General features: G+C 42.5%; 1 protein-coding gene across 1 annotated transcript; it reads left to right on the top strand.

Moving 5' to 3' along the window:
* Positions 1 to 7,289: 7,289 nt before the first annotated feature.
* foxo6b (forkhead box O6 b) lies at positions 7,290 to 54,499 on the top strand. Its single transcript, XM_020638002.3, has 2 exons — positions 7,290 to 10,157; positions 50,309 to 54,499. The coding sequence occupies exons 1-2, from the start codon at positions 9,660 to 9,662 to the stop codon at positions 52,022 to 52,024; spliced, it is 2,214 nt and encodes a 737-aa protein (XP_020493658.2). The 5' UTR covers positions 7,290 to 9,659; the 3' UTR covers positions 52,025 to 54,499.
* Positions 54,500 to 72,089: the final 17,590 nt, after the last annotated feature.

Consider the following 72,089-nt stretch of genomic DNA (forward strand, 5'->3'; position numbering starts at 1 on the left):
TTTTGACAGCCTGAAGTGGCCATTTAAAGAACTGCAGCTTTTGGCACTTTCATAATGGCTTAATTTTTAAATTATGGAGGGAAAATTTGGTCAAAATGAAATATTGAACCTGGGCAAAATGACTTTAGTTGCATGACTTTTGGAAACTTCCTATTTTTCTCCTTGCTGCTCCTCTGTGTGAACCCTCAGCTGTGGCAAGCAGAGACCAAATTGTGCTGAAAACGTCCACCCAGCATCCAGACCCCTGCTGGAGGTCTGGGATCAGTTCTGGGTTAGCAGACCGCAAGGCCTGGAAGAGTTCATGTCATTAACTTTCTTTAAACCGCCATCAGGAAGCTTTATAGGACTGGGTCAAATCAAGCTTTGGCAAAAAAAAAAAAGATCTCAGCGTAGTTACCATCAATGTCTGCCACATGTCTGGCACTGCCTGTTGACACAGTGTGATACCATTCCCCCCTTTTTTTGTTTCCCCAATAACCAAATTTCACAAAAAAAACCCCTCCACCTTTCCCTGTACTTCGCTCACTCAGAAGACCTACCCGTGCTTTAATTGTACCTGCTTGCTTTTGTTGCTTTAAAGCCAGTGGGGAAAAGTGGCAGGGGAAAGATTATCTTTGTAACACCTCTGCACTGCATCACTGTATTTTCTCCTCTTGTGAGTGGATTTCATGGTTGAGAGTGCAATTTGAAATAGGATTAACAGTAGGTGTCGGGTAGTGTTAGCTAAACCTCTTTATGTCAGGTACGGCAGAGAGAAGTCTGTCACTGCGTCTGCCTGAACCCTTTCACCATTCAACATTGCTGGAGGGGGATTCTTTAAATATTACTAAAACTCTATTTGTATTCATCAAAGGGCTGCGAGGCAGGCGGGCGCTGCACAATGTTGCGGTTTCTTCTCATAAAAAGCAGAAGAAAGAATACACGTGCACAGTATTAGACAGCCTCGGCATGTACTGCCAATAAGGGAGCAAAATGCAGCCTTTTGTTTTCTGGTTTTAAAAAAAATAAAAGTGCTGCGTCTCTTTTTGTGTCGTTCCTTGGTGACATTGGGAGGCCACATGGTTGGCTGCGGCCCAGACCCACAGAGAGGATGCATTCCTGGGATGGCCATTGGCAGAGTACGGGGCTGAGATGCCCAACCCTTCACTCCCACAGTTTCCGCACACAGCAGTGAGTCCCGCTGGAAAACAACAGTTTCGGCAGTCTTATGTAACTGGGGTTGGTTGTAAAGAGAAGGGAGGGCTGGAGGGAGGGATTATAGATGGATGGAGAGAAAAAGAAAAAGAAAACAAGGGAGGTTGTTTAAGGCTGAACATTGAATCAAAGTTGAGTACTGTAACTAACTTGCCAAAAGCTAATTTATGGCCTAACACAAATTCCCAATCAGGTGCCACAGAGGCCCCAAACTATGAAGGTTTTCACTTTAAAAAGCAGCACAAAAGAAAACACTTTTCTTTGGTTGAACATTTGTTAATCAATGACTCTAGCTGCTGTCTTTAAAAGGAATTGAAAGCTGTGTCTTAGGCCAGACATACACTCTGACGGTAAAAATGTAGTAGTGGAACGTAATCTCACACAGCATGCACGAGTTAATTGTACAACCAAAGCTCACAAATGATGTGGCCAACATGAACAGTCTGATTGACAAGCACAACCGGAGCTCACGCTGTACGTATTAAATTAGGATGGGGCCTTAACATTTATCAATACAGTTTCAATTGAAAACTCCCACAGACAGAAGTGGATTTCGGATCTATGAGTATTTCAGTTGTCTCATAAGCATGGTTTAAATACAAACACAGTCAAAAACTATTTTGCTCTCTCACACACACATCATCACAAACACAATTAAACAAGCAAGCTAAATCATAACAAGTATTCTCTGGCAGCTGGATTCTCTTCAGTCTTGATTTCTCTTGTCCATAGTGTTAGGAAAGGGAAGACACATCAGACAGGTAAGACTTAGCGGAAATACGGCCGGACTTCAAAATAAATCATGGGGCTCAGAGTCGGAATCTGCTTTACAGTGTAATTCACAGTGTAAGCCCGGCGTTATGAGTATAGCCTTTGTCAGGGCTAATTAGTGCTTGTGACTAAAATGCATCCTGTAGACTTGGAATCTTAAGGATATGGAAGGTACATAAATTAAATCACTATCTTTGCTAAATGATTTAACACAATGACGATTTAGCCTATATAATCCACTACTTTTAGCCATTGTTTTTTTGCAAAGTCTTTAGTATTACAAACTTGGTGTGAAGTCAACGTTCCCTGTAAAACAATCACAACCAGTATCTATCAGCCAGTATCTTTTTTACCCTATCAGTTGACAGGGTAAAAAAGGGAACTGGATAGTATATAGCTACATGTGATTGATAAGTCACTACAACAGCAACCTACCTGCCTTCTTGTCCAAATATGGTCAACTTCCACAGCAATAATGCATGCAATGCTTAGCAGGGCAACGACAGTGAGCGCTGTCAGATGGGGCCCCCTTGGGTAGGTTTGCTACTGTCATTGCAAAATTTGCACATTTTGAGCCATGCACTGCTGTACTGTAGTTTAAAGTTTGTAAGCCCTCAGGGGCCCCCTATTGGTCTGGGGCCCCAATATGTTACCTACCTTGCCTGTTGACCAGCAGCACCTCTGGCTTAAACCACACAAGTAGGACCGAAGTCCAACACAGTTGTGGAAGATGGCTGTGGAACATGAGTCTGGTTCTATTCAAGGTTTCTGCCTATTACAAGGTAGTTCTTCAATACCACTGTTACTTTTCTATAGTTGCCAAGGCTCATGATGGATTAATGTTGGTCTCTGTAAACAATACAACAAAGAGTACGGTCTAGGCCTGCTCTTTTTCTGAAGTGTCTTGAGAAAACATTTGTTATGAATTGGTGCTATACGAACAAAAATTTAAATGAAAATATCCCCATTTTTCTTACGGCAATCTGGTTCAGACGCTTTGACAGATTTATTTAGCATTTTTTGGTTGGCATGCAGAAATGGGCTGCAGTTGAGACACAACTTTATGATTAAATGTAGTGAAACAGGTGAGTCAAAAACTCATGGAGCAACCATCTCCTTCCCTCTGTTTCACCTCATTATGGGCACATCCTAACTTTCCTGATTGGAGGCGTAAGTGTCAGCAGTCGGAGTTACTCAACAGTTGAAAGCCTCAGGGTTTCCCAAGGCAGGGAGTGGCATCCCCCTCCGTCAGTAAACACATCAATAATCCTGCAGGTTGACTGACTGGCTCACTGGAGAAGGCATGAAAATGAGGGAGGAAGACCCGCGGAGAAGAGGCAATTAGTGTTCACTCTAAGGAGTGTGTGGTCTTGGAATAGTTAGTGATGGAGGGTTTACAAGGAGAGTAAGACCTGAGTCCCAGTTGGTGATCAGCTTAATGCCAAGAGCGGCAAAGAAAAATACTAAAATCTATTAGTTTCTCCCTCTTTTGAAACTCCTTTCATGTACTGCAACTTTCATAAACTGGGTATTTAAATTTAAAGGAACAGTCAGCCTTTTCAGAAAACACAGATCTTTGTCATCCTATAGACCAGAATATATTCCATCCCAATGTGCGTCCATTGCCGATTGGGTTTTTTAGCCTAGCGTTAGCATAAAAACAAAAAGAAGAGAGACAAGGCAAGCCTAACTCAGTCAGACCTAAATATAAGCCTCCAAACAACTCCAAAGCTTCTCTTCTCATGAAATGTAAAAATAGTAATGTAATAACAAGACATTGTGGTCCATGCTTTCACAACAAGCGTCAATGTGCGAATTACAAAGTAGGTCGGCATGCCTTACAAAACACCCGCCTGACCCTGCCACCTCACACGGTTGGAGCTGTATTAATTGTTCTTTCCCCACTTTTCTTTAGCCTGTATCAAAACTTCAACCTTTTAATTCTTCAAATCCTAGAACACGTGAGTTGCTTATTTATTACTGTCCAGTTCTGTTTTTCTTTTGTTGAAATTGTTTGTCACAAAGATATTTAAAACACCAAAGTCTCACAACAACCAAAACAAACTTACTGATTAAGTAGACCAATCGTGCTTTGGCATGGTATGGCGCAACTGGGCCTAATGTAAGTGCACCCTTAGGCCAGGTATCTACCCGTTTCGTTTTTTTCGGAACGCCAGCGCCTTTTTCAATTGTTTTCAATGAGTAGAGAGCAATCACAGGAGAAAGCGGCCGCCTGGAGAAAAAGCACGGTGCCAAGCGTCTTTTCCTCTGATCGTTCTGCCTTTTTTGTGCATCCGCTCCAAGCGCTCAAGTTGAAAATCTTGTACCCAAGTCCTCTTTGCTCAGTGTCTGATAGGGTAAAAAAAATGATCTCTAATATAAAAAAATACAGTAAAAAGTAACGGAGCCCTATTGGTCATACAGCGACCGTTGTCAACAGACTGCACGGACGTACAGCGCTTTGTTTCTTAGCGCACTAATGCTTCATGCAAACACTCCTGAGTGCACAGCCCTAGGTGGACACGGGGCCTAATGTGTTACACTACTCAATGCAACAAAAAAGTAATCTGAGTACTTTACCTCATTTTATATTCACTGCAGGCTGTAAAGCAAATTGCCCCTCGGGGATAATAAAAGTTTACCCTGAACCTTGATTACTTTGTAACCCCTACACTGGGTATTTAAACAGCAAAAATGTTTAAACATTGGATCCATTTGAAACTCCCTCCATATGAATGAATATTAAAAAGTCCTGCTCAAAGTTTGATGTAATTCAAACTACAGTACAACACAGACAAATCAAATAGACTGAAGTCAAGCTGTTGCATTCTTCAGATCATCTACCCAGACTGGCACCCGTTGAGATTTTATGAACATCATGCTTTGTGAGACCACAAGAATTTGCCCCTCCAGAGAACTGGTTGTTCACAGCTTTTGAAGAAACATTTAAGGCCGTTGTTTTTACAGTGAAGATAGATATGAGATAGCTTTGAGGCTGCTCAAATCATTTATTTTACCTTTTACATGGACAAATGCTAACAGTACCCCCGGCTTGCTGTATGTCCTCAATAGAATCAGAGGGATAAAAACACATTTTTAACCCCTAACCTTAACCCTTCTGATGCTAATGCAAAGAATATTTCAGGAACTTTTAGGCTTTTTCTTCACAGACATATGACATCTCTCACCTTTTGCAAACACTATTTTTCATACAGTGTACCTTGAAAGACTGCCCTTGATTTTGTCATTAGTGGACTTAGTAATCAATAAGAAGAGGCCACTTATGGGAGGTTGCAGTGACAGTCAATATTCATATCATCAATATTTAAAGCTGAGAAAGTACAGGGACAATGGATGAACATGAGCCTCACACAAATCCATTTGGCAGATCCTCTTAATCTGACAAATTCTTTCTGGAAATGAAACACTGATGTGAATATGTGTTTCTTGGACGACTTGGATTCTTGAAGTCACTTCACATTTTGCACAAAACGGCTCCAATATCTTGGACAAATCCACTCCCCCTGTGTGAAAGCCTGCAAATTCTCCGTCTGCCTTGTGTCGTGTCCGGCCGTATGACTCATGTTTCTCATGTTTACGCTGCGGCCGTGCATCACCTACTCATGATGACGAGCTCTCTGCCGTGAGCCACAGCTGAACACCCTATATCCACCCTGCTGGCACGGCCTCTCTGTTTTCATTCCATATGTTGGGAGTCACACAACATTCCTGTTACAACTTCTCTGCGGCGCATAAAAAAATCTCCTCTCCAAACCGCAGAACCATGTGTTTTGAATTTTCCCTCTGTTTGTTCCCATTTACAGCATCTCTCTCCAGTTCTCTCTCTCTCTCTCTCTCTCTCTCTCTCTCACACACACACACACATTCACACACAAACACCAATCACCCGCTCTCTTCACGTTGATAGGCCTATTTAGTCCCCATGAAAGCATTCCATTAAGGTGCATTTGAGGTTATGGTTGTCACTGACAACCGGCTGTCAGAGAGTGGCAGCCTCTCTGTCAGTGTTGGGGGTTTCCAGACGAGCTTACAACACACAGAGCAGCTATTGATGGAGCGCGCTTTATGGACTCAGAGCCTCTAAAGGCAACAATGTGTGACAAAGACAGCGAGGGGAGATGGTAGTTTAATGCTCTGACCCCCACCAACAGGGAGAATAAACCCATATAATAATATTGTGATTTTATTCAAATGTTCACAGTTTATTTCATCATGTTAGGAGATATTAGATGGTTTGTAAGAAAAGTTATAGACCAATAATAATGGTCTATAGAAATGCAGTATAGAAATGGTCTCCCAAGAAAGAAAAACTGGCATTTGTCTTAATCAGATTCCATGTAGGGAGTGTTTTTGAATCTTTATAAGCTCAATAGTAAAATTAATAATGTAATTTAAACCAAAATAGATGTAAACATATTTAAATATATATATACCATGAATGCAACAAATGTGAAAATCATGAAGGTTTTTCATCATTTCTTTGTAAAATTTGCTCTTCATCTGCTCAACAAGCTCTATACAGTTTTGCAGTTCCTTTTGAACCACTTTAAACAAGTCCCAGCACTCCCCAAAACATGTGTGTAAAGTTTCTTGTTCTAAATCCACTCTGATCCTGTATTTGATCATGCCTCTAAACCCCTCTATTTCAGCCCTGCTCAGAGCAGGCTGTTTCTGTGTCTGTACCTTTAAATGTAAATGAGCTGTGTCTGACCACGCCCCCTCTCTGGAAGGACTTGGGTGGCTTGGACTTTCTCGCTCCATGTCCTATTGTTTACGGTGAGAAGGCAGACACAGAAGGCAGAACAAACATCTAGCTGTGGGCTAGGGGAGGGGTTAATGCCCTTTGTGATGTCATGAAGAGAAAATCTCCAAAAGGCCTGTTTGGGCACACATTTCCTGAAAAGTGGAGCAGGCAGAAGATGTAGGGGATAGACTTTTCCATAATTATTTTTTGTAGACAGCCCAGGGACACATATTAGTGTTATTGAAGCATGGTGAAGTGTGCTTGCATAATATGTGACCTTCATTGGATTCATATTTTGAGCGCTGTCCTGTATGGTTGTTGATGTCTTCTGTCACAGAAATCTGGTCTATAATCCAAAAAACTTTAATCCAATCAAACTGCTTTGGAACATCTGCAGCTGGTTTGAAGCTTCATGTGGGGAATTCGAGGGAAATGCAAACAAAGAAAGACATGAAAATATTCGAAGATAATACATGAATAAATAAAAGCAGCACCATTGGGAACCTTTTTTTTTTTTTTTTTTTAATTAAACCTTTATTGAAGCAGGTTATTAACCCATTGGGATCAACATCTCTTTCACAAGGGTGACCTGGTCGGGAGGGCAATGTGCATGTTTCTTCTGCAGAAACATTTTCAGGCATCCCAGGAACTAAATCTGGAACTGAGGAACCTTCTCTGTGTTTTAACCAGAACAATCAAAGTCTTCATAAAGTTCCTTATAGTTCCCAGTACAAAAACAGTTCATGCAAAGGGGCCAACATTTCAGCAAATGTTTGTAGTTAAACTATTTAGCCAGTTCCTTTTATTCGTATACAGGTTACTTCTTCAGGTTTGGAGAAAGACTATCTGGAGAAATTGTTTATGGTTCTCTTCTCTCTTCTTCAGTTATATAAGTCAAACATTTGACAGGCTTTGGCGTTCTTGACAAATTGCAGTGTGAAAGCAAACTGAACCAAATGGAAAATGCAGCAATGTTGCAGCTTCACCCCTTTATCACACCAAGTCCACCTATATGTGTAAGCAACCTTAGTAGCCATGGTTGATTTAAGCACGTTACTTCTTGGTAAGAGGAGGCATGTTTCTAAGCTGTTATATTCATGTAACAGTATTGCTTGTTATTTCAGTAACTTCTTTAAATGTCCTGATTAAGCCTGCATGTCTGTAATTATATTACTGTCTTACATCGAAGTTCAACTACACCTGATGATTTAGTCATCTCTGATAGGAGCTCTGTAGCAGCCATCGTACATTACCTAGCTATAGTTAAAGGCAGCAGTGTGCGCTGAGAGGGCTCATGACCGCAGTATCAATACATACCAGCTAAGAAAAGGATAGAATGTGACAAATTAGAAATATACCTGGATTCACTACAGGTTATAAGCAGCTGTAAATAGTCTCTTACAAATACATAGATGTTGACCAAGGTTACTCAAGTCATACATAGTCTAAATCAAAGCTGCCTCATTCATTTAAGATTCATGGGAACAGCATATGTAACCTTCATAAGGATTTTAAACCAGAAATGATGACTTCTTGCCTTTTTCACAACACTCAGGAAGGAAGCATTTCAAACAACAGAACGCATTCAAAGTGACACGTCTGTCTAGCCTGCATTATTTGATTTGACACGCAATCTTTTGCTAATGAGGCTATTAATAATCAAAAACAAAGCAGGGGAAAAAAAATAAACATTTATCTTTAATCAGCATTAATTGAATTACAAGTCATGATGATTGGCAATTGTGAGAAAAAAAAAATAGAATATAAACATGATGATAAGTAGCAAGAGGGTGATTGAATTTGTCTTTTTTTTTATAAATAAATGGCTGCCTTTGAAGATTGTATTGTTGGGAATATAACCGCTGCCACACGCACACGCACGCACGCACACACACACACACACACACACACACACACACACACACACTTGCGCACAAACACGCACGCACACACGCCCTCCTCCTCCTCCTCCTCCTCCTCTGGAAACCTGTTCTGGAGGGAGTGACTTGATGCAGGCGGCGTCCAATTATATGGAAGCGGCACTTATTCCACTTTATTCCAGGCTACAGTTAAGTGGCTTGAAGCCGTCAGAGACACACGGGCTTGTAGTATAAAGGCACAGAGTCGGTACCCATGTGACATGTGAACGGAAAGCTCGAGACAAAGGTAGAAACATCTACTACAGCGCGTGAGGCGTCTGGCGGCGTGCAGAGGAGACACAGAGGATGCTCCAAATCAAATCCATGAGGGCTTCTTCTTTTTTTTTCTCCCCTCTTCTCGAAATTCACGACTTCATATAAATGATTCATGAGAGCCTGTTTCTTTTTCTAAGGGAGTAATTGCGCTCGCAGTGAGTTTCAGCTGAAGCCGATCACTGACAGACACACAGAGAGAGAGAGAGAGAGCGAGAGAGAGAGAGCCTGTAGTAAAGCTGCGAACTGAGAGAGCGTGGAGAAAATTATAAAGTCAATTAATTTGGGAGTTTGATCAGCGTCCCTGTAAACCTGCTCCGGAGCTCATCAGTCAGAGGGATCAACTGTTGCTGCAGCCGGAGCCACACAGAGACATTCACCAAGTGTGTCCGCCGATCAGAATGGATGTTTGGCCGTCACTTGGTCCTGCATGCGGCCACACATTAACATGGAAGAGAGACTGATACTGTTGTTGATGGCTCGGATACACCTTCATCTGTCCTGATGTGATGCCACATTGTTGCACTGAGGAGAATGATAATATCCCACTCTGCTGCCGGCGTTTTTCTTACTGGCTGATTATCTTTGTGTGTGAAACAAAACACATTAATTCTGTTTTCTGTGAGCAAAGGAGCAGCTTTATTACAACTCTCTGGCATACGTCAACATTGTCAGGCTTTTTTTTTGTGTGACAGTGACCTTGCCCGGTTTTGACTTCTATTCAACGGGAGATCATCATGCTGATGATGATGAAGAACAGCGGCATGGATGCGCATCAGGTTGATATCGATTCGGAATTTGAGCCTCACAGTCGGTCGCGGTCGTGCACCTGGCCGCTGCCGTTACCGGAGGATTTCCCGGGGGTAGAAGAAGTGAGCAGAGGTTTAGCCCTGGCATCGGTGAAGCTGGAGCAGTTCAACGTGCCCGCATGCCGGGCCGAGAGAAAAGGCGGCGCACCGGCGGAGATCAAGCACCCAGCCGGCGCCCCGGCCCCGGTCGTGGCCGCTCCTGCCTGCATGTCCGGGGCTGCGCTCGACGTGGCTGGCCAGCTGCGCAAAGCCAAGTCCTCCCGGAGGAACGCGTGGGGAAACCTGTCTTATGCAGACCTCATTACCCGGGCCATCGAGAGCACTCCGGAGAAGAGACTTACCCTCTCCCAGATTTATGACTGGATGGTTCGCTTTGTTCCGTATTTCAAGGATAAAGGCGACAGCAACAGTTCAGCTGGATGGAAGGTAGGCCACATGAAAGAATATTTTGACACCACATGGTGAAGGTTTAAGTGGAGAAGCTTCACTATATTTAGTCTCAGTCTGTGTCAGCAGCATAACTCTTCTGTGCATATTTCTAAACCACATAATTGACCCCTGGTCCAAGCAATTTATGTCAGTGGCGTGTCCCCGTATCACTCCTCTCTACAGTGAGGAAAGGGGCGGTGAGCTGGTCGGATAAGGTTGGAGCAAGGTTCACTGAGTTCATCTTATTTAAGGATTGCAGCCTGTGCATATAGAAGAAGCCACACGGAAAGAACTGCCTCTGTGTTTTGGATAGGCAACTATTACGCACTTTGACGCATCGGTGCCCGAACCTATACTTCTCGGTGCACTCAGGTCACACTGGGGACAAAGTGTGCCCCCTTTCTGATTTGAAGCTCCCTGACTAGAGCGTCACCCATGCCGCCGGTTGGGTGCTCGGGGGTAAACCGTTTGGAGCTCCCTCCCCGCCCCCCTGCTTACCAGTGCGCGCACGTTGAATTACGCACAGGCTGTGCGAAAGCATGGCACAAGGCGAGGGGTTTAAAAAGGACAATAACAAGAGATGATGACATGGGGTGTCACAGCAAACAGATGTAACTACAGATTATCCCTTAAATTCAAATTAATAGGGAGGTTAATCTAATAGATTGGTTTCTGTAATCTATTCAAATATACCACCCACCCTGCGTGAGGATTAGAGGTCTTTTGTTTCCAAGCCCAGTACTGTAGCTTTCCCTCATATTGTTCTTTGTGTGGGACAAAGTTTGATTCAGCATGCCACTTCCTTTAAATTTACATTGGTAAAGATGGAATACTTGCATTACATTTTTATAGACATTAACTCAATCAAGGCTGTATTAACCTATACATGTTTTAACAGCAGTGAATCCCGATTGAGTAGTAAGAAAAAAAGAAAAAGAAGAAGTTGTTTTTTTCCTCCACCTGTGTTTGATGGTCTGTGTGGGAGTTTCATTGAAGGGCTGCTGGGGTCAAACACTGCAGTCAATGTGAATTGCCACAATCCTTGACACACTGTTGACTGTAACAGAGCAGAGAAGTAGCCACGATAACTTCCTTCTTGTTAAACCTGACAGCAGTCTTTGACATCTCCCGGAATTACTTCTTTCAGGATGCTTTATAAAGAAACACATCAATCAACATAATAACAATCCTTAAGGTGGAAACAGATTCAAACACTTGCTCGATTTTCCCACCCATATAAAGTTGTTAGTCGCACAATGGACAGATTATTGAAGAAAATTAAGAAGAAGGAGACGAGAGGTCTTCATTGTCACTCTTTAGTAATTTAATATAGTAACAATGTTTTAAAGACTTTTTCTGCCCACCTCTGCCAATCCCCAAACCCTTCTGTTTTAACTCAGGCTTCCTGAAAAAATAGCCTCTAGCATAAGACACTGAGCTAAAATCTTATTAAACTTTATACTGTCTTCCACAGTACGTTGTCTCCCAACTCATTAAATACAGCAAAATACATCGAACTGTGTCCCAACACTTCAAACCACGAACCTTTAGGTACCAGTTTAGTGTTGTTGTCTGGATGCTGTTCTCTAGGTTATTGTTTGGATGAACTGTTGAAGTGAGGTGATGTAGAATGAAGAGCATAAAAGGCCTACTTAGGAGGATGATGTATGGCTGAAACAAACTGGGAAATATCATCCAGGAGACTGCGTAAAAACAATCACTCAATATTAACTATGAAAAACCTTCTTTTTTTGGTACGCATAGCACACTTTAAAAAAGTAGTGCCTCTAAAGGCTGTAAAGGTGGTGCAACAGCATTGTGGTGTTGTTATCTTTTCCTCTTATTTATCTTGTGGTTTTTTATGCAGATCTTGAACAATAGGGGTGATGTGGAATATATGATGTTTGTGGTTTACATTTGTGTTGTCTTTGTTTACATGTGGACTGATTGTTTCGATTGCTTTTGTTAACTACTATAGTCAGCTCAATGTGTTCAGCACTGGAGTCCAAGACAAATGGAGGACTTTAAGTTGTATTGTACGGTATTATATGGTATGGTACACTACGGTATCATATCATATGGTATGGAATAGTATCCCACTGTATCGTATGGTATCCTATGGTATGGAATGGTAAAGAGAAGCAAACAAGATCCACACAACAAGAAGCTCCCGTGTGAAGGATTTATTGATATTATATATATCAAACGGGAGCTTCTTGGTGTGCTGATCTTGTTTTTTTATCTATCTGTGTTTTTTTTTTTTGATCCAGTGCCCACTGAGGGATGTCTGTGTCTTTTTGATTTTTTCTTGGTATGGAATGGCCTCCTATTGTGTCAAATCATATCGTATGGTATCCTATGGTATGGTATGGTATGGTGTTGTGTGGTGTTGTATCGTATTGAGTCAAATCGTATCATATCATGGGTGAAGACTAAGGAAACCAGTGATATCATTTTTTTTGTTTTAATATAGTGCGTACTTCTTTAAAACCAAAAGTGATCTTCTCACTGCGTATTCTAACTTTATAATTTCAGTGTCCAAACAGAACCAAATTGCAAACGTTTCACAACGTTAAACCACACATTTTTGATTGCTGGACATCAAAAATTCCTTAAATTAACTTGGCCACTTTGTTAACTTGATCGCACGGCTCTGCTCGGGCAAAACTGGCACGATGAAAGGAGCTGTAACATGTAGGAGAACAGGACCGCTGACCAAGATGTCATATCTGATAGGTTAGGAGCTCGAAAACCACAGGAGAATTGTACAATTATTCCCCCAGATGAGTAGCACTGCTTATGACAAGTAAGCTGAACATCATGTGTAAAATCAATGAAGCTCGCTTTAAAGATGCTTCAAATGCTTTTGAAGTCGCAGTTTGCTTTTCGGCGTGTGTTTTGCTTTCCTGACACAGCCCGACGATTGAAGGAACACATGAAAAAAAGGGAAACACAAGTTGCAGTGGGATTAACAGGCATTTCACACCATCTGCGTGTTTGACATTGAGTTGATCCAAAATCCTCTATTTGCTTCCCTCTGTCATGTTATCATATCCTTACAGCATTTTTCCGATAAGTGCCATTGTCTCCCTTTCTTTTTGTCCCTCTCTCTCACACACACAAACACGGTTTCTCCCCCTGCTCCGACATCTCATTTGACTCAATACCAGCTTCCAATTGAGGACTATTAAAACATAGATTAATCTAAATATAATCAACGTTTGATTTAGGTCTGAGCTGAGCAGCAGCAACTACCACAGTCCAATCTTTATGTTATGGGTGAGTGGGGGAGAGGAGGGTGTGTGTGTGTGTGTGTGTGTGTGTGGGGGGGGGTGTTAAATTGGATTTATAGTGGGGGCTTAAGTCCCAGGGCCTTGTTTGTGTTGTCCAGCTTTGATACCTGCTCCTGTACTCAGCGTTGCATGAAGGTTTTGATTGGCTGGTCAGGCAAGAGAGCTGATTGGTGGAGAGAGAGGCTCCAAGATGAGGCTGAAAACTACTTCATTCAATCATAAAAACACTCCTAAATAACAACAAAAAAAAGTGGGGAAAGGAGAGAGGACACACACACACATACACACACAATCACATGTTGGACTGTAACAGTTGGCAGTGGTTTTAATGAGATTTGAAACACAGAGGTACGGGATCGCTCACAAACACAAGCACACACACACACACATTCCTGTATGCTTCAGCTTAGATCGAACAGTACTTGAGGACAAGGGGGGGGGGGGAGGTTGTTGTGGGTGATGGGGGGATGTATGTGGATGGATGGGTTGAGTGGGAGGGAAATAAGATCCAGTCAAAGTCTTGCTATTAAAAGCAGTCTTTAAGAGCTGTTGTGTAATCCTGTCTGAGAGCTGCTGCTCAATTCAGCCGCTGGGCTCTTTGTCTTCATCTGGGCCGGCAGCTTCCCCTGCCTCTTAATACCACACACGCATACATACACACACACATTCTCACATGATGTACTCGCAACACGTTTAGGTGTCATCCAATTGTTTAAGTATCAGGCGCTAAGGCTACACCGGTGTTTTGGATTCCTTTCACATGTTCACACCCTTTATATGAATAGATCTGTCAGATTGTGGCCACTGACATAAACACACACACTTTTCTATATTAGCAACAGTGGACTTCAAGTCTGCACAAACCAGGTGGACCTTTTTACTATTATGCATCAACAAACAAATTGCCCTCCTAATATGCATGATGTAATTTTCCACAGTTGAGCGCGTTACGTTGGAAACCCTGACAAACATTGCAATCAACCAATCAACAGTGCTCCTCTTCTTGAACTCGCATGGGCTTCTCAAATGAAGAGCAACAAAATAAAATCCTCAGTAAGAGTAAATTAAAAAAAACTGGACCACATGGACACAAACCACCCAAACAAAGCTGCATAAGAAGCTTAAAATTGATCACAAACATTAAAGGGTAAAGATGAAACATTACCCTTCTTTTTCCAATGTTAGTGTACTTCTTCTTAAAAATGGCCAGTAGCTTTGTAGTTTGTAGGGGGAACCACATTACCTGATGCAATTATGATGGCTGCCATTCAAACATAAGGGATATGCTAAACATTACCTCTGAAAGATTGAATAATTATACCCGTAAGTTATGACTTTAAATTTGGTACTATCTTTAAATTTAAGATAATTGCAGGAAAAGCATGCCGATGATTTCATAGTGATTTGTTCATTCCAGTGTTGATCCCTGGTGGTGACGAAGGGTGTTAATGTAAACGGTTAAAGCTGTCAGCATTAACTAGTTACTCACGATTTAATTAATTCATGCATTCATTTTTTTTAATCGCAATAAATCGCATGCTTTTTGGTCCGTTTTGGCGCACAGTGGAAAGGCCTCCGCAGCGTCTCCCTGTAGTCACAATGATGGAAAAGAACAACACTGCTGCACATTTGAATGTCTCATTTTACTATCTCAGTCATCATTACAAAAGTAAAATCCACCTCAAGACGTCAAACTTTTTTACTGTTCCTTTTACTGTTTTCATTTCGTTTTTTGATCCATAACGAGTTCCTTTTCTCGTGGTTAAGTAAATGTCGTCAGCAATTAAGGTCCTTCTTCTTCTTTCTTGATTTTCTAATCTAATTTTGCTCTTAAACAAATTTTAGATACTGTTACATGAAAAAAAAAAAAAAAACACCAGTGGGTTTCAGACTTGGTGGACCCTCTTTGGTGAGTGTGTTACGAGACAGAGGTCCCCAGTTTGATATGTAAACAAGTGCACAACATAAACACACACTGTGTTGCCTTAGCATCTTGCAGTAGAGTGAACATGATGACTGTGGTCGTATTTCTCTGCCTGTTGTTCTGTAATTGCGGTCAAGTGTTTGGGCCATGTTTGTTATTGCATCTGAGGTGGGAGGCTGTGATTGGTCATATGAAGTGAGTTCAGTTCTGTAGGTGGTCACGGTGGTGGTGGAGGTAGTGATGCGGGGGTCTGCGCTCGCTCACACACACACACACACACACACACACACACACACACACACACACACTCTGTTATGTTCATTTCACAAGTGTCTCTGCGTGGGAATGGATGTGCTGAGCTGTGGCCTGTCTGCAGGCTGTACTGTACACACATTCAGAAGCAGGCAGGCAAGCATGCAGGTGGGAGCTCACTGACCCTACCTGAAGGCTTTACAAACGTTACAGGCACATCGTGGGTGTTTGGCTGTTCTAATCAAGACTCTGATATAATGAGCACACAGCAAAATGCTGCAGTACAGATAAGGATCAATTGTATTTTTCAGAAAAGGATTAATTCCTGTTGTTTGTCTTTGAAGAGCAACTAAACACCATGTTTTAGCCTAAACATGTGTAAGAATGAGAATGTAGATGTCATTTTGTAAAAAAGTGGATAAAATGTTATCTCAGACTAATTTGATCTGTTTTACACTATTTTTGGAAGAGTTTTTTTTTCCATTTAGTCGAGAATCCAACACCTGATGGCAGAAGTGTTTTCATGAGTACATGTTCAGTAGACTGTATAAAACATGGACCTAGTCCCAATGAAGTTACCCATGGTTTCTGGAGATGCCAAACGATGGCTCTTGCCATGTTGGGAATGGTGTTCCCACCTAGCTTTTGGTCAAACTGGCAAGGAGCTGGTGTTAAGGCGGACCTTAAATATCTTGACAAATAGCTACAGGGTGCTCACCTGTCAGTCAACTCATTCACGCCCCAATCACGCAAATTAATAACTCTTAGCCTTCATATGTAAGAAATAACCCTGTACAGTTTATACACATAAATAAATTAGCTAATGAGACCAAACATGTTTATTTTTGTGCCAGGCTATAAATTTATCATTGTAGAAAGAGACATTTTTACATGGGACCCAGTGGGGAGTCCTTGGCTTTTGCAGACAGCGTCAAGTGGAAAATCAAGGAACTGCAGTTTTCTAAACATCCTTATCGGCTTCATTTTTCACTCTGGAGATTACTGCTTGGTTCATTATTTATAGTTGTTTCAGTGAAATAACATTTACGAGGTTTATAAATACACCAAGTCAAAATGATACATAATCTCTCCACACTTATATCCAGCTGCCTGACCGGAGATTTAACATGGAGTTTGTGGATTTCAGGTTTAACTGTAATGTAATTTTACTAAAACACTTCTTTCCTTCTCCCTCTGACTGTTGCATTAATCCTCCTTAATGTGTGGTGTCATGTATTGCATTTAGATTCAGATTGCAAAGTTGGTGAATATATATAGAGACCGATTTGTTTATATTATATTCACTCATATAAAGGACACTCAAAAGTTAACTACAGTGAGCAGCTCATTGAGATTTTTTAGCATCTCATTTTTTTTTTCCATTATAGACAGCTGTAGAGAACCAATACTATATTTTCTTGTAAAAATGTGAAAACAAAACAGATGCTACACAATATAAAGATGGCAAAATGTAGTATTGGAGAACAGTAAAGACAGTTGCAAAAAAATCAAACATAATCAAAGCTCCTCCCCCATTATAACTTCGAGCCCACCCCTAGGGCTTCCGCGCCCCACTTTGAGAGTCGCTGGATTAAACAAGCTAGCGAAGACGTGAAAACAAAGAGACTAGAGAGAAAAAGGAAGAAACAAAACATGTGCTTCTTTTGATGGCCGTTGAGAACGTTGAGAGTGAAATGAGATACTTTAACATTTGCATTAATAAAATGAAACCTATTGCATCGTTTTATATTAAAGAGGGAGTCAGATGATGTAAGATGATACATACTGTACATATAACTTGAAATCAAGAGTTCAATAACAGCAAGTCAACCTTTTTTTAGATTTTATTTTTGGGCTTTTGGGCCTTAATTGTAAAAATAGGACAGTGGACAAAGTCTGAAATCAGGGAAAGACAGATTGGGGAACAGCATGCGGGAAAGGAGCCACAAGTCAGAATTGAACCCAGGTCACCCGCTTGAAGGACTACAGCCTTCACACATGGGGCGTTCGCACTAGCCACTACGCTACCAGCGCCCCAGCAGGTAACTTTTAATAACACAGAATACAAGTTTTGAGATGATTGTCCTTAGGAAAAGTAACCTGTGTCATCTGTTTCCAGGAGTATCTTTTTAAAAAACATTTTACCCACGAGTGTGAAAGTAATTCCAAATAAATACAAAAACAAACCTTTAGAAAATGTATAGTACTGTATGTATAGGAAAGTGTTAGAACAAATGTTAGAACATTTTAAAAGATTTCAGTCAGCCCTAAAAATAGACTGACTTTACTCTAAGTTTGCGTACCTCGTTTAATATCCATGATTACTGAGAGTTAAAGTGGATCTTTACCTCTAATGCCTTTCTAATCTGCTTGTAATGCATCACAATGCACTTCACGTTAAGTATTACCACCCACGCCGGCCTTCACCTTGTTCTGTTGAGATTCCACTTCCAGGAGATAGAGAAGGAGAAAAAGGTTGAGCGGCACAGAGAGAGACAGAAAAAAAAAAAAAGAGGAGGCAAGGAGACATTTTGAAGAACAAGGTATTATTTGTCCTGCCAATAAAACCCTTTTTTGAATTGGATTCAGAATTGAGTGGGAGCAGGAGAGAGGCGGAAAGAGAAAAGATAGAGCGAGTGCGAGAGTGGTGGCGGTGGCCCCTGCTGCTGAGCACATTGATAGCAGCCTTAATGCCTGTGATGCTCCAGCGCCAGCCGAGACAGAGGGGAATTGGTTGGAGATGGTGGAACAGGCTTAGAGGTTTCCCTGCGCCAGCCGGCCTGGCGCTCGCTCAACAGAAAGCCCTCTGCACCGCTACACAGTTATTGTTATTATCACAAAGGCCCAGCAGAAGGAGAGGCAGCTCTCGAGTTGGCGGGTTTGGCGCTGGGTTAACCGGGGGCGGGGAATGGGAAGAGGAATTTGGAAAGCGAAGGGGGTTGGTTGTTGAATCTGAGACGATGCTAAAACTCATCTGATCAGCCTGTGAATGGAGAGAAAAACAGTTGGGAAGTGTCGTTGAGGGCTTGAATGGAAGGAGGCCATGCAGAGATGGACAGATTTTGATCTGTGAGGATCAGCGTCCTTGTCAGTGGATGCCGAGCTACAAAAAGCATTTGAATAGAACGCGGGCAGATATCACTTTAATCTGGAGAAGGGCTGAGATGTAAACAAGGGATGCACCGGCAGTGGAGGCGGGGTGTTCACTGCTTAAATGAGTCATCGTGGTTGGAATAGAACATAATATTCTCGCCCTCAGCCCTCACACTTCAATCAGTTGGAATAAATCAGCTGGAATAAAATGTTGAGAAACACTCTACAGACGGAAATTCCAGAGAGAAAACTGAGTCCAGACGCACAAAAGTCAGTCAGGCAGGCAGGCGGATCTTGGGAACTGTGCCTGGTGGTATGTCGTAAAATGTCGGCACAGTTCGCATTCTCTCTCTCCATGTTGACCAGACCTCAGGGCTTCAAAATGTTCTGGCTCGGACGATGAGCAGAGTACAAGTCAACTAACATTCAGTCCTCGGTCCTCACTGTCAGACTGTGACTCAGGAACAGGTCAGCACGTAATGTAGTTACACTGTTAACAAGGCCTTTAATGACCACACCAGGGGCTCTCTGTCATCTCTGCTCATTTTCTACACTTTTTTTTTTCTCCTTCGTATGTTTGCTGTCTTTCTACAAGTCATCACAGCTAAGTTTTACTTAATTATGAGAACCCTGCTTTTGTATTTTACAGAAGTGGTTTTAACCTGCTGCTGCTCGGGGCAGCCATTTATTCCCATTCTCTAGACAACAAGAACATTTGTTCACACATGCACGCTTTTTATTTAGAAGATGAATTAACATATCGGCTTAACATTTTTAATTGCATGACACACAATCAGGTTGTCTTTTCTTTCTTTCTGCAGGAAGTCATTGATTTACATCCATTCAAACACACACAAATGATCCTAAACATGCATGTTTTTATGCAAGATGTAGACACCCGACCAACCAGTTTTGCATGATTAACAAAACTGCCTAACAAAGTAAATTGCATGATATTCCTTTTTTTGCTTCCCCTCAAAGAGCAATCAGTCTACATTTATATACTTAATCTTAACATTTAAAAAAAAATGTTTTCCAAGGGGCATTGATGGCCTAGTGGTTAGATTCCTCCCCATGTTCAAAGGCTATAGTCCTTGAGGCGAGCGGCCCGGGTTGAAGTCTGCCCCCCCCCCCAACTACTAAAAAAAAGCAAATTGTTCACACCCATTGTATCTGATCCAGGAAGCCGTTGCTCTCCATTAACATTCACTTGTTATAGAAATCGATTTAAAAATCCTTGCACACTGGTTTTTTATTGTGCCGTGATGTATATGAGTTTTCACATCTGTTGAAAACAGTGCACTGTGCTTAAATTACATTTGTAATAACAAAAGTTTGACAAAAAGTAACTTGAGTAAAATGTGATACTGAAAAAAAGATGAATACCGTGCAGTCAACTAATGAATCAATGAAAGCTATTGCTTTAACTTGCAGGTGATTATAAATGTGTTTCTGATTGGGAATACGTTTCTGATTCATTAGCTGTCATAGGAAATTTAATTTTAATTATTTAAGCAATTCCAGCCTTGAAGAAACTTCAAGAAGCTGTTTGAAATGCAACTCAAATGTTTCCAAGATGACTAGGTAATTGAAAATCCTCCTTGAATTACTGTAATTATTAACGTGATAGACTGTGAGCAACAATGTAAAGCAGACCAATAAAACATTTGACTCCACATTTTGAAAGTACGTTACAAATCACTACATGGATATGAATAAAACAAGGAGTTACTTTTGAAATACAGCCATCCTAACAATCCACATCCATCCATCAGAGCAGCACCAAAGTGATTATCCTCCCGCTGGAATCAGAGGGAAAATGTTATAATGTAATCATGCATCTGAAATTGCACTAAATTTTAATGTGATTAATGACACAGTTACTTCATAAAGTATTCAAACCTCTAACTTTCTGCATATTGTACTCATTAAGCTATGCACCAAATTTTAATAAATCATCATGCACTCACAGTGTGTTTATAATGGGCTTTCCATGCCTTATAATGCCTTATGAGCACCACTTCAAGTAATGTGTTGCCCTGATTTTTACTGCAAATGGGATTAGTTTTTGAGTTCCTGCATGCGCTAAAATGGGTTTGATAGAGGTTTGTATGGATCTGAAGAATCTCTGTGTGTATATGTTTGTGAGTGTGTGCATCTGCTCTTGTTGTTGTGGAGCTAGGCCTGATGGGAGTCCAGGTCCGGGGGGTACAGCTCTAGTTAATAATTCAGATGAGGCTCATTATCAAGGCAGCGCAGATCTCTCTCTGATTCCACCTTAATTGCAGGCAGGATGTGCCTCTCAGACACTCTCAAAGTCACTCCCCCTCCTGTCTGCAGCTGCAAACGACTACTGCACACACACATATGTACACACGCACAAATCTCCACTACTTCTCCTCCAGACCTCACCTCTTCACAGCCATTCCCCTCACTGAGATCAGGTCAGCGTGAGCAGGTGAAAACGGACATTTGGAGATGAGTAGATAAATCCCACTCAGAGTTTATGACTATCGCAGACTAAGTATCGACTCCAAGGCCAAGCACGCGCTCTTATAATGAGTCGCTTACATTTTTAATCAGATCTTCATGAGGTTTTTCTCCTGTTGGAGGGCTAAGCAAACTAAGATTGATGGGAGGTAATCAGTCAGAGGACAGCGGCGCTGTGATTAATGCTGCAGGAGAGTGAACCTCTCAGTGCCGGGCTGGACGACCCCGATTACGGCTTTTCAACCCCAACTTTTTCTGTCGAGCTGAAGTGTGGAGGGGCATGTGAAAACAAGAAGGCTGCCGCTGCTTGTGTTGCATTTAAATAATGGCATGGTATTTCACAGAGAAGTAAGAGTTCCTACAGGTCAATCAAGATCCCATTCAGTCACACACAGTCCCTGCATAAAAACCTTTTCTACTGATATTTAAACTTATCTGTCATGATTTACCAATCTTTCAAGTTTCTTCTTGGGGATTTGTTGGTCATTCTTAGATGTGAGACGGTAATAAAAAGTAAACCAGCATTTAAAATTGTATTCTTGATTGTATTCTCAATTGATCCAGTAATGATTAATGCTTTAATTAATGATTAATGATTAATTAATGATTTTCATTGCGGAGCATCAAAGTAGAGCTGATTTTCCATTTTTTCTCTGCACAATAGAAAACAAAACAATACAGAAACTTGTCTCCCTGGACTTCTGGACTTTCTGTTCTTAAAGTTTGACTTGTTTATTTGTTTGTTTGCATCCTTTCAGGGTGGAAAATGTACAGTATGCAGAGGGATGCATGCACTATCCCAAACTCCTTCACACACAAGGATTTATTTCTATATTGTGCATTAAAAGCATTTTAGAGAACCTGTGACATTTGAAAACTTTCTGATCATAAGAATTTCTAAAAACAAATTGTGTGGGGTCAGAAGCATTATTGAGGAGTCATACAAGTCATGTACTAACAGGTTTATTTAGTCTTTGGTTCAAACTCTAAAGACTTGCTTGAATTAAGAAATGAACAGTCTATCACTGCAGTAGTCAAGTCATTTGAAGTAGTTTGTCCTTTTATCCTGCAGGTAGCCCTTTTAAAAAACTCCCTATCAGGTGAACCTGACAGGAAACTGGAGGATTAAGAAGCTTACTAATGCTAACTGTGCAGTCCTGACATTAAGTCCATTTAATTTCATAAATGGCATGTCATTCTAAACTCATATCGGCAGCAGCCGCCATGCTGGAAATCCTGTCTCAGCCTAACTTTCAGTCAACTTCACGACAGGTTGAGAGCTGGAGCTGAGGCGGGTTTTAAGCCTTATGACAAAACGCTACATTGCACCCATGTATCGATCTTGTCAGCTACGTGCCTAGCTATAGATGACATATCGTTCATAAAATCAAAACAGAGCCGTTTTAAAAAATGAACCCCCGCTGCTGTAAAAACATGCAGGCTTTTTTGTCTGTGATGCATGTGACTTTCGAGGTTCCTGGAGCCAGCCTCAAGTGGACACTCGAAGAACTGCAGGATTCTGCACTTCCGCATTGGCTTCATTTTTCAAAACCAGAGGTTTCCACTTGTTTACAATTCAATCTCTATCAGTCATATCATGAAAACTCTACCCATAAAAGGTTGTGGTTTAGCATGAAGAAATAAAAAGATGTGAGACAAGTTTTTACAGTTACCAAATGACTGACTTGAAATGAGCGAACCTCGTAGTAAAAACATGAGTGGTCTGGTTAGGAATACACAAGTCTAAAAGCTGACGTGTGTAATACAAGATTGAGGGTAGAGTATTTTTAGATTCATATATAAAAAGATGCTGAAAAAGTTTCATTATTTGAGGGAAATGTAACCTTGTGGTTGCAGGGCATTTTGGTTTAGAAGCTACACTTCATCATTTTACAGAGTTACTATCAATCACCATTAAAACAGTTGTTCTCGGTGTGGTTCAGTCGTGAACAGGTGATGTTCAGCATCAATCAAGTCACATTCATTTGCAGGCAATTGAATCCATTTTCACTGAAGATGTCTGTAATTGCTCTTTGATCATAGTTGATGAAAGCCGGTTTAAAAATGAAAGCCATTAGTGCCTTAAGAGCAGGATCATTTTCCGTGTTTAAACCAGAGTTATTTGCTCATTCTCTTTGTAAAAAAAAAAAGTCTGTTAGAGCAGTCGCTACACTCGGGAAGGTGTCTGCTAACGATGTCAAGTTCAGCGCCGACACAGAAAAAGAACATGTCTACTGTCTATTGTCAGCACAAAGAAGGGTCAGGGAAGAGTATTTTCACTTCATGAATATTCATCAGTCCAACGGCATATTTGGACAAATTACAATAAAGACCCCTCGAGCTGAGTGGAAATCATTCACAATCGAGTCCTTTTGGAGATTATTAATAAAAGATAATTTACTCGCTGCAGGTCAGGGGTAAGAAGATTTATAATATGGTATGGACGGAGGGATCAGAAAATGTGTGTGTGTGTGTGTGTGTGTGTGGTGGCTTTCAGAGGGCAGTCCAGGAGGCAGTCAGAGGTTAGCAGTGTAAGACGGCCTCTCCGTGGATTTCTGTGTCAGTTTGATGAAAATAGGTCAGGATTCTGAGCTCGGCGTTTATCATTCTGCCCATGTGACGACTGACGCCGGGCTTGACGACAGCTAGCCTCGAATGAACTCCAGACTCTCTCTGTCTCTGTTCCCCCCTCCTCCTCCTCCTCCTCCTCCTTCTCCTCACCCTCCAAACAACACCGCCCCTCTGCCTCCCTCCATTCCTCTGTAATCTAAACTCTGTCCTGTCACTCTCTGTCTCGCTGTGGCTTCCATCGCTTCGAGCTAACGTAAAGAAATTCAAATCTGTGGCCGTAGATTGAGCTTGCTCCTGCACAGAAATTGCTCTCAAATCCACAATTGTCTGCGTCTGGTAGAATTTATTAGATTTAGATGTGCTTTTGAGTATTGTCGTCCCGCTTCCCAGAGAGAAAATGGATGTGCTGCAACGTTTTATGAGGATAATATTTCAAAGGTGGCCAGCAGTGACCTAGCTTAGCATAAGGTCCACAGTAGGTTCGGTCACCACTAGAAAAGCTTGATTTATTTTTCTCCCACAGAGCATGCCCTCATCTCTCATGACTGCCACACTTTAAAAATGACTCTCTTAAAGGTGAATTCACTTACAGAGGAGCCACTTTAGCTACATCTGAGTCACAGTAACCACCTCTAGCGTGAGGAGAATTGGCTGCGGACAAATAATGGGTAACTTTAACGCTAACAGCAAGAAGAGATAAGTGAAAAGACTGCTGTGAGGTCAATTCTGTTAAGTGAATTTTCTGATAAGGTTGATCTGTGTCCAATCAGATTACTGAAACTGACAAAAGGTTGTTTCATAGCCTTCAAATCACCATGGCGGTGGTTAGCCTGGAGGAGGTTGGCTGTCTAACTGGGCTGTTAGCCAGCAGCTAATTTAGTAACACAACAAATGTCATTACAAATGTTTGACTCGTCGCCATTTAGCTAACATGAGTTCTGCTCTGTAAGAAGCATAGCTTACCAGACGTTATCCCAAAATCAGGAAATCCACAAATTCAAATTATTGATTACAATGTTTACCCTACCATTTAAATAAATGTCTTAATGAATATTATTATTGCATGCCACAAAGTTTGTGTTCTTCTTCAATGCCAATCTTCTCAGTTGACTTTCATTTCTAATTTAAGTTCAATTGCTGTTAACACAGAATTACAACAGACAGCATTGAATGCATTAAATGAATAGGCAAAAATAATACAAATATATTCACTGTTCTTTTCCCTGTTCAGAAAAAAAGACACTGAATGTCGTGAATGAAGTTATATGTCTAATTTTCAATATTTGCCATTGCAATGTACAAGGTATTTATTTATTTTTTGTTAAATAGGTGGGTCCCTGCCAGAGCTCCTTGGTTTGGGAACCCCTGGTTTAGACCACGATTACTATTTATTCCACCACTACTGGACAGGTTGCATTAACAATTACTGGGTGTATAAACAATTCCTAGACCCCACATCCTTTTCTTTATGAGCCTTCTTTGAGAGTCATCTCATTTGAACTCTTTGAATGTAAACTATCTACTTGCTTGTTTTTCAAAGGGCTCAGAAAGTTTAAGTGGGAGAAGTGATAAAGTTTGTTAGATGCATGTGATGCAGATGTTAAAATAAATGAATAATTGTGTTTAATAATTGTGATCTGAACATCGATTAAAAAAAACGTGATTATGATTTTTGACATAATCGAGCAGCCCTACCTCCAGGGCTTTAAACATTGCAGGTAGGTTTACTTAATCTCAATTCTGTTGATGATTTCATTATTCAAGATATTTAGAGTAACACAAAGTTGTGTCACTAACTAAAGTGTGATGTGTTGTTTGAGTCTTTTGTACGGCCTTGTCTTGTAAAGGAGCTCTGTGTTGCACCCTTTGCTCTATGACTCCTGACTTCATCAGCCAATAAAAACAATGAACTGCAGGACATCTTCTAGAAATGACACTAGAGGGTTAGATAGATCCTCAAACTTTAGGCTAAAGGCCACTGGAAAACTGTCATCTCTGGTGAGTTGGGTTGAAGACAAAACTGGAACTCTGGGATAAAGTGGTGGGTGGAGGGTCAAAAGGGGCCAAAGATGAAAGTTTTGCCCCATGGCCTCTAAAAAGGTTAATAACAAACTGCAGTGATAGTAATAATGTCTGTTTTCTCCTGAAGAGAGGACCTATGCTGTTATTGAAGTTAAATGTTTGCACAGTTGTACAGTACACTTGTTTTTGGGGGTCCATGTTGTGCAAAGCCTTATTTTTCTTTAGTTTGTGCCTCCTCCTTTGCCTGCCTCCACCTTGTGAAGTGTTCGACTGCACCTCGCTCGCTGATTTATCGTCCCACCGAAAGTCTGACTTCATCAAATCCTTGATACCGCTAGTCATATATACCGTCTTTGATGAGTGCCACCGAAGTCGATGTGTGGATTTAATAGCAGCATTAATCTGCTCGCGTAATGGTGTTGTTGAGTAGAAGGTGGTCACCACAAGATGCAGCACTAAAAGATGAGTTATGAGCCCAGCCGGCGAACGATGAAAGGGCAAAATGCAAAGCAGCTTGAGATGTGGAGGAGAGCGGCGGATTATACAAGGTCTTCCTATACTCTGTTCACAAGAGAGGGTGGGGGGAGGCTTATCGACTGGAGCTCAATACTGAACAGGATGTGAAATGAAATCAGCAGCAGGTTGTTATCAGTCGCTAGGTGTTGCTAAACACGTGCAACGAGGTGACATTTTATTTCTGCTAATTTATTGAAATCACACAATAATTGATTCTCTTGTGACATTCGATCGGAACAAACAAGGATACTTCTTTTCTCATCTTTTCATAACCCTGTTTACCTAATGAGCCAGAAAAATGTATCCTGATTAAATACCATACACCTTTTTTCAGCTATTTTCCAAGACAATTAACATGTTGGCAGGTTTTTTTTTTGTAATGAGGCCCAGAAAACTATTTGCCATGTTTAATTGGATGTGGTTAAGAATTTAGTTGCACCAATATACTGAAATCATGATCAGCTTTTATAATGCGTTCTATCAAAGTGTTGCATGTTGAAGTTTAGTGGTGCAAATTACTCATAGCATTTTTAGGTGTACTGACAGCAGCTGTGAGGAACTTGCATTTTGAGATGATTTTGGCGCCCCCTGTGGCCAAAGCAGTACGTTTTATGTTTTTGCTGATCCTGACCTGTAAATCTGTTTCTGTATCCTCAGAAAACTCTCATCCTGCCTGCTTTTAACTGGCTGATGTTTTACTCTCAATCCCCCCCTTAAAATAAAGTAAACAAAGAATATTCCAGGCTTCACTTCACACTTCAGACACAGTCTGGGTGGTAGCTGCGACAGAAAAAGTCTTCTCACTGATGGTCTGGTTTGCTTTCGTAGATCTTGCAAAGGCATCATTCGCTGTAGTTCAATGATGCAACTTTCCCATCTAAACAAATCATTTCAGTGTGTGATCTCCCGCACTATCTCCCACAGAGCGCCCCCTACAGGCCCTGAGCTCTTACATTGAAAAGGCTGGATTTACAGTGTTTGTGTATTTGCATTTGATCTCTTAATGTCAGTGTGTTTTTGACTTTGTATCGTTTATATGAATGCATTTTTTTTGCACATTTGGACTTTTAGAAAAGTGCTATGAGAGTCCATGTATCTGGTAAAATCCTTATATGCTAAAGAATACTAACTTTCCCCCAAGGTTCGAGTCCAAGAAACAAAAGACTCAAGATTAAACTATTATTTTAACCAACGTCATGGCGTTTCAAAACCTAAAACAAGTAGTTAATTGCGCAAAACCAGAGACCAAATTATGTTGACAACATGATGCAAATAAATAAAACACAGCCTTCAGATGGACGCTAAAGGGTACCTCGACACAGGTTCAATACAGATTGAAGAAAGCAGAAGTATCGGAAAACCTGTGGATCAAAATGTAGAACTTAACAAAAAAGATAATTGGCTTATTTTCGTAAGATGAGGGTGCTGGTTTGGCTCAGTCTGTAGAGCAGGCAAATATACAAAGCCTACAGTCCTCGAACACAACGGTTGCTGGTTTGTCTCCCGACCTGTGAATATTTAGTGCAAGTCATCCCCTCCCTCTCTTCAGCTGTCTTAGCCAACAAAGACAAGGGCCCAAAAATATCTTCAAGAAAGTATTGATATGATTGCATAAACGGCTGTATGAGGATATTCAGTTTACTTTATTTAACCCTGACTTGAACATTGAACAATACAGCAGCTCCTGTTACACTTCCTCAGTTATCTGAAGAAATACTTAAAGTGTCAAATGTTTCAGTGGACTTTGGTCTGAGTGTCCCGTGATGCTGCATCAGACGGGGTATTGACTATCATAATAAAGCATTATCACTGTGCAGCCTCACTCTGGAGTTATTGACAGGCGTGATGGCGACAGTAATGGAGCTGATGGGAGGACAGAGGAGGACAGGATGGTTGTGGTTGCGTGACTGAGCCGTGCACGGTCCTGTGTGTTTGTGTGTGTGTGTGTGTGTGTGTGTGTGTGTGTGTAATTCTCACAAGATGGATATTAAAGACGTTGCTCTGACTGAGGCCTTCCATCCGCTCGGTCCCTGCACTCCCTCGCTTTCCTCGTTCTCCCTTTCCCTCTCTTCCCCTTTCGCTCTCTCCGTCTCTGCTAATGATCTGCTCCGCCTGTCGCTGCCTGGCTGACTGATGCCCACTGACAGCCCCACTCATGCGGAAAGGCTGCACCCCTCCTCCCCTACACACACACACACACACACACACATACAAACTCCCACATAGGGTAATGAACTCCTACACATCCCGACGCTACATATTTGCTATGCATGCGTGACACACATGCCACATGCACGCCAGCTTGCGTAAGCGCTCACGGTGAGATGGATAGATATGCATTAACAAATCACGCCCATTTGTTCGCTCACATGTCAGCAGACATATATGTAGAGCAGAGAGGACAACACACACAAACAGATCGCGCACTATGACACTCGTCCTACACTCTGTAGCATCCTCGTGGAGCAGCTGACTTACCATCCATGCATTTTTATGCAAATGAGGACGTATTGAATGAGACAGGCTGAATGGAAAGTGGCACATTTTGGTGAAATGCGCGCTCCGACGCAAAATAGTTTTTTTTTGCTTGCTCGAGGCAGAAAAGTTGATAAAGAAATAATGTACTAATAAATAGAGTTGGGGATGCATTAGTCATATGAATGATGATGCAGCTTTGACATGATAGGCTTGATAAGGGCCTCAGTGTCTACAGTCAGTGTTGAAGACATGATGAGTTTTCTGTCTCTTTTTAAGGCAACTTCACAGCGGAAAGCTGCACCGTGTTACATTAAGTTTGCATATTTAATGTATTCAAGTGAATTCAGAAAAAGATAGCGCTGTAACGTCAACCGGTTCCAGCTTCTCAAATGTGAACATCTTCTTCTTGTCGTCACATCTAAGCTGAGCAAAAAAATAACTACGAAGCAATAAGAGCTGTGGCTCAATTTGTAGAGTCGGTCGTCTCACAACCAGAAGGTTGGGGGTTTGATCCCCAGCTCCTGCAGCAATATGACCAATGTGTCCTTGGACAAGACACTTAACCACAAATTGCTCCTACTGCTTCATCAGCAGCTACGAGTGTGTATGAATGGGATTAATTACTTATGATGGTCACTTTACACAGCAGCCTCTACCGTCAGTGTGTGAATGTGTAAGTGTGACCTGCGGTGAGCACTTCGAGTAGTCAGAAGACGAGGAAAGCGCTATAGAAACTCAAGTCCATTTACCATTTACCATTCAATGTCCCGACTAAAGGAAACTCCTGTTAAAAATTTTTTCTTTACTAAAAATTGAATACTTTTTTCAACTTAAATTTGAGTCTTATTACCTGGCCTTTTCTTCAGGGGCTTAGAATAATTCACAACTTTATACTGATTAGAAACTAAAACCAATCTTTCATTGGAATAACTACAAAAGACCCGAATGATACATAAGAAAGATTCAACAGTGAGTTATTATTATTGCACAAATAACTGCAGACTTTCACAGGTACATGGTTAAAAGTATTTTTAGCATATTTATTTTGTTATTTTTTTTTTAAACTTCTTTTATTTCATTTCTACATCTGCACCGGCCAAAAGTTCATTGAAGTCAGCCTTGTAAATGTTGTTCATGTCTGAACATGACAGGTAGAGTATGCAGTCATCCACTTTAACAATTATGTAATCATCAGCATCATGCTGTCAGCATCACTTTTAACCAAACACACTTTAATTAAGCTCGTCCTGTGAAACTTTAATAAATGATTTCCTCTCTAAACTTTGCTGCAAACATGAACTGACACCACATCTTTCTGCATTCAGAGTAACAATTTATTGGAGAAACACAGCTAGTTGCACCCTTTAAAATATCACTTTGGATTCCCTCAAATATTTAATTCAGACACTCAGATTTAGTTTTCATTGTCAACACTAATATATATGTTTAAAAGATGCTGCTAGGTGAGACATTTCTCTTAATGTAAGATGTTTTTATGCACATATTAGCCGATCTGAGATGAAGCATTAAACACAAAATTCTCACAAATAAATCACTGCTGCTTCACTCATATTTAGCAACACCTCCAGATTGCAGCTTGTGAATGTTTCCTACTTTCTCAATAAAAATAAAAACAGAGAATCTCTCTTCTCTTTCATTAGAGTGAGCTCCAGCTCTATCCAAGTATTCTCCTGCTGCTCTTGCTCCTAATTACTAATTGGCCCTTACTAACAATAAACAGTCATGCATATGGAAATCTGATCGAAATAGCTTTTTTAAATCAATGCAGGGGTAATTTATTCCCATGGACATCACGAGCGGTATTGATTAATTCTTGAATCAATCCATTATATATCACCTGAAGACGTATTAATATTTAATATGTAATAAAACAGGGATGTATCTAAAGCGTGCTGTGCTCAGTCTCGTCTCAGCCTCTCAGCATCAGCGGCCTGCCAGGGGACTTTGAGGGAGGTAAGAAATTAGGTCAGTAAGCAACGCTGTGATGCAGGGCGACACTCCTGGGCTCCCCTCGGTCCCCGCCTGCACACAGCCCTCAATCCCCCAGCTGATGGCTCAGCCCTGCCATTACACTCAGCCGGGGTTACGCAAGGCTCGGCGAGGCCTGCCGGCTCGCTGTGGCACAGATTAGATCAGGAGACGTGGTCAGGTACTTCACTGCTGTGTGGAATATCTGAGCTGGAAGCTAATGTGAGAACGTTACAAAGCACTGCAGAGCATTCGTCTCATAGAATACATCTTTAAGGGTCTATGATACATAACGAAGGGGTTTTGAATTCTTTATAGGTAAGCTTTGAGCCGGTCCTAACAGCAATTTAAGGGATGTCAGGTTGTGAAAAATCTCTCCTGCTGCCGAGTAATAATGGCAAACTCATTAATTAATGCTCATAACTTTTTCACATTATAATGGGCCATCAAGCCATGGGTTATAAATTATTATATGTCATTAATACAAGGTAGCTTGTACATTTATTTACAGTTTTCCATAAAGTTTGGAGCACTTCACAGAAAAAAAAGTAGTTTGCTGTCGTAAATTAATTTGTTTTCCCAACCTTGGGAACCAAATGTTGTCATGATGGGTTATCCATAAACAATGTTCAAAGACTTACCATCTTTAGAGTGATGTTAAAAAAAAAGTAGCTACCAATACTAATATATTTTTTTGACTGATGGTGAGTCGGTCTAGCAAACAGTGTGTACCCCGCCTCTCGCCCAATGACAGCTGGGATCGGCTCCAGCGCTCCGAGACCCTGAACGGGAAAAGCATTATGGATAATGGATGGATGGATGGATGGACCCCCTCCCCACTCTTTATATGTTTAAGTTGTCTTTGATCCAACTTACCATGAAACAGTAGAGTGGGAACGATAACAGAAACCGAATTAACAGGAAGCTAAATGTTCAATGATTGTTTTTCAAATAACGGTCCACGTTAAATATTAATTAAAAACAACACAGATAAACAGTAATTAACAGATTAACGGCGTGTGCCCAACTCTGACTCGAGATGATGGATGGATGGATGGATGGACTATTTAACTGTTTAAGTCTCTCTCAGTTACACATAGCAGCTGAACTTAGAAGGCGTGAATCACTTCTTTTTTTTTAAAACAGTTGCAAGTTGTCATGGCTTAATTTTAAGATTTTTCCATTCCATGTGATACAAGTTTATGGATATCTCTTTTTGACATTCATACTTATGCACAATTGAAACCCCCAATTAAGCATGTGTAAGCAGCATGATGAAATCCACAGCGGTGAAGGGCAACATGCAGGGAGTCAGAGCAGGAATAATATTCCAACAGAAGGTTCTTGTAGCTCATTCTGCCCTTCAGACATAAAGAAAGGAGCTGTAACTAAAAGATTGACACTCACATAAACATCCCACAATATAAAAAAATAGAACCCATTTCCATTTTGTTTCAATTAACAGGACGTTTTCAAACTTTGTTAGCCGCAGTTGGACCGTGGACGACAGTGAAGTTAGTTCTCGGTTCAACTAAACGCGACGCCGCTGCTTAGATGTGCAGCGGGAACAACTTCAAGCCTCTAATGAAGTTTCTTGTCGACTCTTTGAAAGACTGAACGCTCTGCTATACTCCACCCCTCAGCTTCCAGCTTGACCCCCCTTTTCACTCACACATACACACGCATACACACATGTGCAGACGCTCAAACACACACACACACACACACACACTCACACACACACAAACACACATTCCAGCATCCCCATTAGCAATTCATGAGCGGCGTCTCATTAGAGTTTAAGTTTTACCATAGGCCTCTGAAGTATATGGCTGGAGCAGTTATTAATATTTCATAGTCTCCCATTGAGGAGCTAAAAACGAAGTCGACCCGCTTCCGCTACAAAGTGACTCGCGCTCCTCTTTTTTTTTTTTCTCGTCTTCTACTTCTTTTTTACCCCCTCTTTTCCCTCTTCGTTAGACTGTCTCTCTCTTCCCCTCTCTTCGCCGTTCGCTCCTCTGCCGCCGCCGCCGCTTCCTCGCTTTTCCGATCCTTCTCTGCCACACAGACCTTAACTCAAACTGACTTAATTGGGCTGTCTTTGTTCTGGGAAATGTGGGCATACCTTCCCCTTCTCCCCATCGGAGAGGAGAAAAGAGAAGTAGAAAGTGAAGAGGGGAGGGAAACGACAGAGGAGGCGGGAAACGATGGAAGAGAAACCTGAGTGAACCCACGATTGTTCTATGAGTACTCCCTGTGCCATGCTCCGGTTAGGGGGGCAAAAGGGGGGAGGGGACGGGGGTAGGATGGGATAATGTGAATGTGTGTGTGTGAAAAGAAAGATGGGGAGGGGGAGTCTCGAGGGTTCATGGGGTGTCTGTCAGACTGGCAGACAGGAGCTCTGCCCCCGAAACAAACCCATGCATGAATAAGTCAATAAAGCCATGTCTGTACTGTGTGTGTGTGTGTGTGTGTGTGTGTGTGTGTGTGTGTGTGTCTGTGTGTCTGTGTGTGTGTGTGTGTGTGTGTGTGTGTGTGAGAGAGAAAGACAGAGTGAAGGGAGGGAAGAGCAGGGCATCAGATGAGGAAGAGGCTGATGAGGCTTCTTGTTTCCCAGCGTCTGTGACAATGAGACAGACGCCACATTCCCTCACAATGAGAAACAGACCGAGGGAGAGGAAGAAGAGACGAAGAGTGATCAAATCCAGAGCGAGGCAGAGGAGCACTTTGAATTGGTTGGGACAGTTACAGCGTGTTTGCACGCTGCAAGGAAATTTGTTGGAAGGGAAAGTATGTGGGAACAACAGCAGAGGGCCTCAAACTTGAGACATGAACCCGAATGAACTGCAGCTGAACGCCACCAAAATCCGTCTCAACACTTACTTTCTTCTTCTATGAAGAAAAATGAATAAAGAGAAAAGAGTTCACACAGAAAATATATAACCACAAACAGTTTAAAACATGTATGTGGTCTCAGTGACGTCATCCCACGGTTTCTAACGGGACGTTATGAAGCCTAACGACGTTGGCTGCCATATTGAAAATGCCGCTCCAACTAACTCACTAACTAGCTGAGAAGCATGCAAAGAGGCGGGTGAAATGAATATCTTGGTTGTTAAAAGAAGCCCATCTGGCTTGTCTAGATCACCATCTAGTTAGCATATAGCAAACAATGAAAACAACACTAACAAAGAGGACAGTTAAGGGGGCAGTATCAAGATTTAGTTAACGGTCATGCTCCTTTTTTTAAGCCTACTTATGCATAGCTCTTAGACTTAATATAAAAAAATGAATGCATTATGAAAAAAAAAAAAATACCCCCATACAGTCTTTACCAATAAAAAATGGATTGTAAAGATGTTTATTTCTGATGCAAAATGGGCACTTTAATATGGGCTTTAATGGGGATTCCTTGGTTTATGGAGCCAGACTCACATGTCATCCACAGGGACAGGAGTCCCCTTAACTTCCCTGTGTCATTCACTAATGCTTTTCAAATGGAAGCAGATTTGCTGCCTTTGGTGCCTTTATTACAAAAAGAGCACTAAAGTCCACTGAGGTGTTCATCCAAAAGACCAATCGCAAGTTTGAAATTATCTTACCTGTGTAGTATTGACATAATGTGAAATGTTTTTAACACCGTCTACGATCACGGATTTATAGATTTTTGTCTTATAACAATTAGGCCTTTAAACGCACAGTATGTAAAATCCACCGCCAGCGGACTCTCAATCAGAACAATAACAAAAGATGAAGCCGAGGCTCCCGGGGAATCGTGGGAGTGATTCTCTCTGATTCTCCCGACCCCAAACCCGGGCGAATCCGACCTGAGGAAGTGAATATGTTTACCGACGATGTTTCCAAGTATAATTAACGTGACATTTTTTTACCAAAGCAGCACATACAGCAGCAGTGTTTCTGTGACGTTTTGGTTTTGGTTTCATGCTGGTGCTCAAGGGCGACATCTACTGGATCAAAAAGTCGCATATTCTTCCTTTAAACACTCTTAACGAAATTCTGAACACTTGCACTTCAGTATAAATAAACTCACTATGTGTGTTTGAGGTCGTAGTGATGCACACTGTAAACAAAAAAATCCACACATGGACAAAACAAAGGCAGCGGTCATTGTTTGATCTCCATCTTGTCTTTCATGATCGTGGCGAGGCGAAAACCATACTTGAAATTGACACTCGTTTAATTGCCAAGCCCCAGCGTACATGGATGTTGGAATCTTAAAATGGTGCAACTCATTTTAAACTCCGAGGTGTTGCAGACTCTTATCGCTAATGTCAACACAAACAACAGGGAGAGACGTTTCTTAATAACTAACATTTGAAAATCTGTCTTAATTAGCCAGGTTCAGGTCAGGTAACAGAGGGGGTCGAGGTGGGAGGGGGGGGGGGGGGGGGGGGGTCCTTTATTTATAGCATCTCTGCTTTAATAGCTCCCTTGGCACATGTGTACACCTCAGTGTGACGAACCAGTCCGAGGCAATGAAAAGAGTGATTTAAGAGCCAATGCAGTCGGAGATAGAAGAATTAGAAACAGAGAAAGAAAAGAGACATGTGGAGGAGGGAGGGAGGGAGGGAGGGAGGGAGGGAGAGGGTGAGACGGTGACACAGTGAAAGAAGTGGAGGGTGGAAACAATTCAGTGTCCTTGGAAACCCATAAGGCTAATTTGAATTTGAGACTGAGGACTTCTTCTTTTCTCTCTTCCTTCGCCTCGAATGACCTCCTCGCCCTTCTTCTTCTTCTGCGCTCCCCAATCAGTTTAATCTCTCGCTCTGCTCATCCCTCCCAGATGCACTCCCTCTCTCCCTTTCTCCCATCCGTCGTTCATTACCGCTCGCTCTCACCAAAGCAGATTTCTTTCCATGACGGATGGCGTTCTGTGAGCGCTCGTCCAAAAGGCTCTGTCAGATCTTCTGCTGGTGTAGTAAAAGCTGCGAGGCGGGCGGTTCAGTCGGGGACATTGCATGACATTAAAGGGGGAGGCAAGAAGGGGGTTTGGTTCAGAGTCATTTTTGTGTCTTTGTCACCGCCTGGATCTAGTTGTGGTCGGCATTGCAGCGTACACGTTAGCCATGGGAAAGCTGCTGCATGCCTTTTTAAAGAGGGCTTTTTTTTTTTTTTCTCAAGGTCCCCCTCTTTTTCCTCCTCTCACCCCATCAATTTTCCCCGCGCATTATTCCTACAGTCTCTGCGGTTCTCGAACACCTCGCAGGCATCTTTACAAGTCCTCCTCTTTCAACATCTTAACCGTAACCCCCTCCAGCCTTTTCTCTCCTCTCTCTCCGCTCTGCCCTCACTTTTCCTCCCCGTCTCTTTTTCTCTCTCTCTCTGTCTACGATGGTCATGTCTCGTGGGGGAAGACAGTTGGCAGGATGCAGGCTTGCTGCCATGGCAACAGGAACCCTCCCTCTCCCTAAGGTCTCCTTAGCAACTAGTAGCTTGGCATTGTAGTAATGAGCCGGCCCAGCATGCCATGCTAGTGAAGCACGAGATGTGTGTGTGTGTGTGTGTGTGTGTGTGTGTGTGTGTGTGTGTGTGTGTGTGTGTGTGTGTGTGTGTGTGTGTGTGTGTGTGGCTTTGTCTTTGCGAGGCTGATATGCACAAAGTCAGTGCAGGGTTTTGACTTCTGTGGTGATGTCAATTAATAATACAGGATTAGAGGTTGTGTTAAATGTATGATTTGTGAATATGTACGTCTATCCCCCCCCCCCCCCCCCCTGTGTTCTGTCAGTTTCTGAGATTGCATCTGCTTCACTGAAAGCCTCCTCCTGTAAGAGCGACAGTCAACACACATCAGGCAGAATATTTGAGTTTTGAAAATTGGCTTACTTCAAAAGAGCAACATCTGACGAGAGATGTGTTCCTCTTGAAAGAAATCTGAATTCTCCAGGAGTGTAACGGTGTGAATTTTGCCAAATCTTTTTACAACAAAAAAAAAAAACAACAATCAATCTCAAGTCTCATGCATTTTTGAAGAGTGTATGCAGAGCTGGCTGAAAAGGACTAATTGAATCAAAAGACACTATGAAGTATTCATTGCAGGCGTGTATTATTGCGTGTATTCTTTTCATAAATGTGCAGTGATTACTATTCCGGTCTGGCTCCGGTATTTTGAGTGTGGGCCCTGAAGCAGGTATCAGGTTACAGAGGAGCGATTAAAGATGAAGCTAATGATGATCCATGATGAACGGAGACACACCACCCTAGCTGCAGTGAAACAAGATCCAGACAGATCTGAGCGTACATTTTGTGTTGATAAATGTTCCTACCAGAGGTCACTTCAAGACATTTTACTGAGTTTAACTGTTTGCGATGCAAGGGTGTCGTATTTTTTTTTCAAATACAACTGAAAGATGCAACTTTTTTGATTGTTAGTATCCAGTGTAAGAAATACTTTTGTGGGGGACAAAACCCAGTCTAGCACATGCATTATAACTCAGCTTAGCTCTAACCCTATTTACTGTCATAGAAATATCCTGAAAACAGAAGATTTTCATTTTCTCCTGTGAACTCGATACTCTTCTGTACATTCCTCCAAAAACAAACTCCTACTGTGGCCATCCCTTATACCGGCTTTATTCATATCAATAACAGCGTGTAAAGTTGTGCAATGACATTATTTACAAACTAACAAAGTGATGCATGAACAACACTGAAAACCTAACTGTATGTTGCAAAAAGAAAACCATCCTCTTGCTGAGTAGTTATCATTAATGAAAAACCTAAACCGGTCTAAGGAAACAACATCGTGTCTCAAGGGTTGAAATTTCTTATTTCGCTTAACTTAATTCCTCTATTTCTAAAGGAGAAGTCACTAAAACAACGCATTATTTCAGCGCCAGTAAAGACAGAATAACCCATAATTTCTATTCAAGGCCGTCCATAAGGGGGGGGGGGGGGGGACAGGGAAAGCTTTCTGGGCCCCCAATGCATTTGGTGCCCATTACACTTAGGTAAAACATGCTAATCATTATTTTAATCAATCCTTACATTTTTTTTTAAACCCTAAATACTCACCATTACTTATTAACACAAAAAGGGGAACACATTTTGGCCATTAAAGTTGGTGGCGAGTCCTCTGAGGTTAACTGTTAGGCCAGTAATGTCGGGCGGGGTAAAGCTCTGCAAGGACCTGCTCAAAGTCTGGATCCCAGAAGGAAAGTTGACATTTGACCCCATAAGTAACTTGTTTGTATTCGTTTTTTTTGATGGTGATGGGAGCTAAGCAGAGGAGGCGAATGTTAGCCAGGAGGCTATAGGCATGGAATTATATTATTTAAGGACATCTGTGGAGGGCCATTCACTTATCCTTTCAGGGGCCCAGCCTTTTTCCCTGTTTCTATTGCATTCACACATCTTTTGAATCTTCAGTCTTTATGAAAACATGGCACCAACCAACACTTAATCAGTTACCATGCATTGAAAGCTTTATCACTGTTGTTCGGGACAAAGGGATATAAAACCACCTCCTTCCAGACAGAAATCTACGAGCATGAACACAATGTAAGCCTGACACTGAACGCTGGCTAACAGGCCAGCGACGCTCCCTGCTGAAGTGGTGATTTAAAGTTCGATACTTAAATCAAGCATCAGTTTGGGAGCAAAGGTATCACAGTTCTGAATATTCAACGATACTTGCCTTTCTTTACACTTTGATGAATATTCAGCACAAAGCGTTGAATGCTCATGGTCATGTTTAAGTGGGTTCTCACTCCTACCTTGGATTAAATCAAGCTAACCTGTAATTGAGGTGCAGACACTTTAGTAAGAGTTCTTCTTCTCGAGTCTGTTTTTCTTTCAAGGCTTCGGAGTTGTGTGAGAAAACTCTTTTAGTTCTGGATGAAAGGGCCAAAAGTTGAACACAACAGATAGTTGTTATTCTCATGCAGAGTTGTGTGGCAGTGTCTGCTGTTTGTGAGTATCTTTTCCAACTCTTCTAGTCAATCTCGCCTTTGTTTCTTTTTATTAATGTGCCATTCAGAGTGTCTCAGCTCCGTGTTTGCTGCCAGTGTATCAGCTTCTGACTGTGGATCAGTGCATTTGTTAGAGGTGTCGCACAGCCTCGGTGTGTGGATGGATGTGACAGCTGAGTGCTGAGGTGGGTGGTGCTCTCCTGAGACCTGATGGCAGGTGTGATCAGGCCTGTTTCTCAGCTTCTCCTTTGGCTCCCATAGGTGTCACGATGCTCCACCTGGCGTGTGAAAGCGCCCAGGGGAGGGATAGCGATCACACCCGTGGGGGTGGACTCCTTGAATGAGCGAGAGTCAAAGGTGGAGGTGACAAACTACACTTACTGTCATTACTGTAACTGAAGGGCTTTCATTTCTGTATTTTCACCGCGTTTAAGGCTTGTTTGGCAGCCTGTCTAATTAAGCATCACATCAAAAACTGCCTGCAGCACATCTGTCATGTGGAGAACATAATCAGTTATTACATTAATGTTCCCGGTTAAGAAAAGTCTTTTGGAGTGCAAGATGGAGTTAAAGGAGTGCCATTAAGAAAAATACATCTGCAGAGGAATAAGACGAGAAATACTTAAAATAATAGATTAAAAGAGGGGACTAAATAAGACAAAAATTAATTATAAACAGGATAAAGACAGATTGATTGATTTCCAAAACACAAAAATGTTTTCACAAGCCTCAATTGTTCTCTTGGTATTAAAAGAATTTGAATATTTTAAAACGTTTTGTTTTAAGATATATTTTGGGGCTTTTTGTGTCTTTATTGTAGAGACAGGACAGTGGATAGATTCGGAAATCAGGGAGAGAGAGAGAGAGAGAGAGAGAGAGAGAGAGAGAGAGAGAGAGAAAGAGTGGGGAATGACGTTCGGGAAAGGAGCCACAGGTTTGGATTCGAACCCGGGCCGCCCGCCTGGTGGACTCACTAACCTGCGCCACCAGTGCTCCGTTATATACTGTATGTTTTTAGACAAGCTGTCAATCAGCTGGCTTCAGGTGGGTCCTCTGCCCAAGTATTATTCCTTTACATGTGATCGCCATCATAATTCAGCATTTTTCTTTTTTTACATGGATTTCCACTGACTCCATAAAGATCAGCGAAAAACCATTCATATGAAAAGGTCGAAATATCCCTTTAATTCTATGGTTTTTAGTTACATAATTGTCACACACAGAATGACTTAAGTAGCTAAAGGGTTGCGTGAAGCTAAATACTGTCAGACATTGTATGAAGCCCAATGCAGGAAACTCCATGAAGTTGACGATTACAGAACTTCATTTAAAGGTAAAAGTCTTCGAGCAGGGCACAGTGGTGTCTCCCTCCCACCTCAGTGTTCGTGATCTAAGGAAGGCCAACAGGAAGGAAGCACCTCTCGCGGGCACTCCGGGTCCATCACTCTTTACTGAGCTGGCTGTGACCTGAGGACCGGGCATCTCTGGCACGCAGAGGAGGATTTTCCGATCCCCTGCCCCGCTTTCAGATGCTCGTTAATCTGCCGGCTCTATTTTTATCTGCCCTCTCCTCCCGCCCCCGGGCTCTCCGCCTTCACTCGGCTCCTTATGTCCATCCGCCGAGGGACAGGCTGCCTCTGCACGCCGGCAGCTCCAATTAGAGGCCTCTCTGCTGGGGATTGGGCTTGCTGTCCGCCTCTGGCCCCTCAGGCTCTCTTCCCGTCTACCTTTCTCAGGTTAGCCCCAGACGCTGCCTCGCTCCCTTCCTCTCTCCACCCGTCTTTTCCCTCCCTGTCTGCCTTGTTTCTCTGTCTTCAACCCCCCCCCAGAGCTTGAGGTGCTCCACAGGGAGTAAGGGGGAGTGAAAGGCCTTCTGTCGCCTGAGGGCTGGCTCTAGTCCCTCGGCTGTACTTTGAGGAGAAGCTAACTGGTGCACCTTTCAGGAGGATGCCTCAGTACAACTGCTGGAGCCACTAACTCTGATCGTTTTGTCACAGCTACTACAAACTAAAACTGCTGCTACCACATAAGCACTACCATTCATCCTTTTAGCAGAAAGGAAAGAACATTCTTGTTGTTGGCTGACTTCCATAAGACCAACCAATCCATAGATCAAAATAATCTTACAAAAGTTAGAAGAAAAAGTTTTTTTTTTTGTTAACCTGCTGTATTAAATCATCCGTCATCCAATCATCCAAGTTTCAAAAGGCTGCAAGTTGGCTCATGATTACAAGAGTTGTGTGTGTTATGTGTAAAACAGTAAATGAGAAGCTGTTTTTTCACATATGCATCAGGCACACTGCCCCTGAAATCTTCCTGAGATACTTATTCACACGTGCGCCTCACAGCGGGAGACTATTCCATGTCTCACAGGAGGTAAAAAGAACAACTTGGAAGTTGCGGATAAAGCAACAGCGTCCGACGCACCAGTCACGACCATAAAGATACAAACTTCCCCGTCCCTCCAAATCACTCCAAGTGATTATTCTTGAATATTTCATGCTGTGATCCCACATCAGCTCAGCCTGACTTCACATTGCAAATTTTACCAGAAGGCTGGCAGGACAAATTCAGGTTAAAGTCAGAGTAACAAATTGGGCTATTTGCGTTCACAAGTTTTCAGGAGTTTTGTGCGAGTGTGAATGCACCAAGAACAACCTACAGTGTAAGTGTGACTGCACATCTTCATTATATCTGATCAGTCTCTGCTGTTGCTTTTACACAACTATCTTATTGTCTCTTGTTCTTGGCTCCTCTGCATTCCTCTGGATGCTCTGACCTATTCCATTCCTGCAATCCACCATAAGAATAGCATCTTTTTTCCCAGCTTAGCCCCCACCCAAAACCCTGCATCCTCACACCTTCTCCAACCCCATTAATCCCTCAGCCTCCCACTCCTTTATTCCCCTTCAAAGAGACAAGCACTGCCCGTGACATCAGTCACAGGAAGTGAATCTTTAGCGTTGACTAATTTCCATCGATTGCCTCCAGACAGGCTTAGCAGACGAGACCCATTCCCACACAGAGCCTGGCTGCTCTCGTTTAAGTCTCCCCGCCTGCAGAAAACGCTCCACAATGAACGCAGTCAGCGCTTTTATCTTCTCCCCCACTCCTGCTTATTATCAAATAAATGCGCAGCATAGAGAGATACCCATTGACAGGACCATGCATAATGACTCCTGGCTGTGTGAAATGGATTAATAAATAATGGTTGAGCAAGGGGAGAGAACGGCTTTGCCTAGTCCCAGTACTTCTCAACAAGGCGGCGAACAACAATCCCCGAACAACACTCGGCTGGATTGTGCAGGACCACGTCTAATGGAGAGCCGCGCTGAATTTAAAACTCCTCTTGAATGCGTCATAAATTAGAGGTGGGCTCCTTAAAATATGAAGCAGTAAGCTGTGTAAAATCCACTACATGATGTTCTACCGAATCCTCCAAAGAACCCCCTTCAAGAGACTTTCCCTCCTGTGAGGGAAGAGAGGTAAAAGCATCCTATAAAAATGTCCAGGAGCAGAACTCCTCTGCAACCTGTTCCCCTCTCACCGCTGACAGAGCTGCAGCAGAAGGTAAATCAGTTTTCTTTCTGCTTCTGCTTTCACGCTCTCATGAGTATACCGACGGTTCGAACACACATATCCTGCATGTGCAAACTCAATCGAAGAGGCACACAGTTGAGCCTGCGAGCACCAGAGGCCTTCTTGTTTTTTAACAAAGCATCCCCATGCCTCCCCTGTCAGTGACATATTGCTTCATTAGCACTCTTGGCTTTGTGTATATTGACAGCTTTTTCAAAATGGCAGAGAGTAAAAGTGTTTCTGCCGCCTGCTTTGCACCAGAGGGGCTTAAGCAGGCTATAAAACCCAAACTGAGTGTGAGATAGTGAAGTGTGCTCTGACTGCCACTGTACCTCCGTGCCAGAGCAATAATTCTGTCTGAGACACGGGGTGAAAAGGTCTCAATCTCCTTAACGCTAGATTAAGGAGCAGCTTGATCAAGGCGTCTTAAGTGCTTCATTTTGGAATCAGGATCAATAGCCACTAAGAAGAATTGAGCCCGCAGCTTCGCTAGGTAGAGCTGATTGAATAGCGGCTAATGACTTCTCAGAAGCCCCGAACGCCTCAGGAATAGCTCCGAATTTATGTTCTGCTGTTTTTCTTTTTGTGAGATATATTTAAAAAAGCTATAAAGAAAGAAGAAGGTCTAGAAGCAGTTGCCACAGCAAGCAGATGAAGTGACAGGGTCTTGTGTTAATGTTTACGTACTCGCACACAGGACGATAAAGGGAAAACATGTTTTGTACCCGGAGCGGCGACAACAACGAGAGCTGTGCTGTGACGTGGGGCGGGTCAATCGGTGCGTTTTTTTTAAAGACCAGTGAAAACCTGTGCTTGTTTTTTTCTAGGCTACCAATAACTGCCCGACCAATTATGTCCATCAACGCCGCGCCGAGCCTCAATCGCCATGATCCGACCAATCCCCACCCTGTCTCTGTGGTTTCAGGGTGAAACCCAGCTGAGGAGTGCCCAGAATTAACCAGGATTAGCCTTGGATTGTCGGGGATTACTCAGGCTGGAGAGGGATTAAGTATGATTGCCAGTTTGGGGCGGGTGGGGGGTGCTTGAGGCTGTGTGCGCGTTCACATTGCGGTGAACATGTGTCAAGTTGTGAAACGTACATGATGCTGTTTGTTTACATGTGTACAACGAAGCCTCGACATATAAATAATGAAATGTGAATACAATTTGATTTCCACATTAAACCAGCTATAAGAAGTGAGGCAATGTAGGCCCTATAAGGTCCAGTACACAGATGTATGTATTGATATGATAAAGTGTTAATATCTAAGGCTTTTCTCTGCTCACACAAAGCCTCGTTCAGGGAATTGCCAGAGAGACAACGAGAGGAAAAAAGGGTGCAAAGGGTTACATCATTCTGGTTGCTATGCAACGTAAACTGGATAATTTGCAATAGATGTAATTAGCTACCTAACCTGGAATAAAACAGGGACAAGGGGTTTGAAAATAATAATAATCAAGAAAATTAGCCATTGCTCTGTTATTGCTGTTTTGAAATGGAGGATGTGGGACACACAGCATCCTGCTGAAGAGAACACGGTTTATGGCCGTTTAAAAATACTGTAAATGCAGGTACACAAAAAAGGAAAGCAGGCAAAATAACAGCAACTAATATTGTAATGCAATCCATAGCCACAGAGCTACATCAACCTGTCTCAGCCTCACAGGGTTTTTACATCCAAACAAAGGATTTATTTCTTCTGTACTGGATTTACTCGGGCTGCAAATATTTTTCTGTTTTTTTTGTTTTGTTTTGGTCAATAGCATGTATGGTCAGTTTGGAAATTCCAGGATTACAGTAGTAACAATAACATTTATTTAAAGAGTGCTTGGACAGAGCTGGACATTACAAAGTGCTTCACCAAGGCAGAAGAAAACAGATACCAGTATATTGGAGGCAAAAGCAGGACCAGAAAAACATTTTAATAGAAATAAAAAGCAACGAAAAAAGAACAAAACTCAACATAAAAAAAAAGGAAAAAACTGTTATCTAATTAAAATTTAAAGAAAAGCCAAGACTTCTGCCCATGGGATGTCAAAGTATGTAAGCGGTCAGAAATGAAGCAGATAGAAAGGCAACAAAAAGCCTTCAAAGTGATTACTTCAATCTTAAGATCTGCTCTGAAACATTCAGGCAGCCAGTGTAAACATGCTAAAACAGAAGTGAGTTCATCTTGTGGGGTGACGTAACACCACACAGATTTTCATTCACTCATCTCATAGAGCACCAATCAGCCCGTGAAGACAGATGTACACTGCCTTTTATGGCTCTTAAGGGAGTTTATAAGGTCTAAAAATGCCCCTAATAAGGTCATCAGGGTCTTATAAAAGACAGTATTAGGTTAAATTTTGAGTTTGACTACCAATTAAAGCACAGGATATCGTGGCATCCACTACCTCTTTGTTTTTGTCTTCTTTGAGTGCTGAGTTTGACACCCACAAGACACAAGAGAGCTAATAATCCATAATTTGTACAAGAGCAAAGACCTTTGACATTGAAACCAACTCAGCAATCTCAAGCTTACTTGCTTTTTAATCAGCCATCAAACATAGTGGTCTTCACAAATATTATCAAAAGTCAACCTAATTTATAAATAATGATAGCCTCTGAACTTCCCCATAAAGTGAACTTGGGCAATCAAGACAACGACGGCTGTTGTATCAATTAAAAGCTCTGGCAAAAGCTTGTGAGCACAGCCTGATTTGGCGTTTTAAAGTCCAGTATTTCCAAGCTAAAGAATGGACTTTGATCCTAAACGTTAAGAGGCTTTGTTTTATAAGAAAAGGTATTCAACAAATGTGTTGCAATTTCACATACAAATGGCTCCCTTTGGAATCAGATGCCAAAGTTAGCCGGTTCCATTTTAAGGTATGGTATATTTTAAGGTGTGTTTTCTCAAACGTGGTAAATGCAAAACTGTTGAGTTAGTTAGGTTAGTGCAAAGGGAAAGTTCAAAGAGACATAATGGTGTTGGTTCCAACAATAACTCAGTGCTGACTTTTTTGTTTGAAACCAAAATCAACCACCCAATGGGGGGGACTTTATTAGCCTCGTTATCTTGATGGGTTAATGAAGCAGTTAGTCAAATTTTACACTAAAGATGGATCATAAACATATGACAAAAGAAACAATAATGGCGCACTCCTTTTTGTGGAACATTGAACGAGCCAGTGCATGGTTCCATTTAAATGTTCTGCTGTAATTATAAGGCAAACTGTAGCCGTGTGATGTATTCCCACACCCAGTCATAAATTGTTGCCTGGTCTGGCATATTGAAAAAGGGGAAAGAGTAAAGCGTTCTGTGTTTAGACAGATCTGTGTGTCCACAGGCCATTAGCTAACCACTGGACTGACTATCCCCTGACTCAGTGAAAGCAGCTGAGTGCCAGGGTCAAACTCAGTCACTATTTGTGCATAATGTACAATAGTAGAGCTGGATACAGTGCAGTGTGTTCATAGGGGAGCAGGGTGGACTCGAGGACAGAATCAGTCACCGTTTTCTCTGCAACAGTCCGCCTCCTCCTGCATCAGTAGAAAAGCAAAAGGCGGAGAGCAGAGGGAACAGGCCTCTCCGCTTCAGAATCAGTCTTTCTGACAAGTTACAGTGGGGCGAGTGGGGCATCTATGTGCCGCACAGAGCTGAGGATCTGCAGGATTCTTCCGACAAAAGACTTTGCTGGAGGATTTCACTTATCAGCTCCTTCTCTGTGGCTCACAGTTTGCTTATCAGTCGCATCTCCTTTAAAAAAAGCTTTTGATTTCAGTGGTAACCTTGGGGCTCTCTGCTTTCTCTGGATGTGATGGTTCAATCCTGCACCAGAGTCATGTTGATGACTATTAGATATTGAAACTATAATTAGAAGCTGCCCTTGTTTTGTCATCTTGCTATTGTGTGGTCCTTTGTGATAACCAGCAATCATTGGGATGGTAGGGCGGTGTTAAAAGTGGAGGGAAGGATTTTTTATTTGACAAGAATTTTGGATTAATTTAAGTTTCACTGACAAACTTGGACCCAACATGTCATCATCCTACTGACTTTATATGAGATGTGGACAGCTCTACTGTGATGTTGGTAATTGATTTGGGGGGGCTACCATTTTGAAGTTTTGAGTTTGTCATTTTTGGACATCACATTCTTTATTTTCAGAGCTAGTGACCAGGGGTAAATAAAACATTGCTACACCTCTCTCCATGTTGACCGGTCACCATTGTAGAGACTTACAAGTCAAAGACAGTAACGCCTTGAGGCAAACCCTGCTTTATCGTCTATTTGACTCAAAATGAGACCACAATTATTACAAATGAACATCATGTTTTGATGCAGACTTCAAAGAAATGATTGAGACCATAAACTTCCCAGTAGAATGTTTGCTGAGGAAATAAATCCATTGGAAAGTATGGTCACTTTCTGGTAGACTGAATAGTCAGACTTATCTTTACAACCAGTGGAGTGGCCCCTACTGACCGACAGATAGAAGTCACGTTTACAGGCACTTATTTCTACAAAAAGGCTTCGTCCTCTTTGACATGAAGCCAAATAATTGATAAGCTGTACCGCTAACTTGACGTTGGCTGTTTCCTTTTGGAACACTGTCTGATTTGGATGTGTTTTGTTTTCATTGATGCGTCTCTAACCACAATTGCAATACCAATTCTTTAGAAAAAGGACAAAATACATTTTTTGAGAATGTCGCACTTGCAAAACCTGAGTTTAAGGCTCACTAAATCCAGGGACTGACTGTGGTTTAAATCAGAGTAATTTTTAAGGTTAGAGGATCTTGGTTGTCCTGGTTAAAATAAAAAACAGTTGGTTTTGGTCAGGGAATGATCATGGTCATAGCTATGAAACTAAAATGGAGTGTCCAAAGGAAGTGTGCAGATTCAGTCTAATGACTGGTTGACCCTTCCAACCACCACCATAATTCCTAGGTATGATCATAAACCTATTTCGTGTGAGCCAAAGTTTGGGTTGATTTGAGTCGAATTCACTTATTTTCATTTTTTTTTTAAACTTCCAGGACTCAGGCATATTTTGGTGAGGTGTTTCACTAAAACTCATGTGCGCATGAACAGGAAATTAAAACTCCTTTTAAAAAACTTTTAAAAAATGGTTGCAATGGCATACAATGCCATTCTAACTCTAAATATAGTCAGGGTATACGGTTTATAGTAGATATTTGGATTAGCGTTAGTTTTGTCTCGGTGTAGTTTTTGAAGTGGCATCTGTCTTTAAATGGGCTTCTGTGTTTTGCAAACTCTTTTATTCAAACATATCATTACCATAACCTAATTTCATCATTAGACCTGGTCGAGTTATAAAACTACACTGATTGATATGTTAGGAAACTTTAGGTGGTGATTAGTGTCAGAACCAGATTTTCACTTCCATATTATTTCACAATTATGGTGAAATAATGTTATTGTAATGTCAATTTACTTTTAATGTATGCGGGCAATAATGCTGAGCGCTGCCACATTAGGGTACGATCTATCTACCAGATGAAGAAACAACAGTCAACTGTTGTGGTATAATTGTTGCACTGGTAGTTTTTTTAAAAAGCTCTGTCTCCCCCTACTCACACACCTACACACACACCTACACACCTACACACACTACTGCTAATCACAGCTTGGTACAGGTAGTGAGACGCTGGGACTACTGGTGATTGAGCCTCCCTGGTGGATTGGAAGCAGGAATCTGACAGACTCAGATAAAAGGCTGTTTGGAGTTGCCTGCAGCATCAAACAGCATCAGCCGACTCCCCTCCTCTCTCCCCCCCCCCGTCCCCCCACCATCACCTCCCCTCTCTTCATTTCTCCCTCTTTTGGTTTACTCTGTTGCCATGACTACACCCAGCCAGAGCCGTCATGTTGCGGAGGAACCTGTCAGCGTGCCGCTCTCAGATCACCTGATGCGGGTCGCCTCCACTGGCGGCCTCTTTCACAAGGCGTCGTCGTTCAATTTGGCTTTGATAAAGTCTGCGCTCCGTAGCACGCCGCGGCTGAGAAGTGCAGTCGGCCCATTTTGTCGCTGCATGTTGAGCTTGTGTAATTTTGACGACCTGGTGTTTTGGAGCGGACCCCTCTGAACAGCATAAAAAAAAACATAAATACATCTCCTCTATCCAATTTCCATGTTTGTGAAGAGAGTGTAGTCAAAGCAGTGTGATTTGAGTGGAGGATGGGACAAAATTACCTGTTAGGAGTCACACTGAGAGGATGGGTGTGCTGGTGTGTGTGTGTGTGTGTGTGTGTGTATGTTTGAGGGGGAGCTTTCCTATGTGAATGTGAATAGTAGTAGGTAGGATACAAGACTGATTTGAAATCCACTTAAAGCTGAATTGCCCCTGTAAACATTTTTTGAGAAACATATTACCTGCTGTTCCAGATGCTATACTTTTCATAATACTCTGCAACAACAAAAAGGTGTCACCTCTCTTAGCTGGCTGTCCAGTTCACAGGCATGTGGGTCTGTATTCTGCAAGAGTATAAAGGGGGTTGGAGGGATGGGGGGATACATATGCTGACTTTATGGATTGCACTGAAGAGTGAAATGTAAGCTGGTCCCCCGTTGAGCACAGATTTACATCTCCTGCTGTTTGTTTCCGATATTTGCTCTCCTTTCAGTGTGAATGAATGAGTGAAAGAGAGAGGAGGGGGTTGGAAGTTGTGTAAGGTGATGAGAGGATGGATGTGGGGAGAGGGAGAGGGAGAGAGAATGAGCAATGTCGTGATCAAGAGACGCTGGGACACAAAGAAGGAGATGAATGGGGCTGAGAGCAGGAAAATTGGACAGGAGGCGGGGAGTGAATGAAGATAGAGACCGGCGCCAGATATCAGGAGACAGAGATTGTGAGCTATGTGCAGGTAATAAACAAGGCAGAAATAGATAGATATCTCCAGAGAGGAAAAAGAAAAGTGTGTGATTGCGCACATGGGGAGGAGGGCCGGGGTTGAGTGTGGATTTGTTCCTCCCACATGATCAGAAAAGAGCGATAGGCAAAAGAGTGGGAAAGAAGGAGAAGGCGGAAAAGCAAAGGGAGGAAAGCTGGAGAGTGTGAATAATGACACAAGCAGGAAAGATTTGGATGAACATGCTGTACTTAGACTAACTTGGCCAGCTGAGATGATGTGTATCCCTGCTAAGCTCTCCTTTAGGCAGGCTTAGATCTCATCAACTCACTCCAGGTTGGCACCGTCTTCAAATGCTCCTGCGGAGCCCTGGATTAACTATACAGCCGTCACTCAGACACTTAAACAGGGGTCTGGAGAGGCTTATCCTATCCCCCCCCAACCCACAACCTCCACATCCGTCCCTCTTCAAAGCTTCTCGCAGGAAGACTTCATCATAAAGATATCCAGCATTTTTGCCTACAGTCATGTTAATTGTGCTATGATTTTAAAAGAGGTTAAATGAGCATGCCATCTCTCCTCCTCCCCTTCCCTCGTTAACTTCCACTCTATCTTTTTCCGGGACAGTTTATTTTTCATTTTGGTGCTATTCCAGATCTCCTCTCGCCAAATAAAGCCTCCCCCTCCTTCCCTTCCCTTTCCCTACTCCCTTTCTTTGGCTGGATCACAGGCTCTCATATTTGGAGGCCCTGCAATCGATATGGTCTGTCTGTGATTGGGTTGCCTCGCGTGATTCATTTCTGTAACCTTGGTGATGGTTTGATGTGGAGGCTGCACCCATGTCCATATTATGACTCAGTGAGCGCGTGTGGAGAAGAGAGGCTGGTCAGGGGAGGTATCGATTGGTCCTTCACTCTCCCTGCCCTCTTTGCTCCCCCCCTCCATCTCCCTCCTTTAGTTTATCCATCTTTTTTCTCGCTCACCGTTCAGCCTTGATAGTTTGGCCACAATTTGAAATGACTTTGTGTTCTCTCAAGAAATGATTATTTAACCCTAAATGTTCCCTGGGGTGTTAATGTTTATCTCTTCTCTCTCTCTCTCTTCTCTGCCCTTTCCTCCCCCTCTCCCACCATCTCCTTCCCATCTTTCTCTTCTTACAGAATTCGATCAGACACAATTTGTCCCTGCACAGTCGCTTCATCCGGGTGCAAAATGAAGGGACAGGGAAGAGTTCCTGGTGGATGTTGAACCCGGAAGGAGGGAAGATGGGGAAGGGACCCAGACGACGTGCGGCCTCTATAGACAACGGCACACGCTACCTGAAGACCAAGGGTCGCATTAGTCGTAAGAGAGCAGGGGCCATAGGCCTTGGTCGGGGACAAGGTCATGGCGCTGGACCCACAATGCAAGGATCCCCAGAGCATGGCAGTCCAGCAGGGAAAGGAGGTGTTAGTTTGGGGGGTGAGGAGTATGACACTTGGACGGACCTCCATTCGCGTACTTCCTCCTCTGCCTCAACAATGAGTGGCTGCCTCTCACCGATCCTGGCTGAGGCAGAAGCTGATGAACCAGAAGAGGGAGGACTGTCCTGTTCGGCCTCCCCTCGGCTGTACCCCAGCCCCGGCAGCACCAGATCCCCAGCTCTGGGCACTGGAGGGCACTGCCCCAATGTGGAGCTGCCCCAGCTAACTGACCTGACTGGGGCAATCAGTCTTGACGAAAGCGGCTATCCCCAGCCACCGCAAATCAAATGCAACGGTTATCCCTACGTGCCTGCGCCCAAGGCGGAGGGTTCCTACTGTGGGCCAATGTACACACAACCTTCCATGGGCATGCTGCGGCACCACACTCCCATGGAGACCATCCAGGAGAACAAGCCAGTTAGCTTCCAGCGCCCTATGAGGGGCTACTCAGAGAACAATGCCCTGCAGAGTCTGCTCACTGGAGGTCCATCATACTGCAACAAGGACACATTGCTGGGCCAGGGACGAGAAACACATACAGTAATGACACAGGGATCCAATGGCGTTCATAGCCAGCACAGCCACAATCAGAATCGCAGCCACAATCATAACCACAATCACAGCCAAGAGCATGCTCACAATCCAAGTCTACATAACGGCCATGGTTCAGTCCATGACCAGAACAGCCACCATCAGAATCACAATCAGGGTCACAAACACCAACCCAGCCTTGACTATAGCCACAGCCACAAGTCCCACCCAGCCCATGACTATGGCCCAAGTCACGAGCACGGCCATAGTAACAAAGTAAATGCCAGTCATGATCACAACCCTCGCCCCACCCAGAATCACATGCACAGCCACAACCCTCATAACCCTATGCACAGTGGGCCTCACCCCCAGGCCCTCTCACCACGGGTCAGCAATGACATCTTGCAGCCCTACAGCCTCAAGACCTCTAACCACTATGGACCCCGTCCACATCTCCCAACATCTCCATCCCTGCCGCCCAACCCTGCTGGGGTCATGGACGTTCCCCAGGACCCCTGCCGCCTGGCATCAGCCCCTCACCCACGTCACCAACCTTACCCTGGAGCTCACCATCAGGGTATGACTGAGTCCTGGCATGGCTACTACCAGAACACACACCAGCCAGGGAGCGCTGGTTACCAGGGGCAACAGCACAACACACACAGTAGAATGGCTGCCAATCTGGACATGGATAGTGTCCCTAATAGCCTGGACTGTGATGTAGACTCCATCCTTCTCAGTGACTTCATGGACACAGAGAGCATGGAATTCAACTTTGATGGCTCTCTATCCCAAGGCTTGGGCATGGGGGTGGGCATGAGCTTGGGGGCATTTACTTGCCCTCCTTCAGCACACAGCAACCAGAGTTGGGTGCCAGGGTGAACCCAAGCCCAAGGGTTTGAATAGACACATAATCAAAAAAGCTCAACCACCAGGCCAGGCTGCTGGTGGGCTGTACCCTTGGACTGACTGACTGTGATTCTGTTCCTCTGAGACTGTAGAACAAAATACAAATTGTCATTTTGTTTCCTGGGGACTCCCTTCTTCCCCATATCCCCAAGTCCTACAGTTCCCTCCCCCGTTCCCCCGTTCATGCCCTTCAGTTTTTAGTTTTGTTTTGTGTTTCTATGGCCCCTCCCGATCTCGTCCTGCCTGTTCTCAACTGTCAAGCACTTTACATCTATCCTTTCCATACAGATGCAGTAAGAAAAAGACTAGGAAAAGTCATGTTGTGTGCTGGCTTAAGTTTAATGTATGCAATCCACTTCACAGTATTATCTTCTCCTACAAAGGAGGTGTTGTTTTGACTTAAGAACATGATCAAACAGCTGCATAAATACCTTTCAATGAAGAGGTGCTCACAGATTGGGGGTTAAAATACAGAAAGAGGCTTTGAGGTTTATGGATGAAAAAAAATGGAGCTGTTAAGAAGACGTAAGAATAAGACCTGAAGGGATGGAGGGAAGAAATAGATGGGGAGACCAGGGTCAGACTGACTTCTCTCCCTGGTGGACAGTGTTTTTTCCTGTTCAGTTTAGAGCAAGAGGACAGTCATCCATCAGGCAACCATCAGCACCACTCCATTGAAATGCAACATCCCTTCTTTAATCTCCAAAGTAATGCCAGAGTGATGCATCACTATTGCAAATCTAATGCGCTACTCTGTGTTTTTTCAACCCCCTCTCCCTCCTCAACTCCGGACACACCGGCTTAATGTGTTTTGGCGAAAGTGATGATTAAAGTCACTCTGCACTAAATGGGGGAGGGATTGAAAGGGGGTAGTGTTGGGAGGGGGTATTGAGGGGAGATGATAGGAGAGGAGAAATGCAAATATTCCCTCTGTGCCTCTTCCTCTCCATTTTGTGGATTTATGTAGCTTTCCCCGTAATGAAATAAGCAACGATCAGAGCCTGCTGCACATCCTGAGGAGGTCCCTGATTGGCCTGTGCTGGGCTGCCTCAGCGTGGCTCCTTCACCGGCTGACCCCAGAACGGCTTAGTGAGCAGCTGTGGTCAGGCCAGGATGTTGATGGAGCTGCTCTCCTCAGACCCCAGGCAACCTTGTCTAATTCACTAACACCCAGGTTCAAGCCCACTATATGCTTTTACTCTTGCGAATTGCACACTGATGAACAGCGTCAGCAGATTACTATTAGGTGCTATCTCCTCTTCCCAGGCTCCCCCCTATCGCGCTGCCCCATCCCGAGGTTACTCGGAGGGTAAACAAGAGTAATTAACCGCCAAACAAGATGGATGATTTATGCAAGTGTGTGTATTCGCTCATCGGCACAAAGTCATAATTCTTCCCCTCACCAAGAACAAGCAGGGCGATTTTTGAGAGGTGATGCCTAGCGACAAGGTAAAGCGGCTGGCAAGCAGAGTGCTTATAGTGTCCTTTTAGTCCTTCAAGCAGCCCCTTTACAAGCATTCTCTACCCTGTCCTGGCCATAGCTTTACTTTGCTGTTGTCTTTTCTTGTGCTTGTTCTGTGATTGTGCAGTTGTCTGTCCTGTTACAATACAGCTTGGATAGGAGCTATGGTGTGAGTTTTATTTTCTACATTCCCAGAGGGGGAAAAAAAAGGCGCAGGGGGCATTCACTAACCCTTGTCCTGGCACCTGTCCCACTAAAGATAGAGAAAATAGGAACAAGAGAGAACAAAGGTAGATAGATACATAGAGGGACTGAATGGGAGGGAGGCAGCTAAATGAGTAGGCAGGATCTTTGGGACTAGGAGAGATTTTCCAGCCCGGTAGCTTTCTGTAGAATTGGCTGTTTGAATCGGGCCAAATGTCAAGTGCTACTCAGCCAGCTCCGACGAGCTTTGACCAGAAAGCCACTTCTCCCTCCTGATCAAGGACAATGACGGGTATTTCCATACACTTTTCTTTTGCTTTCTTCTTTCCTTTTCATGAGTTAAGATGGCCCATTGTTGTAACCCAACTGTAATTTGTTCTCTGGCCTGTGTGCACTTGTGTGTCAAGCTTCTCGTGGGTGTGCGAGTGTGTGGGCGTGTGTGTGTAGCACAGTAATGTACAAGAACTGATTAAGGGAATATTGTTGAGCGCTAACGTGCCCTGGTATTGTCCATGCCTGGATGAGTGCAGCATACATAATATATACAGTTTATATTTATTGGTTAGGGAGAGGGGTCTATGGAGGACCTTTCAGACCCTTCACTGCTTTTTCTTCTTAAAGGCAAAGAGGCAGAACGCTATTTCAGTTTGACTACATTTCATTCTGTACATAATCTATATTGAAAAAAATTGTATTATAATTTTTTGCAAATATCAATTTCTTTTCTAAAATGATGTATCTGCTCATCTGGTGACCGTAAAATAAAAACAAATAAGAACATAGATGTTTATTTGTGAGTCTCTTTTGTTTGCTATATACACACAGTGACATGTGCACTGCTGTTAGGTGCTTATCTGTATCCAGTTTGCGTGAGGAGGACTTCCTCACTTCCTCATGTTACATGCGTTTCATATACACAGTAGAGATAAATATCAACAGTAAGGTGCTCAAGGGCACTTAAGCAGTACTCGGGAAGTGATGTGGCACCTCTCCAGCAACCAGACCAACTTCCATCCACACTTTGATCCACACCAGGGCTTGAGCCAGCGACCCTCCTGTTCCCAACCCAAGTCCCGACAGACTAAGCTGCTGCCGCTCCCCGTATATAGATAGGTTGGATCTTCTATATTGAAAAACATAGTGAGAGATATTGAAGTACTCCACAAATTAAATATAGCTTACAATTAGAGCAAAACATATTTGACTTTGTACACTAGCTGATTGAATGAAGTCACCAGGCTTAGATATATATATTTAAAGCAAAAGCTGCATACACATTTTTTCCTTCTACCTTTAGTGTGTCATCAGATTCTTCCTCTCAACATTATTATAAGATTAGATTAGCTTTCTGGGTGCCATTTTGAGTGTGTGCATAAAGTGTTTTTGCTGGTTTTGATGCTAAATAAATACCATAAACCATAAAAAACATAAACCGTAAACTTTGTTTTGAAAATAGAGACTATGAAAAATAATATACACCTTGATACATATGTATAAATACGCAGTAAGAACTGTTAACACAGTCAAAGGACTGTGTTACTGCATGAAATAAGAAAAAAATCAGACCAGTTTATCAGTTTATAAAGGTACTGTAGAGCCCAGTATTTAAAGGACATAAAAAAGATAATCGATTTCTCTATTAGAGAGCCAGGGCAGAGGATAGAGTCAGAAATCAGGGAGAGAGAGAGAAAGTGGGGAATGACACAGAGGAGCCACAGGTTGGATTCGAGGACTACAGCCTCTGTACATGGGGCTAACCAAGAGGCCAACGACTCTCCTGAAAATGCTCTTTTACATTAGATTTGTTTTGAATGACATTTTTATGCTTTATACCCTTTTATTGAGAGACATGCTTTCTCACACATGAGCTAGAAATACACACGTGCACAAACAGGACCAACCGACATGTATTAATGGAGACATGTCGGAGTGAGGGGGCTGCACGAGGGGGGGTTGCCCCTGAGCAGTTTGGGTCTGGTGCCTCACTAAAGGGCACCTCGGCAGAATTTGGTAAGTGAACTGGCACCTCTTCAGCCGCCAGACAAACGGACAGAGCTACTGCCGCCGCCAACAATTCCCACCAGATATTTAATTATATATATTAATACAATAAAACAAGAAAATCACATGAACTGGAAATGTGTATCTGAAAATCTGTATGCTGGTATACAAGGCATTTGCTTCTTATTGTTTGTTTGTATGTGTGTGTTTGTGTGTGTGATAACTTTGAGTATATGTCTTTACGCATGTAAATATGTGTGCATATGTTCATGTGTTTGTGTTTCTATCTCTGTGTGTAAATAAAGAAGCAAATGTTGATTGTGATGCCTGAGTGAGTTGAAGTGCGTCTTTTATTTTTGTAAATATAAGGGACTGTGTTCATAATTCATATTTTCCAGTGTAAGATGTCGTTGGATATGCGGCTTCAACAACGTATTTTACTGCATGTGCGCGTTTACATGGTGTGTGTGAACATAATTTATGTATTTTCAGTGACTCCATCCATGCGTCTGTGTGTGTGTGTGTTAGTTTGTGTACACATGTGTGTTTATCAGAGTGTTCACGATGAAGAGTTGAACACAGCCGTATAACCCCTCACTTTTGGGAGTGTGTATTTGTACGTGACTCCCTGCACACTTATGTGTACGTTTGTAGTGCTGTGTGTGTGTGTGTGTGTGTGTGTATGTGGGTTCATGTGTGTGTGTGTCTCGTCTAGCGGCAGTGTGATAAGGCTCGTTAGCAACCCGATGCCATGCCACAGCTGTGTCTGTCCCTGCGGAGGCTTCCTCACAGAGGGACTGACTACATCTGCACCGCTATACTGTGCCACACACACACACACACACACACACACACACACACACACACACACACACACACACACACACACACACACACACACACACACACACACACACACACACACACACACACACACACACACACACACACACACACACACACACACACGTCCTTATAGTTCCCTCACCTTTGTTTGCTGTGTGTGAGGCATCAGAGTAATACACAGTTAGTTAGCAGCAGCTCACCTGACAAGATGGCTGATCCCTGCACACCTGGGAAGATGGCGGTACTCGCAGCCACACACGCGCACACACACACACACACACACACACACACACACACACACACACACACACACACACACACACACACACACACACACACACACACACACTGTCAAAAGGCAATAACATCTCTCCATCTTCTTCAGCTCATGACGTTCTATAAAATATGCCTCTCGGATGCTAGTTAGTTCACGGGGTAGCGAGAGGAAGGTTAGTGTGAGACAGAATGCATAATAAGGACGGGATCCTGCTGCACTCCATGCAAATGTGAAGCCTGACGTGTCAGAGCCGTGATGGATCTGTTCTGACAGACACGGTGACAGCCCGGTGACAGCAACTTAAAAACCTACACTCCCTCTCTCCCCCCCCCCCCCCCCCCCCCCCCCCCTCGCTCGCTCCCTCCTCGTATATATTTACAACCGGAGCATCCTAATGCACTTTTCCTCCCTAATCTTCCCTGTTCTTCTGCAGCTAGTTCAGAGACGTCCCCCGTATTTCACAGGCTGAGGGATTTTGTGATCTGACAAAGGTTGTAGGCTGATATCTGCGCTTTATACTGGTGTATGATATCTGCATAAACTGTGCAGCGCTGTGTAATGTGTAGAGTCTGTCGCTAGCTATTTTTTGAGACAAACTCCATTTCTCCAGGAATCCAAGGAAACTTCTCTGACTGCTAAACAATCCACTTTGGGATGCAATGTTTTGATCAACTGTTTTCTGAGCCTTACATTTCAACTGCAGTCTAACAAAAACAAATACGAACTCCAGAGTACACTGCAGTTCACGAAAAACTAAAACTAAAACCAGATTCAGTTTGATCAATAGAAACCTGATAATGGTTGATTGTGTATTGCTCTTTTGCCAGCTGTTCAGCCTTTTCTTTGAGTCATGTTATTATCTGTTGTCTAATGAAGGTGAGGATGGCAACATTTGCATTTCCCACTGATAGTTTGTTTTCTTTATAAAAACACCAAAACAAAGACGTAGTTTTTAAGTCTTAATATTTCCTGAAGGTCTCTCAATCCAACTTCTTTTGGTCATTTTACCTGTCAAGCGAAACCCAGGGCCCAACAGACTTTATTACTTTGAGCTTATGGTTTTAGAGGTTACACTGCATCTACTTACAGATACTGTCTGTACTGTATAAGTCCTATAAATGAATGCAAATTCAGCCAACATTTTGCAAGTTTGGTAATTTGCAAGTGTTTAAAAACATGGTTCACAAGAAAATTAGAATGAATAAAGAAATAAAATCAAACTCAAAACGTATTCTAAAGCATCAGGAAATCAAACATTTTCATGGCCGCCTCTTGCCATCTTGGTGCCTTTGGGCGAGTTTAAAAGTTTATGATAAAGGGCCCCACACCGCTGATTTAACTACATAACACAATATCATTTTTTGCAGAGCTTCAGAGGGGAGGAAGATCTGGAGGATTCTCAAAAAATGTTTTTACCAGTAAGAAAGCTCCTTCATTTTAAATGAATTATTGAAATTTACCCAAACTGCAATCATTAAACACTTACCAACTGAAGCTGTAAAAACATTACCTTCTTTTGTTAACATTATTTTATTTTAGTTTAAAGTATCTCTATTCATTCATAGAACCTTAAATATAGATTAGACAACTGAGGATAAATTCTTACCACTGTATCTTTTAATAGATTACATTTTAGTTTTTTAGCCTGGACCTGAACGGCCCGTCATCTTTCTTGTCTTCCTGCTACGACTTGAGTTGGACACTGTGCAGTGAGTGAGTGGTCGAGCAACTGAGAGCGAGGGAGCGCCAGTCTGACGGTGGATGCCCAGAGGAAAGTCTGGAGTGAATCTGACAGCAGGCTCGTATTGAACATCATATTTGTGGCCTCTATCACATATGCCTTGAGCCCGTCATACCCACTGAAGACCACCAATATAAAGTGATCATAACTGCAGATAATACATAAAAGCTGAAACTTTAAATACCCTAAAATAAAGGCGAGAGGTGAAAAACACAATCTTAGCCTTTTCACCAAGATGCAGATCAGTGTTCGTTTCAACATCTATCAACTGTTTTCAGATTTGACTGTAGGTCCATTTTCATTGGGTAACCGATCCAAAGTATTGCTGCAATGGTTACTTTCAGTTTGAATGAATGTTGTGCATTTATTTATATGTATGTGGTCGAACTGCTCCGTGGCTTTGTGGCTGTCTCATTAAAGAGTCGATAAAACATTTCGATGGCACCCCTTCAAGAAGTGTAGAGGCTAAAAACTCAAAGAAATTATAGATTTAATTCAGCCTTGATCTTCTTCCACAGAGAATTTGAAGAGTAAGTCTGGTGGGCCGCGGACACACTGCACAGTAATGTGTCGTGATCCGGTCTCTGTGGCCCCCTGACCTCACGCAGCTCCCGGAGAGCCACCGGGACAGGCTGACGGGACTTCCTGCTGGTGAGTGTGTTGCATCGAGCTCACTGCTGTGGTTTATTACAGCAGTGTCTCCCCGGGGATTCAGCTGATGGCCGACATCAAAGCTGCGCTTGGTATATTCGAACAGCAAGAATGTGGGTGGAGGTCATCTCCAATGAATTCTGCCTCATATATGGGACAAACGCCTTCAGCACGTTGCATGAATCCTCATTATCAATTCATGGAGCCATTGAATGCTCCCTGTTTCTCTTCAAATTCTCTCTTTTTTTTTTCATATCTTTAAAGGGAGCCGAGCTTTTTTTTCGAGCATGAATTTCGACAATTCAAACTTCCGCTCAATGACAAGCTACGAGTCCCACGCTGAAAAAAGGTCCCATGTGTTTGAAGCATCTAGGCCGCTCCATCTTTTTGATCAGCAGCTCGGCTGTGAATTCTGCAGATCAGAAAGTGGATCAGAGGCTCCCTGGGGACCGCCATTTACGCCTGCCACCAGCGGAGGATAGAGAACGTAATTAAGAGTTTGTTAAGATGCCCAAATTCCTTCTCATTTCCACCCGCCTCCCTCCATCCGCCCTCCCATCCCTCCTCCTCCTGCTCCCGGTAGCTCTGATCTCGCCTCAGATTAAACCTCTCATTCCCCGAGAAGACAGAGCCGTGGAGGGGAGCTGCATCTCCAGCCACACAGGCTGATTATCTTAAAGAGTAATTAGTGAGTGTGACAATCTCACAGACAGAACGCTGTGTCGACATGATGGAGACGGATTATTCTGACTGGGGTGTACACGGGCCCCTCTGAAAGGCACAAGAAAAGAGGAGTGCATTTGTTGCATGTGTGTTAATTATCAGTGTCACTCACTCTTTATGTGTCTTTATGTGCTTGTTCATAATTACTGTTCATGTATGTGTATGTATCAGTGTCAGTCAGTCAGTCAGCGAGCGACTTCAAAACCACCGCAAGGCAACAATTATCCCCTCAATAATACGCAGCTCCAGCCCGAACACACTGTGAGCGATTTGATACTGAATGCTAATTGATCTGGAAGCTGATTGTTAGTTTTGTGGGGGAGGGTAGAGACGAGGAAACAGATTGTTCTTGCATTGAAACGTGTCTGGCTTTTTCAGTATAAGAATATAATTCATATATTACAAAGACAAAGAGAATTAGCATAATATACATGTAGGTACAAAAAAAAAAAAAAAAGCCTTTTATCAGCATAAGAACGTCATTTTTTAAACAGTGTTCCTCAACGTCTTTCCTCGCTACAATCACCCTGCTCTCAATATTAAAAAAATGATACAGTTAAATACAGTTATTTAAATGGGGAGAGACTCATTAAAAGAAGGGTTTAAAGAGCTATTAAATATGAATTAGTTGAAATGTGCGCAGGAGGAACAGCGGAAGAAAAATGTGAGGACTCTTTGGTAATTAGACCCTATTTCAGAATCATTATTTTACAGGGGAAGTCATAGTACGATCTGTACAGAAGTACCTCAGTGACAAAGTCCTGATCATAGACTAGCGGGAATAAAAGTTGTAGCCTTGTATTGTTGATGTTTTCATAGACTAGTGTTTTAAAGCCTTGAGTCACACATGGTCACTGCCACCTTGGTGTTTTGGCTTGAGACGTGACCATTTGGACGGCAACGTTATGCTGGAGGAGGAGAAGAGGTTGGAAAACACTAAATGTATCAAATTAGATGAATAAATAAAACAACAATAGACAACAGTGTTTCTCTTAGAATAAGATTTATATGTGTTGGTAGGTGAGAAGTGTTGGCTAAAAAAAGCTATGTTAGCCTTTGAAAGGTAAAGTCAGCATTCGCTCACATCTTGGTAGGGAAGGCAATGATATTAAAAACATCAGGTTAGATAAAAGAAGCGGCCTGTTTATCGCTTCTACCACCGTCTTAAGATGTTTTCTGCACAGGGGGGAAAAAAAACAAAACTGAATTCCTCTGTAGAGGCTTAAATGGGAAATGGACTTGAGCTTGCATTGCGCTTTTCTAGTCTTCTGACAACTCAAAGCGCTTTTACACCACAGGTCACACCGACACTTAAGTCACTGCATGGTCTAGCCCCGCCTTATTTAACAGAACGTTTAACCCCATTACGTTCCCTCTCCTTGCAGTCCCTCGAGCCCAGCGGAAACTCAGGGGTGACTGTGCCGTCTCAGTGGCAGGCCCCCATCTGTGGAATCAATTGCCTCCCCCCATCATAGAAATTAACACACTAAATTCATTCAAATCAAAACTCAAACCCCACCTTTGCTCCCTGGCCTTTGAAACAAGTTGAGACTGACCCCCATCGGGCAGCGATCCTCCGCATATATCTATTTGTATCAATATACATGTATGTATATGTGTGTGTATGTATATGGATGGGTGTCTGTAAATGTATGTATATATTTATGTATATGTACGGGTTTTCTATTATTGTTTTCCCTAATCCTAAACGTTTTCTTTGTTGGTGTTGTTCTTATGCATCGCATGAAGCTGTTTCAAACGTGCTATGAAAATAAACTTGACACACTGATGACAGAGGCTGCTATGTAAAGTGACCGTCAGTATTTACTAATCCCATTCATACACATTCACACATTGATGGGCCAAAGGTGCACTAATCAACCCAGCGTTGTCAGATGAAATGTGTAAAGCTTTCCTATTTAAACTCTAATGACCGTGGAAAGAAAAATAAATCAGTTTGTCCAGTTATTACCTCCTGGCCGGCCTGCTGTCTGCAGCTGCTCATTGGTATGCAGCCTTTGTTGTCTTACATGTGATAACTGTCATAATCCTTATGCAAAGCTCCTAATTTACTATTAGAGATCATCTTTATGTGAAAAGTAAGGTACTGGAGTTGTAATGGGAGGCTGGGCAGGCTGAAGCAATTTATTATATCAAACTAAAGGGGGGCATGAAACATGTCATTGCCCTTTACGCAGACCAGGCAACAAACAATTATGAGAAGTCCTCTTAGTGTCAGCCAAGTTTGTTCATATTGCCAGCGTTTTTTTAGCCTCATATTTGTCTTTGTAGCCTCATCTATTAGAAAAAAAGGCAAGTACTTTAAAAACAATACTCAAAGAGGATAAAATATATAGACTTTCCCCATTTTCAGGGGAAAAGCAGTTTCAGGCATGCTGCTCCTGCAGCCTGGAATCTCCTGACCAGTGGTAGCTGGTCTCTTTATATCTTTTTAAAAGTAGATTGAAGGTGATGGAGGAATATGCGTCAGGTTTTAGATGCTTTGAATAATGACTTTTCTGCTCTGTGACTGATTTCGTTTTTTCCAGTCATATTGATTTTAAATACTTTATTAATCCCTGAGGGGAATTCTGAGTTACTGTATTGAGAGACATGCTTCTCACACACACACATGCCCAGATCATGCACAAACAGGACCTGTCGACATGGATTGGTGGAGACATGTCAGAGTGGGGCTGCTGCATTCAGTGCCTTGCTCAAGGGCACCTCAGCAGTACTCGGAACGACCCTCTAGTTCCCAACTGAAGTCCCTACAGACAGAGCTCCTGCCTCCCCAAGATATGTCGATCAGTGTCTGTAGTTTCTCTGTGTTTTATTTCTGTAACTTGTTTATTATATTTACTTGATCAAGACATGTAAATAGGATTCTGAATCTCTAATCTCTAAGAGCTTTTCCTGCTTGAATACATTTTAAATAAAAAATATCTATTACATTGTAGTATGCAATCATTTCTGAAAATATCAGAGCTTCTTTATTGACAGCTGGTTGCCCCTGCACTGCCATGTGAATCTGTCGGTTAATGGCATGTATATCATTTTTGCTGGCCTGTGTAACACACACTGCATTCTGCAAACCTATACCTCCAGCTATTCTACGCTGCCCCTGGGACTTTTTCTTGTTGACTCCATGTTGAGATGCCAAAACAAGCAGGAGAGAAAACAGATCAATGAAACACCATATCAGATGATGGAAAAGCTGCGAGAGAGGAGTGTTAGCGGAGCGGAGTGAAGATCAAACCGAGCAAACAAGAGTGACATCATCACCTCTCGCAGCTACCAACACAGCTCCGGTTTTGATGGTCTCATGATCCAACTTTAAAGTGCCTATAAACCGCCGATCGTTGTGATTCATGCTCGTGATAAATGCTGGTGTAAATTCATTTTATAGCCTGTATAGAATGCCTTCTTAAAGTGCTACTCCGTTTCACCAACAGATTTAAGACAACTGTCATTTCACCTCCTGCTAGTTTGAGCTGTAATCGCTGTATAATTTAGCAGCATCATATCTGGTTATGGGCAGAGCCAACGTGTAAAAATGTAGGTACCAGGGTAATGTTTAAGTTGGTCATGTGTTGAAAACATCACATCCTGATTGGATGGATTAACCAATGTATCACGGCGAAACCCAAACGATGGAAACCCCTGTTAGTCAGTCATCCATGTCCATCTCTAAAAATGCGTAACTCTCACTATAATCAAAGTAGATAATAAAATAAAAAAAATCATCCCTCTTTACTGTGTGTACCAATAATGACAAGTTATCTAGACCATTTTTTTTTTTTTTTTAACCAGGCAGTAATCATGTTTATTTCTTCTTTCAAAAAAGGGCTTTTTAACACAAGTGTCACTGGAAAATCCGAGGCTTTTGCAACAAGCCTCAAGGGGACACTCGAGGAACTGCAGTTTTTTTGCACTTCTCCATTGACTTAATTTTTCAACACTGGTGGCCACTTGGCAAAAACATGCCCAGAAAGTACTTAGCACCAAAGATGAAAGAGACAAACCAAAAAGGATCTCGTTTTTTTTTTTTTCCCCCAGTGCCATAATTCACAGTGAGTGTGACAGAGTGTGAGTGTTATGCAAACTGTGGTTTGCACACGACATAAGTCCAACATGCCACAAAAAGGTTGAAAAGGATTTTGTTTTCTTCCCAACCCTGTCGTGATTAAAACTGCATGTGTGAGGAATCCTGTAGTATCAGACTAAGCCTGAGAGGTGGAAGGATAGAGCAGGAGGAGTGTTGGATTTGAAGGCAGGTAGATTGCATCCATCAGAAGAATCATCTCCCCCAGAACACAGTCCGCCTCCAGACTCGGCTCTCTTCTTTTTCTTTAAGGGGGGCAATTCTCTGCAATTCTCAAGGTGTCAGCCGAGGCTATCATATCACAGTCCTGCCACATCCAGCCAGGGTTATGGTTTGAATCACGGAGAATGACGCTGAGTGAGGCGATAGACATCTCATTACTCTTTCATATGTTGCTTACAGCCGCAGGTTGGCCGGCTGGTCAGAGAGCTGAACACAGCCTCATTGATTCAGACGTCTGCTCTGCTCTGCACGCCCAGAGGCAGGTGCTTCTCCCTTTTCCCCACCTTAATTAATTTCCCAACACGTCACTCCTCGTCATTCCCCGCAGTCATGTCTTTTACTCTGTGTCCTGTAGCTCTGCTTTTATCAAACACAGAGATGTTCGACATCAGAACAGCCAGCCAAACCCCCTTGTATTCCTTGGCCGGGGTTTGACCTGCCCTGGCATCGGCTAAGCTGTCGGCCTGACTCGACAGAGTCTCTCTGTCTCAGCTCCAACACAGGAGTCATTCTTTCCCTGCTGCACCGGTCCCTGCAGCACGCCGGGCATATGGCCGACATACATTGCCTGGGGTTACTCCTGGGGGCTGACGTCCATTCTCTGTAGGCTTCATCTCCCTGGAGAAGCAGGTGGTGCCAGATAACAGCTGCTGAATCCATTCACCCTTAATTCCCCTTCTCTCCAGTCCAACCAGTACATCGAGTCCTCCAGTGGTTTCCAGGAGTGTGACAGAGGAGGCCTAAAGGTGCTCAGAAGTCTCCCTCAATATGAATTCTTGTTCATTCACATGTCTGACGTTGGTACTAGTGCCATTTAATGAGGCCGTGGTCACATTTTTAAACCCATTGTCACATGTCTATGACTGTTGTTCCTTTATGTGGTATAGAAATGCTGCAAAAAAACAATGATTTACTATTTTAGCCAAACAAGTGCAGTGGCTCTTTGGGTGTAAGTCTTGGTGTCTTCATCCACCACTATGGTTCAGGTGGACTAAAGTCTAATTTTGCCCCAACAGAGGATAATTCTTTCTGATTTTCAGGGACCTTTTTACTTTTTCTGTTTATTACAATGCATCTTACGCCTGGCCCACACTAAAAGATTTATAAAATCTTTGTTACGATCAAAAGAATGGGGAGGGCGTTCAGAGGTGCAGTGAACTCGCACCTCTCCAGCTACCAGAACAATTTCCAGACCTGGTCTGCAACGGGACTTGAACCAGCGACTCCGTAGAGACTGAGCAATTGCCGCCACTTAAAATAATAAATGTTGTTGTAGAAGGGCAGACACAGTATTTCATTTTATCACTGGTTCCATTTATTAGACCTATCCCATCCCAGGTCACCTTCCTGTATCTAAGCAAGGTGAGCCGTCCCACAGGAAAAGAAAGTGATGCATTGTGGTAAAAAAATTACCAACAATTTGAATTATTTGAATATAAGATAAATTCCAAACAGAAAAGGCCTTCACACCTTACCTCTGGATAAACTATCCAGTGACTGTGTTCTGAATATTTTTGTTAATATGTGCAAATCTAATTTAGACAACCTCACTGCAGACGTAGCCTCGTGCCCCCACCCCCACCAGTGGGCCACTGACTCCTGGTTGGGAACCAATTCTTCAGACAGAGGCTTCAAAAAAAGAATAAAAGGAGAAAACAAAAACATACTCCTGTGTAAGCCATTCAGCAACAATGTTGTCTCAGCTTTTACGACCTGGCAAGTATGTTTCACTTCCCATGTTAAAAACTTTACTCACAAATTCCAACTTGAGGCAGAATGTCTCTCATGAAACACATGCTCTCTCCTTTGAGTCATTTACCAATTCACCAGGAAGCAAGTCAATGTGACACTACTGAGCATTCGGACATAGTGATGTGTTCAGCAACACTCGAAGTAAGCAAGCACAAACAATGGATGAACTCAAAGACTTAGAGCACAAAGACTTTTAACGTTTTTTTTTGCTTTGCTATTAGTGACCCATTTTATAAAAAGTCTAATAAAAACTGATATTTGCATATTGTATTTTGAAATAAAAAATTGAAATGAGCTCTAATTATAACTCAGAGACAAAAGAAAGTGGTGATGAAGGATGGGAGGAATATTTCTCACTTAAGATGAACTGAAGGAGCTTGGTTACAAACATAAATTGGTTGGTTTAAGATTTATTGTAAGTCCAACCAGCTCCCAGAATCTATCGTATTTGATTGAACATTCACTATGTAGTCCATGTCAAACTTCCTCAACGTTTCAGGTCCTAGGTTGACCAGTACCCTCTTCAAGGGAACAATTTCCACCGGAGGTAAATGTTTCAACTTGACATTCTTAGCTTTGAGGTGCATCCCAACAGAAACAGCAAAGTTTACCCCAGTGACGACTTCTACCTGCGTGCCTGATTCTGAATCCTGTCACTGTAGAGTGCTGGAGACAGTGCTGACGCTTGGATCTTAGTGGTACCCAGCTGAGGGCTCAGACCCAGAATCTGCAGCCTCAGACAGGTCAGAGAAGGTAGAATGAGAACTGCCTCACTACCTCTGATCCGCTCTGACAACAAGCCTGTCATTCGGCTGACAGGCTCGTCTGTATCAGGCCGACAGAGAGCGCTCGTTTCGGACTCGAGAGAGGGGTTCAACTAGCCATGAGCACACGATAATAACACAATAAGACACAAGCCTCAGTGAGATGGAGGATGGGTGTCTTTTGTGAGACTGGGCCAAGCAACTAAAGGCAGCATTGCTTTAAAGGTCACATTAATGAAAATACTTGTTTATAAAGGTGCTCTAATCAGGGAATCTCATCTCTGTGTGACAAAATAAAAAAGTTTAATCTAATGCACTCTCTTCCCAAGTCATCAAGAACTAACCCTCTGTAGCGCCATGTCACTACAATGTCAGTTTCAAGCTGTATTTTTATACTTTCTAAAGGTCATAAGATTTGTTTAAAGGTGCCCTTTAGAGGGACTTTTCTTCTTTGAAACATCTGTTTTAAGGTAGCCCTAAGTACATGTTTTCCTGCTTTGTTACAAGTGGTAAGATGTTTTATTGAACCCTTGAGCGTCTTGTTTCTTTCTAACACTTTGTAGCGAGAATTTTTAGATACACATGTTGTTCTTTCTTTCTGACAAGTGATAAGATCTGTTTCATGGTACCCTCAAGGGTCAGTTTTTCTCTTTTATTGAAGGTAAATAGTTCTGTTTAGCGTTTGCTTTCTTCCCTTCATACCGTCTGTTTCTTATTCATTTAGATTTTTGGGGCTTTTATGCCTTTATTTTGAAAGGACAGTGGCGAGAGAACATGTCATCATGTCATGGACTTGAGCTTGTATAGCGCTTATCTAGTCTTTTAACTACTCAAAGCGCTTTGACACCGCAGGTCACACCTCCACATTCACACACTGATAGCAGGGGTTGCTATGTTAAGTGTCCATTAGAAGTAACTAATCCCATTCATACACATTCATACGCTGTAGACGAACAGCAATTTGGGGATAAGTGTCTTGGCTAAGTGTCCATGTTGCTGCAGCAGCTGGGGATCGAACCTACGACCTTCCGGTTGAGAGACTCTACCACTGACCCACAGACGCCCAATAAAAGACTGATGGGTAAAATAATTAATATAATTTCTTGATCAGAGTTGTTATATCTCAATAGTTTGTATTGTATTGTTGTGTGAATTTGATATTTTAAGAGCAGTATTTTGGCATTTTCCAGATAATAAATAAATAAAAAGGTATTCAGATGAAAGTTGATGTCAACTTTTAGAAACTTTTACCTGCATCAGGTGAACTCAGGCCATGAAGCACTTTGACTATCAGCTGAAAAACAGTTTTCCCAAAGTTGTTTCAAATAAATTTTTGACCGTGTGTCAATTTCACATTCAAAGAATTGTGTTTGTACTTTGAACTTGAACTCTTTGTGCACCAGTTTGGACGAAAAAAAAGTTGTAGACAGAGTTTGCCCTCGTAGATTAAATTCCTCTTTTCCATTTTTTTCGGACAACAAATGAAAAGACTTCATCCATGTGGCTACTCTTGATAAATTACAGCGTGCTTGAAGTTCTGCCACGTTAAAATAACCTGAGAAATATGTAGATGTAACAAACCAAGAGCTCATGCCCTGCTTCAGGCCAAAGCAAACAGACTTTATGTTTGCAAACATCTTTAAAGAGAGGGAGAGAGAGAGAGAGAGAGAGAGAGAGAGAGAGGCCAGTACCAGGCCACAGTGACCTGGAGCAAACCTCTCTCGCTCCATCTCTTTATCTCTCTCGGCTGCTCTGCAGCCACACTGCTACTAATTGAAAGTGCTGTGAAATATAGATGAACACAGGAAGCAAGCAGTCTGTTCCTTCCCTTTCCTCTCTTGCATCCTCCCTCTCATCTCTCATCCCTCTTTATCCTTTTATCTCTTTATCTGCCTCTCCTCATGAGGTCAGATTGGTCTCTCTCTCTCTCTCTAGTTTCTCTCTAGGTATCAAAAGTGAGCGGACACAATGAAGTCAAAGTTCTTCAAACAGACAAACAAGTCGAAAAAATACTGCAGTGCATGGCCATAAGTATGTGGACAACCAGAGAACATAACATGAACTCTGTGTTGTTTTTCCAATATGTCTTATGGTTGATAATCTGCTGATATATTCGATCACATGATGATATGGATACAGGTTTTCTCCCTTTCAGTCACCGTGATGCGAACTAAGGGGGTCTATAAGGAGCGGTTGATTAACATCAGACTACAGTCTACAAATGTTAATCCACTCATCCATTCCACAGATCAATGTTTGTGCTTCTTAAATAATGTCATGGATTCTCATTGCTATGTTGAATACACTCAGAGACACGGCACAGTGCAGTCCCCCCTGACCGGCCGGTGTGCAGCAGTCATGCAGAGATGCAGCTTTAAAAGCTTCTCATTTGGAAGAAAGGGAAACAGATTCAGTGACTTAATAAGAAAACACTGTAGCGTAAAGGTTGAGTCTTTTGTAGAAACATTGCACAGCATGGCCAAGCTGATGATAAGCACAGCACCAAGCTCAGGCGAGAAGAGCACATATCAGCACACCTCACAAAACCTCCTGTGTTACTCTCACACTGATCCTTGCTTTGTAGATAGTTTGTAAGTCTGTCACGATTTATGTAACCTCAAATTTGTTAAACGTGGCAGCTTGGTCAGTGCCCTGATGGGTCAACATATGAGGCGTTAGGTATCATTTTTCCACGACTGCACGTGCAGAGAGGCACAAGAGGGGTAGAGCGTCATAGTTTGGATGATTAACCTTGAGAATTTGATGACTTAAGAGCAAGAATATGCACATTTTTTCCTGCATTTACATCCATATCAAGGCAGAAAAACAAATAATCATACAATTGGTGCTGTTCCAACTTTGCACAATACAGTGTCTCACAACCTTTTACTGCAGTTACCCTATTTGAGTGACCTTTTGTGACTTGTTGCTTGGTTTTAAGTTTATTTATGTATGTATTTGTTTAATACGGTGGCTTGGAAGTGCAAAACAAATTTACAAGATGTGAAACACTTTTACAAGCGCTGAGACAAATTTACAAGTGTCAGAACACTTTTTACCAGTCCTCAAACAAATTCACAAATGACAGAATCTGGACGGAAAGGGAATGTACCAAATGCAGGAAGTTACCCGGAAGTTCATATCTGGTCCTTCCGTCTCATCTGTGTCCTTTAAAAGTTCGAGACTCCGTCCACACGAAAAGCAAAACTGACTAATCTGGCTCAAATGAGTTCAACAAAACGGGCAGAACAGCTTTCTGTCATTACAAACTCTGTATTGTTCTCCAAGTCTTTCTGCCGATACAAACAAAATGACCCCACACACAATCTGTCTTCATCTGTAAAAGTGTTTTACTTTTGTAAATTTGTTTCGTAAAATGGAAAAAAAATGTTAATTTGTAAATTTGTAATGTTAATTTTGTAAAAGTGTTTCACATTTTGTTTTGCAATTCCCAGCCACCGTAGTTTAATTTTACTCAGGGGGAAAAACTGGTTGAGATTAGCAGTTTTTTAGTTGAGGGAGTGCCCTGGCCAAGACAGGCAGCAGCGCAGTTAACAAAGTTTCTGATAGACAATGAGCAGCCACACATACAAACACAATACAAGATATATCACAAAGTAGATGAAGGCATGAAACCAGAAATTATATGTCAAAATACACATAAAGAATTACAAACAGTTCAGTTTTAATGAAAGTGTGATTAAAAAGTTACTGTTGAATGATTATTATTGCCCTGAAGAGGTAAACTAGATACTGTAGTATTTGCAAGAAAAAACTAAACACAAATAAAAGCCTGTGTTGTGTAACAGGAATGATGTCATATGTATTCATACTCTGTGCATTCAATCCTGCAAGCCCTTGTTGGGGTTCTTCAAGCCTCAAGTTGTAAACATCTGTTTCACAAATTCACATCTGTAAATCAAAGTGGAGATTAATTACCCCCCCGCCCACAAAAAAAAAACAAAAACACAGCCTGAGTGAAGCCTCAGAGGTTAAACTTGGGGTTATGGAGGCCTCCTTGCTCTCTGTGAGAACTGCTAAAAGAGGGTGATGAGTTTATTATCATATATCAGCTCTGAGCTTCCCTCCTCTATGTGGACGGAAAAAAGGAAATGTTTGGAGCAGTTTTGGTGAGCAACAGTTGGGGAGGACAAAAGAAAATAGGAAATACAAAGAGTGGGAGACTACTTGTGTGTGTGTAAATGCCACAGTAATTGGATGTACTTCACATACACATGAATGCACATGCACTGTGTTTACTGGTTCACACACACACACGCACACACACGCGCACACACACACACACACACACACACACATACATGGAAGTCAAGGTTAGCAGGCCTGCAGGGGCTCACTCAGCTCCAAGAAAATGTCTCTGAGCGTCAGCACTTTCACTTTATGACTGCCTCATGCTGACAAACATGCACACGCACACACACACGCACACACACGCACACACACGCACACACACGCACACACACACACACAGAGCTGAGTTGCTGCTGCACGATCATTTGATTTGGTTATCTGTACAAGTTAATGTTGTGTGTCTGTGACTGTGCGAGGAAAGACAGAAAATAAAAGCTTGTTTGTGTGTTTGTGCGAGTGTTTTGAGTTGATCCCACTGAAAGTCACCTCTGATAGCCATTATACACCCACGCGCTGAAATATCCCTCAATTTCTCTTACCCCCTACCAGCTCACTCCCCCACAACGCACACTAAACAGACACGGTTTGCTGCTATGTTTCTCTGATTTGCTCGGGATTTACAACTGTGCCACGGCCATATTAATAAGGCGGTGTGTACTTCAAGGACTGGCTGCCGGATCTTAAGCACAGCAGTAGATCAGTGATGCACCGGAGTTAGAAATTAGTTCAGATTCTGGGGTTTGCTGAATCAAAAAAGTGATTCTGACCATCAATCACTTTCTCCCATCACCAATGTAATATCTCCGGGGACTGAAGTCGAGGCGTGGCTCTTTGTGTGTGAGGGATTTTATGTATGCGCATGTTTCCTCTCTTTCAAACATTACCGTCTGTTTTTTCAGCCGCTGTGATTCGAAGCGAGCGTATCAGTGCGCAATTACGCAGGGAGTCTGCGGCATGCGCCTTTATTTGTATGTGTGTGAGTTGTGTGTGAGGCTGTAAATCACCTCTGCGCCTTTGTTGTGCCGCCGCCTGCCTCTCAGTCTGTGTTCTGTGATAGATCCTGACAAGCTGCTGTCTGAATTATTGATTGTCTGATCTGAAAGTTTGATGCTTAGCCTGAGGGCTGGATTAACCTGCC

The sequence above is a fragment of the Labrus bergylta genome, chromosome 19, assembly GCF_963930695.1.
Source record: "Labrus bergylta chromosome 19, fLabBer1.1, whole genome shotgun sequence".
NCBI classification, from domain to species: Eukaryota; Metazoa; Chordata; class Actinopteri; order Labriformes; family Labridae; genus Labrus; species Labrus bergylta.

Bases quoted from the DNA above. Each gene is read 5' to 3' on its own strand.
- foxo6b (XM_020638002.3), top strand. From the start codon at position 9,660: ATGCTGATGATGATGAAGAACAGCGGCATGGATGCGCATCAGGTTGAT. The intron at 10,158-50,308 runs GTAGGCCACATG...CTCTTCTTACAG, and splicing joins ACAGTTCAGCTGGATGGAAG to AATTCGATCAGACACAATTT.